Source organism: Mustela putorius, unplaced genomic scaffold (assembly GCF_011764305.1).
Source record: "Mustela putorius furo isolate JIRA1106 unplaced genomic scaffold, ASM1176430v1.1 tig00000759_pilon_pilon_pilon, whole genome shotgun sequence".
Lineage (NCBI taxonomy): Eukaryota > Metazoa > Chordata > Mammalia > Carnivora > Mustelidae > Mustela > Mustela putorius.
The window spans coordinates 10,375,875-10,447,963 of NW_025421467.1; positions in this window are offsets into that span (position 1 = coordinate 10,375,875).

Here is a 72,089-nt window from a genome sequence, read left to right on the forward strand (position 1 = left end):
ATGGACAATGTATGAAGGTCTATATTGTTTAATTAGAGCTAATTTAATGTTTTAGCTCTATTGTAGGTATTTTTTTCCTTTGTTTTAATAAATGTTCTTGATGACTTAAACCTTGTGAAATGGTTTTAGTTCATAATGTTCAGCATCTTCATATTAGTCTAAACTGCCAATGATGTTAAATTCTATTTCAAACTTTAAAATGATCACCAAAAGTCCCTCTTACATGTTTTGGCATTTAAATTTTGAGTTAAGAGTTATTCTGTGACAAGCAGATAGACTGGTTCTGTAAGAAAAATTAGGGGTTTATAGATCATGATCCCAATCTAGGATGGTGAAGGAGTTCTCTGTTAGTGTCCAAGTTCATAGTCTTCACCTAAAAAATTAGTAGGCTGGAGTAATTCACACCCAAGGTCCAATTTAGCTCTTAGAGATTATGATTATCACTTGCAGTATTTGGTTTTCCATCCCCTGGCTATCTTCACTAACACAGAAAATTAAGACCAGATTATACGTAAAGGTCAGCATCCTCCACGGAGAATTGAGGGGAAATATGAGAGAACATTATCGTGGTTTGAATATATTCCAGGAAGTGTGCTAGATGCTCTCCGCATATTATTTCTATAATCCCTTTGGCATACATATTAGAGTTAGTTTTTAGATGAAACCACATGAAATTGCCCTCTTTCTAGTTCAAAAACTGTCAAATATCAGCAATTTTACATGGGTTATCCTAGATGTTATTCTATTTCACAGATCAAAACACTGAGGCCTAGAGAAGGTAAATAACTTGGCCAAGTCCTTAGTTACTAAGTGGCCATCTGGGATTTAAACCCAGTTCGCACTTTTAAATACAATATAAAACACTGCTACTATAAACTGGATAAACACAGTTGATTATTAGGTATTTCTATTTGCATGTAAATAATACCCTCAAACCTTCCCTCTTGTATAATTGAAACTTCATACTCCTTGAACAGCAACTTTCTAGTTTCTTAAGAGTGTTTTTTTGTTGTTGTTGTTTGTGCGTACTTGGTTTGACTTATCTATGATTAGCAGATGTTGGGTACGGTTTCCCGGGGTAAGCAAAGCAGGCAGGCTCTAAATGGCTAAAAATATTCTTGTTTGGGTTATATTTAAAGCCACTGCATGTGTAAGAACTTAAGTTTGGTGGGCTTTGGCATAAAAATCCTAGCCTGCTGTGAAGAAGTAAATAACATAAAAGCCAATATGCTGCTCCTTCACACAGCACTGTGTGACCCAGCCGAGTCGCTACAGGGCAAGGAGACGGGGCAGGGCCTCTGTTGATGAGAGAAAGGACACCTCTCAGGAGTCATGCGCAGTCCCTTTAACAGTTGCGTGGATATTCTCTTGGGGTCCTGTGAGGGGAAGACTGTTCCCTTATTTCCTCGGCACCAGGTCTGCGCCGTGCATGTTGCTGGGCAATTTACCTAACTAGAGCTGTTCTTGGCACATCGCAGGTACCCGACAAGCCCATTTTTGAATGAATAAATCATCTTTAATATTCACAAAATATTAGGAGGTAGATTTTGTTGCTTTTGTGTCACCGATTTGGGGCCACTTTCCCATATTATTTTTGGTGGGCATTTGAGATACGATAGCTGTATTTTAATAGTTCTTTGTCAAAAGTTAATGTGCAGTATATAGAACAGAAAAAGTCGGAGAGTTCTTGTAAGAAAAACATCTGCCCCATTAAAAATATAATTTGAGGGCGCCTGGGTGGCTCAATGGGTTAAAACCTCTGCCTTTGGCTCGGGTCATTGTCCTGGGGTCCTAAAATCGAGCCCCGCATCTGGCTCTCTGCTCCGCAGGGAGCTTGCTTCCTCCCCGCTCTCTCTGTCTGCCTCTCTGCCTACTTGTGATCTCTGTCTGTCAAATGGATAAATAAATAAAATATTTAAATATATATATATATATATATATATATGTTTAAAATTTGAAGAAGCTTTAGGCTATTATTTATGTGCAAATAGAAATAGCTAACTATAAACCACTTTTATCTAACTTACAGAAGCAGCTTATACTATTTAAAAGTGTGGATAAAAGCTTATACTATTTAAAAGTGCCTGGGTGGCTCAGTTGGTTAAGTGTCTGTCTTCAGCTCAGCTCAGGTCATGGTCTTCGGGTCCTGCGATCAAGTCCTGCATCAGGCTCCTGATGATCAGCGGGGAAACTGCTGCTCCCCCTGCTTGTGTTTTCTCTCTCTCTCGTTGACAAATAAATAAATTTTTTTTAATAAATAAAATCTTTTAAAAAAATAAATAAAAAATAAAATAAATAATAAAAAAATAAAATAAAAAATAAATAAAAAGTGTGGACTAGCTTTAAATCCTAGGCTGGCTACTTTGGTGTCTCCCTACTGCAGAGAGGGGAGTGCTGACACAGAAACGCATGGTGGGAAGGTGATATTTGTTTAAACTGATGGCAAAAAAATAAATGAAAACTGAGCATTCAATACATAATCAGCTCAGAAAAACTGATTGTTAATGTGTTCCAAACACAGCTTTGAGTCTCAGTCCTCACTTCCCCCCATTATTCAAGCAGGTAACACTGTGTTGTAGAAAAGTCATGAATTTTGGAGTGAGACCTGGATTTGAATCCTGATTTGTCACACAGTAGACAAATAATCTCTTGCATCTTCAGTATCAGAACCTGGAAAATGGGACCAATAAGATACATCTCATAATGTAGTTTTGAGAATAAAATAAAAGAATATCTCTAGGACACTTAGTAAAGGTTTTGCCTCATATTTAAAGGTTCAACAAATATTAGTTTTCATCCCCACTTTTTGAGCCTGAATTTTCTACACCGAGGCTTTCCTTATTGCTTATTTTACTATGATTTTGCTAGCATAAAAATGTTCAGAGTAGAAGTCATTGAATACAGTGATTTGTTTCTTCTTAGCCCCTTCCCTTTTCCCAGGCATGGTCCTAGAAATGCATTTAGTTTGACAATTTCCTCAGAGGCCATGATGTCCAACAATAGATGAGTTGGGATGCTGGATTATTCTTCTCACTGAGAAATACAACACAAGCTGTGAAACAAAACCAACAACAACAACAACAACAAACAAGCAAAAACAAACAAAAAACTGGCATGGAGGAAGAGAGGTCCATGCAGGTGGGGACCCAGAAAGTTCCAATCTTCTTTCATGTGATCTAACAGGTTTTATTGGGGATAAGTGAGGAGTTGGGCACGAGATGAGGGATTTCCTTCCAGTGAAAATATGTTCCCTATGAGAAGGTGTGATGAAGTGGAGCTTGTGGCTCTGGAAGAATATTTGCCATATATCTTTATCCTCTGCTAAGAAGTATTTTTAATATGAGTCATATTAATATTTATTTATTCATTTGGAGAAATGTTTTGCTCTCTGTTTTTATATTTCTGGATGCTACATTTATTTTTTCTCTTTGAAAATTCTAATGACCATCTGCAATACTGGGAAGTGGAGAAGTTATTATGACAGCTATGTTTCAGATTTGGTTAAGATTACTGGTAAATTGCATGCATTAGCTTTTTAAAATGTGGGGCAGATTCTAAACACCTATATACTAGCTTTTAAAACAAAATGTGTCCCTCTTAAATGCTGGAAAGTTCTCAAGAAAGAAAAGAACATAAAATCTGTTCAGCATGCTTCTTTGAGAATATTTTTCAGCACGTAAAATCTTAACTTCACTTAATTAACTTTGAAACAGAACCATGTTTTTTTTTGTTCCCAATGGTTGGCTTCCTTCGTCCTTAACCACTCTACAGCCTCTAACTCTAATGACCAACACACATTCTTCTGGAAATGTTTTTCTTCCCTAACTAAGATAGGGTTTCCTATCCTAGAATGACTATTTTTCTATTCTTTAATTCTTTTTCTTTATGTTTTCTTTGTTCTTTTTTTCTCCTGCAAAAATGTACCTTTGTGTCCTTAGTTCCATTCTTTACTCTCTGTTCTTTAGTGAGCTCACATAGTCACATGACTTCAATGATTATTCCTAAGTATGTGATTTTCAAATATCACTCTCAAATAACGACCATGCCTACAAGTTCTGTTTCACATTCCCAGCCCTTTGATCCACAACATCCCAGAGGTTCTAATGGTACCACAATAACATCATCCCCATTTTTCGATACTAGCTTTAAGAAGTAAAACTAAAAATCTCAGTCCCACGTTTGATTCCTTCTATGCCCACTCTCTTTTTTTGGTAATTCAGTTAGCAGATTCTGTCAAAACTTTTCATCTCTTCTTCCTTTTCATTACAACCATTATACCATATTTTATCAATTCTAACCTACATATTTGTTCCAATAGTAGCATCTCTGAAACTGGAATATGTTTCACAATCAGTGATGTTTTAGGATTGTGTCACAGTTTAATTAGCAGCCCTCCCCATTCTTTCATTTAACTAAGTAGACTAATGATGCATCTTACAACTGATGGTGTCTTACATTTGATGTTCTGCTTTATGTAAACTCCTACCTGCCACACTCTTTGATTTTGATAATTGCTTTCTCAAGATCCAGGTACTCCTTTCATCATTACGAGAATATTTTTCTTAAAAAAGAATTCTGGTCAATCCCTGTCTTGGGCAAGAACGTTTGTTGATCCCCATTAGTGATTATATAAATCCAAATTCTGTGATTTAGCATTCAATGCCTTCCTATAGTTTTATCTCTCGCAACTCTCCTAAAAATTTCCCATTCCAGGGGCACCAGGGTGGCTCAGTTGGTTGCACATCTGACTCTTGATTTTAGCTTAGGGTCATCGCGTGGAGCCCCACATCAGTCTCTGTGCTCAGCAGGGAGTCTGCTTGAGAGTCTCTCTGAGTCTCTCTCTCTCTCTCTTTCTCTGTCCCTCTGCTGCTCTCCCCACCCCATCTCTCAAAATAAATAAATAATCTTTGAAAATTTTTCTCACTCCATGTACAAACCAGTATAGCTGTCAAATATACCCTGTAATTTCTTACCTCAGTTTCTTTGCTGAGAACAGTGTTCCGCTTGAGAATGCTACATTCTTCATCCCATTTCTTGATAACTTACCTATGAATTAGGGAATTTTAAATGTCATTAACTCCATGAAGCCTTACTGATATGCCCGACCTCTATGGATTCTCTCTCACTCATGAAAGGTAACATTATCATTTCCATCTAATAAAAGAGAGTTGAGAGATTAGAGAGTTGTCACTCAAGGGCCAGGACAAGGGAAAAGTCAGAATCTGAACCCAGATCTGGCTTACTTGAAATAATACATTTAGTTATGCATGAATTGTAAGGAAAATGCTGTGGAGAACAACTAGGAAGAAAAGTTCAAGGCTCTGCTCTTTAGTTATGGAAGTAGAAACCTAGAAATAACTTTATTTAACCTCCATATCCACTTATAGTGAAATAACCTAAGATATTCTATTTTCAACTGGGTGACTTATCATTTGTCAGGAGGAGAACTTAGAACTCCCAGATTTAAGGTATTTTACATATCCAGACACCACACCATTCTTATCTACATAGTATAGAAAATTACATTCAACAATGTTGCCCACAATAGGCTTGGCTAGTTAAAAAGTAAAATAAAAATTAAAGAACATACTGAAAGGATAAAATGAAAACATAATGAAAGTGTGAAATTATATATGGATATATACATATAAACCTGTACAAAGGATAACATTATACAATGTACAACTCCATTTTTCCATAGGAATAAATAGGACCCTTTGAATTGAAACAAACAGTGAGTTTCCCATATGTCTGTATTCATCAGGGTTCTCCAGAGAAGCAGAAACAATAGTATACATACAGATATACACAGAAATAAATTTATTATGAAGGATTAGCTCAAATGATTATGGGGACTGAGAAGCCCATGGTTTGCCCTCTGTAAGCTGGAGGCCCAGGAAAGTGATGTTGTAGTTATATTGCAAACTCAAAAGCCTGAGAATCAGGAGCACCAGTTTCTAGGGGCAGGAGATGAGTGTCCCAGTTCAAGCAAGAGCACAAATTCACCATCCATCTGCCTTTTTTTGTTCAGCTTGAGCAAGCGAGCAAATACCCTTCCTCTCCTTTTTGTTCTGTCAGCCTTCAACGGCTTAGGTACAGCCCACCTGCACTGGTAAAGGCAATCTTCTTCACTCATGGACACACCCTCATAGGCACACCCAGAAATAGTATTTTGCGAGCTCTCTGGGCATCGCTTACCCCAATCACAATCTTAACCATCACAATCTTTAAGAGAAATAAGGCACTATTTAAAGGTCTCTGAGAGAGAATGCCTCAGAACAATCTCTCTGGCTTATGTTAATGCTTGGCCCTCTTTTATTTTTTATTTAAAGATTTTATTTATTTGAGAAAGGAAAAGAGAGAAGGTGGGGAGGGGCAGGGGAAGAGGGAGAAAGAATCTTAAGCAGACTCTTAAGCAGACTGAGCGTGGAGCCTGGTACAGGGCTCAATCTCATGACCCTGAGATCACCACCTGAGTAAAACCATGGGTCAGATGCATAAACGACTACACCACCTAGACTCCCCAAAGCTTGGCCCTCTTGTGCTCACCTTCACCATTATGTGTGGGGAGAGGAAATCAGTGGACCTCATCAGGACCAGCTGAGTACTCTACACTCAAACATCCGAATCCAAAGTGCAGAATCTATCACCTTATAGAACTTCCTTGATAAAATCTCCCATTGCAAATCAAGTGCCTTATATAAAACCCATCACTCGCATACAGAATCACCACCAATTCCAATACAAAAAACCCACTTTCACTTTAAAAAAAATCAAATATTTTGTGTGAAAAACTTCCATTATAAGCATTCATGAATTTTGACAAACATAACCATTTTCACAATAGAGAAGATTTTCATCGTCTCAAGAGGTTTTCTTCTGCCCCTTTCCTGTCAGTCCCCACCCCAACCCTGTCCCTGACAACAACTAACCTAACTTCTGTAGATTAAATTTTTTATATTCACGCTTTCATATAAATGGAATCATATAGTATTTATTCTCTTATATATGGTTTTTTTGCTCAACATACTGCTTTTTAGGATTCAGTTATGTTGTGGCATGATAATCAGTAGCTAGTTTTTCTTGTTGAATACATCCATTGTAGGTATTACTACAATACGCTTACCCATTCACCTATTGATGGACATTTATGTTATTCCAACATTTTGGTTATTATGAATAAAGCTGCATGAATATCCTTGAACAAGATTTTGTATGAGCATATATTTTCATCTCTCTTGGGTAAATATCTAGGGATGGATTTTTTGTACTTTATGTTCTGTTTAACTTTTTGAGAAATTTCCCAACTCTTTTCTAAAATGGTTGTTATCATTTTACATTTATAGTAACAATATATGAGTTCCAGTTAATCCACATCTTCCCCAAAAGTTGGTAGAGTCAGTCTTTTTTTATTTTAGCCATCTTGGTAGGTGTGTATTGGATTTCATTGTAGCTTTAATTTGTATTTCCCTGATGATTAATGATGTTAAGCATCTTTTTTTTTAAAAAAAGATTTTATTTATTTATTTGACAGATCACAAGTAGGCAGAGAGGCAGGCAGAGAGAGAGAGGAGGAAGCAGGCTCCCCACTGAGCAGAGAGCCCGACGCGGGGCTCGATCCCTGGAGCCTCGGATCATGACCTGAGCGGAAGGCAGAGGCTTTAACCCACTGAGCCACACAGGCGCCCCAATGTTAAGCATCTTTGTGTGCTTATTGACCATTCACTTATCTTTTATTAGGTTGTTTTCTTATTACATTATATTAAAAAAAACACTCATTTCCTTTACTCATAACCCTTCTGACACTGGGTTGTATGGGTGTTCTTCCCACACTGACAAATTCTCTGACACTGGGTGTCCTAATAAGTAAGTCCAATTCTGACACTAACAGAGTTTGTGTAGACCAATAGACTGAGGGTTCAATCCCACAAGACTGCCTCCCACTTCAGATGCCAATTACAAGTAGTGGGTCCCCAGGTTACCCACAATTTCTGTCTGATTTGGCTGTAAATTCAAAGTTCCTGTGGCCCCCTTTTTAGGTTTCATAATTTGCTAGATTGGCTCACAGGACCCAGAAAAATAGTTTACTTACTATTGCTGATTTAATACAAAGGATGTTTTGTTTATTAATTTATTTATTTATTAATTTATTTACATTATGTTATGTTAGTCATCATACAGTAACAAAGGAAGTTTTAAAAGAAACAAATGAATAGCCAAATGAAGAGATAGAGAGGGCGAGGTCTGGATGTGTCCTGAATACAGGAGCTTCTGTCTCTGCGGAGTTGGGGCGCTCCACCTTCCTGGTGCATGGTCATGTTCACCAACTTGTTCTGTACTTTTGGAATATTTATGAAGGCCACCAAGAGTTACCTTATTAGAACAAAAGATGGTCCTATAACCCAGGAAATTCCAAAGGACCTCTGCATCAGGAACTGGGGTTGAAAACCAAATATTAGCAGGAACTTGGGGAAAGGACGAATATATGTATGTGTGTGTGTGTGTGTGTGTGTGTGTGTGTATCCTATTAATTGACAATTTATAAGAGTTATATATTATGGGTACAAATCTTTACACATATATATATTATATATATATATATATATATATAATATATATAGTGTGTGTGCACATCCATGCACGTGTGCATTTAAATATACCAATCTTCACTATATTGTACATCTGAAAGTAATACTACACTGTATTTTAACTAACTGGAACTTAAGTAAAAACTTAAAAAATTAAATTGGCCAATCTGTAATTAACCTTCTTATTATCTTAATGGTGACTTTTGAAAAGCCAGTTTTTAATTTCAATGAAATCCAAGTATTGATTTTTCCTTTGTGATGTAAGAAATATTTGCCTACACCAAGGCCGCAAATATTTTCTTCTCTCTTTTTTGTAGAATTTTTTTTTTTTTATTTGACAGAGAGAGATCACAAGTAGGCAGAGAGGTAGGCAGAGAGAGAGGAAGGGAAGCAGGCTCCCTACTGAGCAGAGAGCCTGATGTGGGGCTCAATCCCAGGACCCTAAGATCATGACCCGAGCTGGAGGCAGAGGCTTTAACCCACTGAGCCACCTAGGAGCCCCATCTTTCTTGTAGAATTTTTAAACGCTTAGTTTTTATGTTTATAGCTATTTTAGTTAATTTTCCTGTATATTGTGACATAAAGGTTGAGGTTCCTATCTTTCTATATGGTTATCTGGTTTTCCTTACTGTTTGTTAAATAGTATCCATTCTCCATTAGGTTATCTTGGCTCCTTTTATTCAAAATCATTTGGTGTTGATGAATGTATTTCTGTATTGTTATATTATTCTATATATTTATTCTTATGCCAAAACCATATTGTCTTAATTATTCTGCTTTTATACTTAAATCCTCAATTTTGAACTTGTTATATAACTCATTAACAGCTCTCTGTGTATGGACCTACCACCTTCACTCTATCCCCTTCTTGATGATGTAACAGCATTAACTTTGATCAGGATACTCCAGTGTTTGGGCCTTTCGAGGTCCTTTCTTTTCAGTACAGATTATAGAGTCAGACTGTCAAGTTCTACAATGATGTTTCTGAAGTTCTGATAGATTTTATGTTGATATATAGGCCAATTTGGGTAGAAATTACACCTTAACAATATTATGTCTTGACCCATGGATATGACATAAGCTTTCTATCAATTTGGATCATTAGTTTCTCTCAGCAATATTTGGTAATTTATAGTGTCCAGATCTGACATGTATTTTATTAAATTTATCCGTGATTATCTCATGTTAGAATGCAATTGAAGTGGTAGTAATTATAATTTCAAGTTCTAATTTTTCAATGTCAGAGTACAAATGCACTTGATTTTTTATACTCTTTATATCCTGTGGACTTGCTAATTTGCTTACAAATGATAAGAGTCGTTGTAGATTCCTTAGGATTTTCATTGTACATGATCATGATAACATTGTCTTAGAGTGAGAAAAGTTTTTTCCATTCTTCCTGTGATCTCTCCCTGCCTTTTGTTCCTTTCCTTATTTCCTTGTTTGTGTTATTGCACTGGCTACAACTTCCTTTGCATTGTGAAATAGAACAGCTCTGAGCGAACATTGTCTTTTTTTCCCCCAATCTCAGGGAAAAGGTTTTTAATCTTTAATCATTGAAGATGATGTTAGCTGTAGGTATTTTGTGCATACTATTTATTAGATTGAAGAAGCTCATTTCTATTACTAAATTATAAGTGAAAGTCAAATTTTGTTAAATGCTTTCCTTTACATCTATTGAGATAATTTTGTGGTTTTCCTCCTTTGTTAATATGTTAAACTTATATTTGACTGATTTTCAAATCTTGAACCAACCATTGATTCCTGAGGGGGAAAAATGTAGATGGTCATGATGTAAAAACCTTTTTTAGAGATTGTTGGATTTGAATTGATAATATTTTGCTGAGGGTCTTTGCATCTCTATTCATAGGAGATTCTTATAATGTCTGTGTCTTATTTTGGTACTAGGGCAACACTAGTTTTATAAAAGAAGTTCAGACATGTCCATACTTCTATTTCCTAAAGGAGTTTATGTAGTTTTTGTATTATTTCTTCTTCTAATGATTGATGGAATTCACTATTGAAGCTATTCGGGCCTGGGATTTTCTTTATTATACTATAAATTGAAATCTTTAATACTTTCAGAGGATCTCAGATTTTCTCTTTTTCTCCTGAATCACTTTAAATAATTTTTTGTCTTTCAAGTAGTTTGTCTACTTGATCAGAGCTGCCAAATCTATTGGTGTAAATATACTCCTGGTATTTATTATTCTTTTATTACCTCTAGCACCTAAAGTGATAATCCCTGTTTCATACTTGAAATAGGTAACTTTGTATTCTCTGTCTCTGTCTGTCTTTAGATGTCTCTCAGTGTGTCTTAATATATTGAGAGTTGATTAATTCAATTTTATCCTTTTTTTAAACAGCTTTTGATGTTATGATTTTTCCCTTTTATTTATTTTTTATTTCATTAAGTACAAGATTCAAAATATTCAAAAATAATATAATACAGACAGAATTGTATTGGGAGAAGGAAGCTTTATTTCTCAAAATTACAAAGGATGAAAAATAAGGAGAAGTAGAGAACTAAATAATAGTGTTATATTTAATTGGCTATAAATAGATAATAGTTTATATTTAATTGGATATAAATAGATAAATATCAAACTCTTTAAAGAAAACAGCATATACCTTCTTTTAAGGTGCCCATAGTACATAAGAAAAATGGATACATATTACACACATCAAAAACTAACCAAATATTTAAATATAGAAAGTGTGATGGTAATATTTTCTGCTCAGAGGTAAATAAAACTAGAGAATAAAAATCCTGTTACCTGAAAATTAAAAACTCATTTAAAAAAGTATGATTAAAAGAAAGGGGAGGGGCTCATCTAGGTGACTCAGTGGGTTGAGTGTCTGCCTTCGGCTCAGGTCATGATCCCAGGGTCTTGAGATGGAGCCTGGCTTTCAACTCCCTGCTGCTTCTCCTTCTGCTCTCCCCCTGCTCATGCCCTCTCTCTCTCTCTCCCTCACAAACACACACATAAATAAATAAATAATCTTTAAAAAACAACAAATTTATGATTGGAGGAACTCCTAACCAAAAAATTAAGAATATTTAGAAAATTGTAATTGTATCTCTACCTAGCAGAACCAATTGTATCCAGCTAAAATGGTACTCATGGAATATACATATACTTAAGGACCTGTATAAGTAAACCAGTAAGGATAAAACTAAACACCCAACTCAATTACGAAAACAAGAAAGAATTGGTTAAATGAAAGCAGAAGAAAGAAATTGACAAAAAAGACTGAAAACTGGATAACAAAAAATTCCATAAGTAAACAAACCCAAGAGCTGTTTTAATAAAAACAACCCTGTCACTGTCATGGAAAGAAGACAAAGAAAAGGTCCCCTGAGGGGCAGCATGGAGGCTGCAGGAGGCATGGAGTTCCTGTGGATGACTTGAAGTAGCGGGAGTCCATGAGGACTCTGGCAGCCTTCCTCAAAAAGTCTGGGAAGTGGGAAGTTCCCTGAAGTGTGGGCACTGTTCAAGTCGGCCAAGCACAAAGAGCTTGCTCATTGTGATGAGAACTGGCTCTACGCAGGACCTGCTACCAGAGCACATTACTGGAACCTCTGGGGAAGCGCAGCCCAAGGTTGCCTTCAAGGCCAAGACCAGCAGAGAACATCAGAGAAAGGGGGGCTGCCCAGCAACTTCAGCAAGGGTCCAACAGCATGGTGCACAGGGTTCTCCAAGCCCTACCAAGGCTGAAAATTGTGGAAAAGGACCAAGATGGGGGCTGCAAACTGACAGTTTAGAGACAGCAATCTGGACAGAATCACTGGACAGGTAGCAGTTGCCAACAAAAAGCATTAGAACACATGCTGGGGTAATAAACTGCCTCATCACAGTCCTGAAAAAAACAAAACAAACAAACAAAAAAACAATAAAAGAGATAACGTTTAACTAATCAATCAATAAATAACAATAAAAGAATAACCAGAGCTCTGGAGGCAATTAGAGTCATAGAGACTATGATGAACATGAGACTGTATGAAAATATAAATCGAGGAAAATATGAATATAATTTATAAGTATAAATTTAAAAAAAATTAATTTAAAAGGACATCCTAAACAAACCAATTGCCATAATAGAAAGAAAGTAATTGAAGAACATTATGACAAAATGTATGAGGATAAGATATATTAACAAGTGACTTCCATTGGATCACTAAATAAAAACACCTTTTTTAAAAGATTTTATTTATTTTTTTGACAGAGAGAGAGCACAAGTAATGGAAGTGGCAGAGAGGGAGGGAGAAGCAGACTTCCTGCTCAGCAGGGAGACAGATGTCTGGCTTAATCCCAGGACACTGAGACCAGGACCCGAGCTGAAAGCAGATGCTTAACTGATCGAACACCTAGGCACACCAACAAAAATACTTTGAAATGCTACAGACTCTTCCTCAGCCTGGAAGGGAAAGTTGTGATTGGAGGTTCAATCACAAAGCAAGTTTTCTCTTGTCTCCTGTTCTCCTCTGAAATTTGCCTGGTGGGCCTTTCTTTCTTTCTGAAAAAAGAAAAAGCATATTCTATTCTTGAGTGGGAAGATGTAATATCATAAAACATAATTTTCTCTAAATCTGAAAACTTAATTCAGTCTCAATAAAAATACTATTAAGTGTTTTCTAGAACTAAATAATCTGATTCTAAGTTTTATGTGGATAAAAAGAGTAGCAATAAATTGCTTAAGTTACAGATATTGGAACAGTATAAACACTACAGAATTTAGGGGCGCCTGGGTGGCTCAGTGGTTAAAGCCTCTGCCTTCGGCTCAGGTCATGATCCCACGGTCCTGGAATCAGCCCCACATCAGGCTCTCTGTTCAGCAGGAAGCCTGCTTCCCCCTCTCTCTCTACCTGCCTCTCTGCCTATTTGTGATCTCTGTCTGTCAAATAAATAATTTTTAAAAATCTTTAAAAAAATACTACAGAATTTAAGACAGCAACTGCTTGGACAGGCAAGTAGATCAATGGAACTAAATAGAGAATCCAGAAAAAGATAACAATTTATTAGTAAAGAATTTTGGCATCTGATGAAAATTATATTATATCCTAATGGTGAGCAGATGAATTATTCAGCAAATAAGGATAAAACAGCTAAATGGGTACTAAAACAAATTCAAAGATTTAAATGTAAAAAGTGAAACTATAAATATACTAGAAGAAATTATGAAAGACGTAAGAAATTGTTCTTGGAGATAAATAGTTTTTCTAGAGATAATATAAAACACTTAAGCTATAAAACAAAAGATGTACAACTTTACAGAAAAATAAAAGAAATATGAGAAGATAAAATGGGGGGAAATAAATACAATTGACAAAGGATGGGTGTTCGGATTATACATAGCTTTCCCAAAAATAAATTTTAGAAAAAGACCAGTAATCCAACAAATGTGAGATGAGACCATGAAGAAATAATACATAGAAGGGAAAATACAAATTACTCTGAAATGTATAAAGAGTCTCAACTTCACAATAAAAGATAAGAAAATTGAAACTACAAAGAAAATGTTCACATGTAAGATTGTCAGAGATACTTAAAAGTTGATGCACTCCTGGTGAAGGTGATGGAAAATAAGCACTCAGAGGTATTGGTGGAAATGTAAATTGTTATAATTCTGTGGAGGGCAATTTGTAGTATCTATCAAAATGAAAAAAAATACACATATGCTTTCGCTATGATATTACTTCTTGGAATTCATCCTAAAAGGCTACTCACACAGGTGCAAAATAATCTATGCATAAGGATATTTACTTTATTGATATTTACACCTGCAAAAAGTGTGGAAATAAACTAATTTTCCAACAATAAGGCACTACTTAATTTAATTATGCATATCCATGTGGCCTTTAAAAAAGATGAGGAATTTTTATATTGTATAGAATGATCTCTAGAAGTTACAATTATATTACATAATCATGTAATACTATAACAAAATAGAAACCTCTTAATCTGTGCAAATAATGCCATGTTTATTCATGGTGAATGAAAGACACTTTCTCTGTGACATTTTTCCCATTCTGAATTTTGTAGCATTTGGATTCTGCAACATGTGATTAATTATATCTATTCAAAATTATTTAACTTAAATGTATTAAAAATAAAAAACCCTGATGATGATGATATTGATGATAGCTACCATATATTGAATTCCTCAAATAAGGGCTTTTACATATTCTCACAGAGATTTATATTTATTTGAGAGGGAAAGCACTCACACCCTCTAGCTGGGGTGGGGGGGGCAACGGAGAAACGCCAACTCCGCTGAGCTTGGAGCTTGGGGCAGAGCCCTAGGCGGCTCAGTCTCAGGACCCTGACCCTGAGACCATACCTCAGCTGAAATCAAGAGTCAGATGCTCACCAACTGAGCCACATAGGCACCCCCATATTTTCTTTTATGTTATCAATGCCATAGGTCTCATTATTTAAGACCTACTATATAATTCCCATTTTAAAGATAAGGAAACATATCACCCTCGCCCCGCAAGGACGACAAGAACCCTGGTTCGGATGCATCTTCTCTCTCCTTATTTCTGCAAGTCTACACACTTATATACGCTTACATGACCAATCAGCGAGAGGGTACAGGAGGGAGCGAATCAGGCTGTGCACCTAAACGAACAACTTCGCTGGCAACCAATGCTGTTTACTTCCTCTTTGGGTGTTCCGCTTAGTCTCAGGAGGCAATCCTAACCTGGCAACTAGCCAGGCGCCATCTTTTAATGGCGGAGGCCGCCCTGGCCAGGGGCCTGCCTCCGACAGAAACAGAGGCTAAGAGAGGCTAATTAATGTGCTCAATATTATAGAATTAATAACTCATTTACAATCTGGAAATCAGGTGTGTCTAACTTCAAAGCCAGAGATAACCAAGGTTTGGCCAAGTTCAACTGAGCATCACATTTAACTAAGTTTAAATAGATGTTAACCATTTCTCTACCTCATTAAGTCACATAGCACAACCTTTTCTTTTTAAGTGCCAAGTTTGATATAAATTAGCTAACTTTATTACTATAGTTTGTGATTTTATGTACATGAAATCTTGTTCTTTTGAAAGATCCAATTAAGATTACATAAAGGTTTACAACAGTCCTGTTGTGTAAACGGTTCAACATTCCAACAACAAACTAGATAAACATTTTGCCAATCACTAATTAAAAAGCTGGCTCTCAGTACAATAACCTGGAGTCAGTTTGCATTCACATTTCTATTAAAGGCTAATGAATACACAGCTAAACTAATTTAGTCAAATCGTTCCTTCATTGTGTTCAAAGTTAAAACTAACAATTCAGCTTTAGCCCTGAGTCTTTTAAATTATTTTTTCCTCCCCTATTGAGTAAAAGTCTAATTAAAAGCTTTTAGTCTTTCACATTGTGCAGGCTGCTAAGTGATATTGTTTAGTCTGCAGGGATTCAATTATTACTTGGCTTTAAAATATACATTTCTACAAGGATTTTTTTTTAACCTCCTTTGCCTGAGAGGTTTTGTGTTCTAAAATTTAATTTGATAACAAGATTACTAAATTGTGAAACAAAGAAAAATTATCTTTGGTTTGAGATTTTATGTGTATTTGCATTTGGTGTGCAATTTTAACTCAGCCCTAAGACTTAATGACTTACTCTGGGTTTCAAGTCAGGTGGTCTGGAGATATAAAAAGTATCCCCAATTCTATATAGTAAGTGTGAGTTTAATTCTGCATGTTCCTAAACAGAGACTGCTTATATAATTTGCAGGACCTGGTACAAAATGACAGTGTGGAATCTTTTGCACAAAAACTAAGAATTTCAGTATGGCCACAGCAGACGTTAAGCCAAGCACAAGGCCTTTCTGACCTTGAGTCCCTGTGCTGCTGTCCAGCTGCGTGCTTGTGAAGCCAGCCCTGCTCGCAAGCATCGAGTGTAGAAATCCCACATTATGTTACTGCTACTTTTTAAATTAAAATGACTATCTAAATCCTATTCTACTACACTGACAGACATGTTCCCATTTTTTTTTTAAAGATTTTATTTATTTATTTGACAGAAATCACAAGTAGTCGGAGAGGCAGGCAGAGAGAGAGAGGGAAGCAGGCTCCCTGCTGAGCAGAGAGCCCAATGCTGGACTTGATCCCAGGACCCTGAGATCATAACCTGAGCCGAAGGCAGCAGCTTAACCCACTGACCACCCAGGCGCCCCACATGTTCCCATTTTTAAGCCTCCTGTCTTAGAGGTCTGAGGCCTTATAAATACCGAGGGCTCCTGGTCTTTGTCTGCTCTGATTGCCATAAAAATGCCCCAAGACAAACCATAAGTGACTCTTAATCTCACAAAACAAACTGAGGGTTGCTGGGGGAAGGGGGGCTGGGAGAAGGTGGTGGGGTTATGGACATTGGGGAGGATATGTGCTTTGGTGAGTGCTGTGAAGTGTGTAAACCTGGCGATTCACAGACCTGTACCCCTGGGGATAAAAATATATTATACGTTTATAAAAAATAAAAAAATAAAGTAAAATAAAATAAAAGCAAAAAAAAAAAAAAAAAAAAAAAAAAAAAGCCCCATTTTGCCTCTGTTGCTAGAGACCTGGAAGGCTGGACAGGAGCTTGGTGCCTAACATTCAGCTTTTCCAGCTACACATTTATAATCCAAATCAACATATTTTGGCAGTGAACAGGGTCCACACTGACCCAACTGGCCTGAAATGGGTCTGCCCAGGCAAGCTGGGGGGAGGACAGTCATCCTCACACAGACCCTTCGTCCTCTAGTCTCCAGGTCCCTGGTGCCATGGAGGACTTGCAATGGGATTTCTATCTTCGGTCGACCCTGCACATTTCCAGCCTTTCTATGGGCTTAGGGAAACTCCTCTCTGCAGAGTGACAAGTAAAACCTGGGCCTAGAGAAGACAATCAATTCAAATTAGTCTGAACTGCCTATTATCTTTTTCCCTTTCTGCTTCTAATGAAGTGATCAAAGATTGTCTCTCATTTTGGTTTTTCTAGCTATTTAATTTCACCAGACAGATAATTGGCTATAGGTAGCCCGAATGTTTAAATATAGTACAAGACAAAAACAAACCACCACCACAACAAAAAGTGCTCATATTATGGAGGAATGGAATTTTTAAGTGTTACTTTTTTTCCATATAACAAATGTATGAACTTAAAAACAAACTAAAAAAATGTGGAAATAGTTTTGAAGAACATGTTTCTTAAAAAAAGTTTCCATTTCCCCATTTTCTAAAAACATGTACACTATAATGTCTATAAACATTTGCTCTTTTGTTATGCAGGGCTATCATATGAATTGGAATAGAGCAGTTAAAAACATAGGCTCTGAAGCTAACGGACCTGGATTGGAATCCTTGCTTAGCTGTGAGACCTTGGATGAGTCACTTAAATTCTCTGTGCCTCAGGGTCCTTATCTTAAAAATGGGAATATTAACAGTTCCACATCATAGTGTTATGGTGAGCATTGCATGCTAATATATATTTAAAATAATTTAAGTAGGGATGCCTGGGTGGCTCAGTCCTTAAATGTCTGCCTTCAGCTCAGGTCATGATCCCAAGGTCCTGGGATCCAGCCCTGCATCAGGCTCCCTGCTCAGCGGGAAGCCTGCTTCTCCCTCTCCCACTCCCCCTGCTTGTGTTCCCTCTCTCACTGCCTCTTTCTCTGTCAAATAAATAAATAAAATCTTAAAAAAAAAAAAACTAACTTAAATACTATTAGTCAATATGTGTGAATAACTATAATAAATATATTATACTTGGTAAAATAACTCAGAGGCATCTGTGCCTCCAATAAATGATCCCATTTTGAGTTCCTAAGACTGCTTTAAAATAAAAACCATGTATCAGTATTTCAAAGATCAGATACCTCTTATACTATCTTTAATGTGTCCATCTCTTTTCCCCACACCTCTTCTAGTTGTTTTCTAGAAGTTGTGCTAATATAAAAAATAAGTTGGCTCAGCATAAAACTGAGGTGTTATCTTAATAGTAAAATGAATACATTTTCTTTTTTTTAAGATTTTATTTATTTTATTTATTTATTTGATAAAAAGAGATCAAAAGTAGGCAGAGAGGCAGGCAGAGAGAGAGGAGAAAGCAGGTTCCCCGAGCAGCAGAGAGCCTGGACGTGGGGCTTGATCCCAGGACTCTGGGATCATGACCTGAGCTGAAGGCAGAAGATTAACCCACTGAACCACCTAGGCACCCCAAATACATTTTATTTTATGGCTGTTCTAAACCTTGATTTGAGTTGATTGAAATGTTTTGTTTTGGAGGTGGCCTGGGTTGTTAAGCATCTGCCTGCAGCTCAGTTCATGATCCCAGGCCCATGAGGTGGGGCCACCAAGTATAGCTCCCCCCTGAGTGGGGAGTAGGCTTCTCACTCTCCCCCGACCCTCCCTCCAGCTTTTGGTCTCTCTCCCTATGTCCTCTCACTCAAATAAATAAATAAAATCTTAAAAAAAAAAAAAAAGGAAATGTTTTTATTGTTTTGCTTCACTCCAATGCTCGATCATGCGCTCAGTAATTGAGACGGCTAATAATGGGCCACTAGTTAAGTGGGTGTTACAATAGCTCCCAATTTTACTGTGAAGATGAAATAATATATTGTACATGAAAAATTTTTATAGATACTGTAGTGAACATCGAGTGTTTATTGTTGCTGATTTGCATGCTAGTATTATTGAATGTAGGGCTCTAAAGAATATTAAACTTAGGGTGGGAGGTTGGGGGAACCAGGTGGTGGGTGTTGGAGAGGACACGGATTACATGGAGCACTGGGTGTGGTACAAAAGCAATGAATACTATTACGCTGAAAATAAATTTTAAAAATTTTAAAAAAGAATATTAAACTTATATGTAATATTCAATGCAATCAAGAAAAGTCTAATGGAATTTTTCACAGAAATAGAAAAAAAATCCCAATTTTTGTATGGAATCACCAAAGACTAGATAGTCAAAGCCATGTTGAGAAAGAAGAGCAAAGCTAGAGGCATCATACTTCTTGATTTCAAACCATGACGCAAAGCTATAATAGGTCAAAACAGTATGGTATTGTCAGAAAAACAGAGACAGATCAGTGGAGCAGTATAGAAATCCCAGATATAAACCCTGCCAAAATCCTCAGTTGACTTTTGACAAGGGAGCCAACAATATACAATGGGGAAAGGACAGTCTCTTTAATAGATAGTATTGGGAAGCTTGGACAGCCATTTGCATAAGAAAACGACTGGACCACTATCTTACATCACACACACAAATTAACTCAAAATGGATGAAAGACTCAAATATAAGACCTGAAACCATAAAACTCCCAGAAGAAAACATAGAGGGTAAGGAATTTAACATTGGTCTTGGCAGTGATTTTTTTGGATTCTATACAAAAAGCAAAGGCAAAACAAGCAAAAACATCCAAGAAGATTACATCGAAGTAAAAAACTTCTGCATTGCAAAGGAAACCATCAACAAAATGAAAAGCAGCCTTTGGAATGGAAGAAAATATTTGCAATCCACACATATAATAAGGGTTAATATCCAGATTATATAAGGGACTTACAGTTTAATAATAAAAAAGTAACCCGATTTTAAAAAGGCCAAGGACCTGAATAGACTTTTTTTTTTTTTTGAAAAAGACACACAATAGCCAATAGTATGTGACAGGAAGCTCAGCATCACTAATCATCAGGGGAATCAAGACCACAATAAAATATTGCCTCACACTTGTTAGGATGTCCATTTTAAACAGTAAGGGATAGCAAATGTTGGTGAGGATGTGGAGTAAAGGGGAGCCTTATATATTGCTTATGAGAACGTAAACTGCTACAGGCATTGTGGAAAACAGTATGGAGTTACTTTAAGAAATTAAAAATAGAACTAATATATGATCCAGCAATCCTACTTCTGGGTATGTATCCAAAGGAAAGGATACCAGGATCTCAAAGAGATATCTGCACGTTTTTTTTTTTTTTTAAAGGAATCTGGATTTATTTATTTATTTGACAGACAGAAATCACAAGTAGGCAGAGAGGCAGGCAGAGAGAGGGGAAGGCAGGCTCCCTGCTAAGCAGAAAGCCCAATGCGGGGCTCGATCCCAGGACCCTGAGATCATGACCTGAGCCGAAGGCAGAGGCTTTAACCCACTGAGCCACCCAGGCGCCCCAAGATATCTGCACTTCTGTGTTCATAGCAGCATTAATCACAGTAGCCAAGGTATGAAAACAACCTGAGTGTGTGTCAGCAGATGAATGGATACAGAACATGTGGTATGAATGGAATATTATTCAGCCTAAAAGAAAAATACTGTTAATTGTAATATGGGTGATCCCAGAGGGCATTATGTTAAGTGAAATAAATCATACTGCTTGATGGTATTACTTACATGTGAGATCTTAAAAAAAAAAAAAGTCAAATTCATTGAAACAGAGTAAAAATGTGGTTGTCAGGGACTGGGGGCTAGGGGGTTGGTAAAAGGATACAACTTTCAATTGTAAGATGAATAAGTTCTGAGGACGTAATGTGTAACATGGTGACTGCAGTTGATAACACTATATCATATAATTGAAATTTGCTAAGTGGTAGAACTTAAGAAAAAAAGTCAGGGGCACCTGGGTGGCTCAGTTGATTAAGAGTCTGCCTGCAGCTCAGATCAAGTCCCTCATCAGACTCCCTGCTCAGCAGACAACCTGCTTCTCCCTCTCCCTCTGCTGCTGTCCCTGCTTCTGCTCTCTCTTTGTCAAATAAATAAAATCTCAAAAGAAGAAAGAGAAGAAGAAGGAGAAGAAAAAAGGTCAATATGTGAGGTGATGGATGTGTTCATGAACTCAATGGAGGGGATCTTTCCCAATATATTATACATGTTAAATCATCACATTGTACCTTTTAAATATCTTATAATTTTATTTGCTAGTTATACGTCAAGTAAAGCTGGGGGTGGGAGGAGCTGATTTCTCTACTAACATTCCTATATCTAGTGTTCAGTACTTCCACTGTGTCTGAGGAGGGCTCCATTTAAAAAGGCTGTGCCAAGGGCGCCTCGGTTGCTCGGTAGGTTAAGCCGCTGCCTTCGGCTTGGGTCATGATCTCAGGGTCCTGGGATCAAGTCCCGCGTCGGGCTCTCTGCTCAGCAGGGAGTCTGCTTCCTTCTCTCTGCCTCTCTGCCTACTTGTGATCTCTGTCTGTCAAATAAATAAATAACATTTAAAAAAAAAAAGCTGTGCCAAGAGAAGAGTGAAAGATTGTGTAGCGTCAGGAAGCTGAGCCCTGTAACACTGAGGGTGGTGACAGATATTCAAGATATTCAAACCGGTTTCACCGTGTCTTCTTGGCTGGGGGAAAAAAAAAGAAAGAAAGCTCTTAAGACTGAAATTAAGATCTTTAAAAATATTTTTATGGTATACATGTGACCCAAGTATTGGATATTTTATAAGGAATTTCATCATGAATATTAGTTACTTATTTGATCATCCTGTTTTTCATGAGATTGAGCATTTAAAAGATTTTTTTTCCTTATGTGAACAGATTCTCTTGACCCTGGGTGACACCATTCAAATGTAAACCAAAGCTATATCTTAGAAAATTGCCAAGTCAGAGAAATCAGGATAATTGGAAATTCTATGAAATAACTTCAGTTGCTTCCCCTTGACCCCCTCCTTTTCTCTAGTCAGTTTCCTTGACCCAGGCTTTCCCTCAATCTCTTATTCCCTTTTTCCTCAAACACCCAAATGATATGAAGGAAACCAGACATTCTTAATTTATATCGTGCATACAATTTACAATCTTATTCAACCACAGTTTATATTAACATAAGGGATTCTGTGAAGACCCTGTCACCCCTTGCCTGGGAGAGCCCTCTCCCCTGGAGTCCTCAGGTCTTCAAACAACTCACACAACCTTGCTTTCAACATCCTGTTAACCACTCAAGTTTCTCATTTAAAGCTTGTAATGGTAGCAATTAGGTAAAAATGTCTTTATTGTAATAGTTTCCCTATCATTGTCAATGTTACCTTAACCAAATTCTCACAGAAGAGGAGAAACAGAGAATCTGCAATTTACACTTACGGGAATTTTTTTTTTTTTTTTTTTTTTTTGTACAACCTTAGTTTCTGCTTCAATGAGATGCACATTCCGATGGAAACCTTTAGGGAATAGTTAATGGCCAAAATGAATTTCCCTTAATACCCCCCTAAATTGTCAACTTGCTAGCATAAGATTATCTCAGTAACAGCTAAATTAGAAGTGTAATTGAATGAGATGTCAGTATAGAAGAACAAACTGGTGAAACTTTCTATTTAAACTCAATTTTCAATAGTCTGCCAAGTCCTTAAGTCTTCAGAGCTATATCAGCTTGGCTTAGAAAAAAAAAAATATTCATGATTGTGTAGTTCGTTTTCATTTACCACTTCAGTCCGTTAAGAGAACTTTGTTTTAAACAGTCCCTTTCTGTTTTCCTACCAGCTTACTATTCTCTGGCTTTTCCTTAAATGCCTTCTCAAAGTACGTTCCTCCACTAGAGAAGTCATGACACCATTTAGGGATCTGAAATACTTTAGAGTCCACAGTAATGATGTCAGAGGGGAAGGTTTCATGAATATAAACACATTCTTCCTGAACAGCTCCCCCACTACCCCCTCCCCAAATTAGTTTGCAATCTGGAAGGGCCTAGAAAATTTCTATCAACTCATTGAGGGTCCAGTGACGTTATGAGGTAATGAAGTTCTGGTTCCAGCCCGAGACAGAGCTGACCCTGCAGCACAGACCTCTGCCACTCTCCTCATTAGGCCACCTGTCAGGTGACTAATGGTTAATTTCATATCTCTACTTCCATGAGTTTTAGCTTTTCTTATTGTTTCTTCTCTATGCTTTTGTTCTTTTCTTCTTTAACCCACTGAGGCTGATTATTTCTTATTTCACTTCCATTCATATTTCTGTTTTCTCTTCATATTTTTCTCTTTCAAGACTTTTTGGCTCTTCCATTTCAAAATACCTGCCGAGTGAATGAATGAACGGAATGGAATGACAGCAGGACAGCAGTGGTAGTGCGGTGTCTAGGAATATGGATATAATGCTCTTTGGGCTGGTATTTTCTTAGATGTGCTCAGTTTTACATTGATTGAAGGGTATACTATGACTATTTCTTAACATTTGTTAAACTAAAAGCTGATTTTAAGTTTGGCAGAATCACAAATTGCTTCTGTAAGCCACAAAATTAGTGGCTTAAAATGACACAAATTCACTATCTCACAGTGCTGGAAGTCAGATGACCCAGAGGGTTCAGCTTAGTCCTTTGCTCTGGGTCTCGCAAAGCTGAAGCCAAGGTGTTGGCCCTTGAATTCTTACTGAGATGCTCTCAGGGAGAATCTGCTTTCAGGTTCGCTCAGCTTATCGGTGGCATTCAGGTCTGTGCGACTGTAGAAGTAAGGTACCTGTTTCTTCGAACAATGCCAGCTGGAGCCTTCCAAACCTGCGTCAGGCTGTCTGAATTCCTTGTCACCCTTCCGTCTTCAAGCTGGCAGCTGCATGCCCAGTCCTGCTCACAGTTTGAATTTCTGACTTTTCTTCTGCCTCAGCCAGAGAAAATTTTCTGTTTTTACTAACTTATATAATTAGATTGAACCCACTTAGATAACCCAGAATAATCTATTTTAAAGTCTGTACCTTAATTACCTCTGAGCCCTGTTGAGCCCTGCGTCCAACTCCCTGCTTGGTGGAGAGCCTGGTGTTCCCTCTCCCTCTGCTCTTCCCTCCAACTCATCCTCTCTTTCTCACATGAATAAAAAAAATATTAAAAAAATTTATTTTGCCACAGAGTGTAGCATTCCCCTGTGTTCCAGGATCAAGACAGGGACATCTTTAGGGGATCATTCTGCCTACCACAGTCTCCAAATCAGAATTTTCATAAGGAATTCTGATCAACCATTTTAAATTTCTGAGTCATCATGAATAATTAGCAAAATTAATAATGAGCCATAATTAGTACTGCTGAAAGCATGGAATTCTAAAAATCTTGTCAATAACTAGACTCTCGTGAAAATTATATAACTGACTTTCCAAGATTTGCATACACTAAAGTTCATTCTTCGTGTTGTGAAGTTTATTGGTTTTGACAATTGCACATCAAGTCTCCACTATTAAAGTACATCTTTAGTTTCATCTCTGTGCTTCACCTATTTATCCCGACCCCTTCACCCTGAACCATTAATAACCACCAGTCTTTCTACTCTCTGCAGTTTTGCCTTTTCCAAAATGTCATATAGTTGGGATCACATGATACATAGACATTTCACTTAACAATAAACACTCAAGTTTTCTCCCAATCTTTTAACTGCTTGACAGTCCATGGTTTTTTTTTTTATTGCTGAGTAATATTCCACTGTAGAACTGAATCACTCTTCCTTTATTCATGCACCTCTTTAAGGACATCTTGACTGCTTCCAGTTTTTGGTGATTATAAATACAGTTGCTATAGACACTCGTGCACAGATTTTGCTTTGTTTTGTTTTATTTTGGACGTAGTGTTCAATTCAATTGTGTAAATACCCAGAAGCATGATCATTGGGTCATATGACAAGACTGTTTAACTTTGTCAATCTGTCCTCCAAAATGGTTGTACAAATTCATATTCCCACCAGGAATAAATAAAAGTTTCTATGGCTCTGAGTCCTTGCTAGGATATGGTATTTCAGTTTCTTTGGATTTTAGCCATTTTAATAGGTGTGTAATGACATCTTATTGTTGTTTTGATTTGCATTTCTCTAATGACAAATGGTGTTGATCATCTTTTCAAATGCTTATTTTCTACTAGTGTTTCTTCTTTGTTGAGGTGTCTATACAAATATTTCACCATTTTTAATTTCGGGTGGGTGGTAGTTAAGAGTTTTTGTATTTCTGAAATAGAAATCTTTTAGCAGATAATGTGTTTTGCAAATAATTTCTCCTAGTCTGTGACTTGTCCTTTTATTCTCTTAATTGATGTTTTTTGCAGAGCAGAAGCTTTTATTTTAATAAAGTCCAATATCAATTTTTCTTTCATGGATCCTACTTTTGGTTGTATTTATAAACTTATCACCAAACCCAAAGTCACCTCCTATTTTTTCTCTAGATGTTTTATAGTTTTCATGTTACGTGTGGGACTCTTTTTACATTTACATTTTGAGTTAATTTATATGTAAAGTGTAAGAGCTATGTCCAGATTCTTTTTGCATTTAGATGTCCAATTAAATTGTCCCATCAGCGTTTATTGTTTCTCCACTGAATTTCCTTTGCTCCTTTATCATGAATTAGCTGTTTTTGTATGGATCTGTTTATGGGCTTTCTACTGTCTTCCATTGCTTATGTATCTTTTTTTTTTTTTTAACTTTGTCAGTACCATATTGTCTTGAACCTTGTAGCTTTACCATATGTTTTGAGATCTGGTAATATCAATTCTTCAATTTTTACTCCTTCAGTATTGTGTTGACTATTCTGCATTTTGTGCCTTTCATATAAACTTTGTAATAACTTTAGCAATCTCTACAAAATCACTTGCTGGGATTTTGATTGGATCACACTGGATCTATTGATCAAGTTAGGAGGAATGACATTTTAATGGTTCGGAGTCTTCTAATCCATGAACATAGAATATATCTCCACTTGTTTAGTCTTCCTCTGAATTTTTTCACCAGAGTTGTGTGGTTTTCTGCATATAGATCCTGGACATATTTTCTTTTTAGATTTATATGGAAATATTTAATCTTTTTGGTGTTAAGTTAAATGGTATTTTTTAAACTTAGAATTCTCATTATTGGGGTACTTGGATGGCTCGGTCGGTTGAGTGTTCAACTCTTGATTTCAGTTCGAGTCATGCTCTCGGGGTGGTGGGATCAAGCCCCCACCTCAGAATCTGTGGTCAGCACAGAATCTGTCTGAAATTCTCTCTCCCTCTTCTTTATCCTCTCTCTCGTTCTCTCACTCTTTCCCAAATAAGTAAATAAATAAATAAAATCTTTAAAAGTTTTAAATATTCTTTACTGCCATAAAGGAAAACAATTGATTTCTATGTATCTACCTTGTATTATTTGACAACAGAGTTGCTTATTAACTTCAGGGTTTTGTTTTTTTTTTTTGGTTGATTCTTTAGAATTTTCTACATAGATTGTCATGCCATGTGCAAAGATAGATTTTTTTTCTTCCCAGTCTTTACACATTTTATTTTGTTGTCTTATTTCACTATTTATGATTTATAATCTGATATCTAATAGAAGTAGGGAGAGGGGACATTGTTGCTTTTTCCCCAACCTCAAAGGGAAAACATCCAGTTTCTCACAATTAGGTATGATGTTAACTTTAGGTATTTTTGGTAAATATTCTCTATCAAGCTGAGGAAATTTTGCTTTATTCCTAGCTTGCTGAGAGTTTTGTTGTTGTTTTTTATCACAGATAGTTTTGGATTTCATCAAATACTCCTTCTATATCAATTGTTATGATTATGTGATTTTTCCGATTTACCCTGTTGGTGTGGTAAATACATTCATTGATTTTCTATTGTTGAAGCAGCCTTACAAAGCTGGAATAAATCTCACCTGGTTGTCATTATAATTAGTGATTGGATTTTAATATGTTGTTTATGTTGTTGAGGATTTTTGTATCTTTATTCATAAGAGATATTTGGTTATAGTTATTCTTTGTGGCAATGTTTTTGGTTTTAGTTTGGGTTTTGCATTAATATATATTTTATTGTGACAAAATATGCATAACAGAATATTGATCAGGGCCCCTGGGTGGCTTAGTGGGTTAAGCCTCTGCCTTCGCTCAGGTCATGATCCCAGGGTCCTGGGATCTAGCCCCGCATCGGGCTCTCTGCTTCCCTTCCTCTCTCTCTGCCTGCCTCTCTGCCTACTTGTGATCTCTATCTGTCAAATAAATAAATAAAATCTTTAAAAAACAAAAACAGAATATTGATCACATTAACCATCAAAGTGTACATTTCAGTGACATTAAATATATTCATAATACTGTACACTATCACCAGTATCTGTAAAAACTTTTCATCATCCCTGAAAAATATTTCCGTACTCATTAAGCAGTAGTACTCCCCTCCTTCCTCTCACCAACCCTGGCAACCTCTATTCTACTCTGTGTCTCTATAACTGTGTTCTTGGTACCTTACCTGTGTATTCTATCATTTTACATACACTACTTGTTCTGCCTAATTTTCCTGGGCATAATGTTTTCTAAGTCAATCCATATTAAGGTATATATCAAAAAGTCATTCTTTTATGGCTGAATAATATTTAATTTTTCAATATTTCATTATACAGTACATAAGAACACATTTTGTTTCCCATTATCTGTTGATGGACACTTGAGTTGTTTGCATATTTTGGCTATTTTGAGTAATGCTACTATAAGTATTTGTGTACAAATAGCTGTTCAAGATCCCTATTTCAGTTCTTTGGAGTGTATAAGAATAGAATTGCTAAGTCATATGGTATTCTCTATTTTACCTTTTGAAAAACTGCTGTTTTTGACAGTGGATGCATGATATTACATTCTCACCAACAGTGCACTAGACTTCCAATTTCTCTATATGCTCACCAATATTTGTTATTTTCTGTTTAATTATAACCATCCTAATAGATATGAAGTGGTTTCTGATTGTGGTTTTGATTTGTATTCCCCTAAAAACTAATGATATTGAATGTCTTTTCAGGTACTTAGTGGCCATATGCTTTGCAAAATGTCTATTCAAGTTCTTTGCCCATTTTTAAATTGAGTTGCTTGTTTTTATTTTTTTTAAGACTTGTTTACATATTGTGGATATCAACTCCTTATCAGGTATAGAATTTACAAATACTTTCTCCCACTCAGTAAATTGTCTTTTATCTTCTTGACAGTATTCTTTAAACCACAAAAATTCTTAATTTTCATAAAGTCCAGTTTATTTTTTCTTTTGTTGCCTGAAATTTTGGTGTCATATCCTTAAAGTCATTTTCAAACTGACACCATGAAGATTTCTTCCAGTGTTTTCCTGTAAGAAATTTATGGTTTTAGTTCCTAAATTCAGGTCATTTTAGTTTGAGGTAAATTTTGTTTATGGTGTTAGTTAAGGGTTAGTTAAGAAATTTCTTTCTTTTGTCCATAGATATCCAGTTTTATTACCACCATTTGTTGAAAAGATTGTCCTTTTCCCATTGAATGGTCTTGGCACTCTTGTCAAAAACCAACTGACCATATTTGTTACTTTTGGGCTCTCTATTCAGTTCTGTTTGTTCATATGTCTATCCATATGCCAGTGCACTGATTACGATGGTATTGTAGGTAAGTTTCAAAATTGGGAAATGTGAATCCTCTAACTCCAAATTTTACTTTTCTTTTTCAAGATTGTATTGGATATTTGGAATTCCTTCCAATTCCATGTGAATTTGATGATCATTTTTATCCATCAATCTGTTTCTAAGAAAATACATCAATTAATCCATTTGCCTATTGAGGAGGTTCTAGTGAGATATTACCCACTAAAAATTAACAGCAATGGATTGTACTATCATGTAAATACATCAGTTAGAAACTCTTTCAACTAAATGAGGAAACATCCCATTCTGTACAAAAATAAATGACTTGAAACACTCAACAACGATTGCTGCATAAGAAGGTTTTTGTCTCTAACCATAATTTCAAATCGCTCATATACTATTGCTGTTCTCAAACCTGGAGACACATAAGAACCACCTGACAAAGTTTTAAGAAAAGTATCCAACCCCACTCTCAATAATGGATAGATCAACTAGAGAGAAGTAAAGAAATAGGTGACTTGAACAACAGCAACAAAATAAAACCACTAGACAGATTAAACAGACATATATATGGACACTTTAAACACCAACAACAGAAGAGACATGCTTTCTTTTTTTTTTTTTAAGATTTTATTTATTTATTTGAGAAAGAGTGTGTGTTCACACAAGTAGGGAGAAGGGCAGAGAGGTAGGAAAAAGGAAAGAATCTCAAGCAGACTCTGTGCTGAGCACAGAGCCCAACACTGGCCTCAACATCAAGATCCTGAGCTCATGACCTGAGCTGAAACCAAGCGTCCAATGCTCAACCAACTGAGCCACCCAGGAAAACCAGAATAGACTTTGTTGTTGTTGTTGTTGTTGTTGTTGTTGTGTGTGTGTGTGTGTGTGTGTTTTAATTAACATGTAATGTATTATTTGCTTCAGGGTACAGGTCTCTGAATCATCAGTCTTACACAATTCACAGCACTCACCATAGCACATATGTCCATAACTCAGCCACCTCATCCATTCCACCCTTGTCCCTTCCAGCAACCCTCAGTTTGTTTCCTGAGTTTAAGAATCTCTTATGGTTTATTTCACTCCCTGGTCCCATCTTGTTTCTTTTCCTCCCTCCCTTTCCCTTCAACCCACCCTACCCTGCCTCTCAAATTCCTCATATCAGAGAGATCATATGTTGTCTTTCTCTGATTGACTTATTTAGCTCAATGTAATATCCTCTAGTTCCACCCACATTGTTGCAAATGGCATGATTTCAATTATTTTCATTGTTATGTAGTATTCCAGTGTGTGTGTGTATGTATGCCACATCTTCTTTATCCATTCTTCTGTTGATGGACATCTAGGCTCTTTCATAGTTTGACTTTTATAGACATTGCTGCTATAAACATTCAGGTGCATGTGCCCCTTTGGATCACAACATTTGTTATCTTTAGGGTAAATACCCAGTAGTGCGATGCTGGGTCATAGGGTAACTCTATTTTCAATTTTTTGAGGAACCTCCATATTGTTTTCCAGAGTGGCTGGCTGCACCAGCTTGCATTCCCATCAACAGTGTAGGAGGGTTCCCCTTCTTCGCATCCTTGCAACATCTGTCATTTCCTGACTTGTTAATTTTAGCCATTCTGACTGGTGTGATGTAATATCTTACTGTGGTTTTGATTTGTATATCCCTGATGCTGAGTGATATAGAGCACTTTTTCATGAGTCTGTTGGCTATTTGGAGGTCTTCTTTGCAGAAATGTCTGTTCATGTCACCTGCCCATTTCTTGATTGGATTATTTGTTCTCTGGGTGTTGAGTTTGATAAGTTCTTTATAGATTTTGGATACTAACCCTTTATCTTATATATCATTTGCAAATCTCTTCTCCCACAGAATAGACATTCTTAAGTATACATGAAACATTCTCTAGGATAGACCATATGTTAGACAACAAAAAAGTCTTAATAAATTTTAAAAGATTGAAATTAGACAAAGTATCTTTTCTGACCACAAATAAAATAGTTAGAAATCAATAACTAATGGGAAACAGGAAAGTCACAAATGTATGTAATTAAAAATGCACTCTTAATCAAGAAAAAAAGGTCAAAAAATGGTAAGAAAATTTAGACCAAAAAGTCAAAAAAAGAAATCATAAGGAAAACTAGGAATACTTAGAGACAAATGAGAATAAAATATAACATCTTGATATGTCACTTAGGTCTCAGTTTACCAATGAGAAATGCAAAATTTTCTTCATGTTAAAAATGAAAGTGTAGGGGGCACCTGAGTGGCTCAGCTGGTTAAGCAGTTGCCTTCAGCTCAGGTCATGATCCTAAGGTCCTGGAATTGAGCCCCACATCAGGCTCCTTGTTCAGTGGGGAGAAAACTTCTCCCTCTGCCTGCTGCTCTCCCTGCTTGTGTTCACTCACTCTCACTCTGATTGAAAAAAAAAAAAGAAAGAAAGAAAGAAGGAGTAGGTACTTTAGCTGTCAAAGACTAGGTTCTTACTTACAAAGATGAAACTAACGATATGTGGATTAATATATGGATCGATTAATGGACTGTTCTCAAAAAAAAAAAAAAATCATTTTATTGTTAACTCTCTTTAGCCCAGAACAGATCTCTAAAATTGGTATCAAATATCTACCACAGAATTTCTTGGCTCTCTGACTCATGAAAGAAATACTAGCATTTTAAACAAAGATGGCTATCCCCTTGAATGAGAATTATGATTCTTTCTTTCATGGCTAATCTTTCAATCAACAGGAAACATTTAATTATATTTCTAAATATTCAATACAATTCTTCAAACTGCAATGTAAATTGAAGATGGTGAAAACACTGCACATTTGCAATCTAGGAAGTATGATGAATTAGGTAAGAAAAGTTCATGTATTAAGTGAGGAAATGTAATATAATATCAATATTCAATTTCTTCCCATTGATTAGGTCTTAATTTTAGGAAATGTTTAATAAAACTTTTATTTACTTTTATAATTAGCAAATCAGTCACCCGAAAGATGATATAGTATATTTTTTTCTGAAATAACAATAATTTGAAAAAGTAATATCTTTTGGTTCATTTTCTAATATGCTTCTGTGTCTTAACTCAAGCCTAGAGTATTATTTTATGTAATAAGTAATCAGCTATGGTCAGACAAATTTAAATAAAGCTGAAGGCCAAAAGAGAGTATATTCTGGAGAGGGACTAAAATGTACATTTCATAGTGGACTTTGGGACCTGAAGACTCAGGTCCCAAAGGTTACTGAGCAAGTCAGTAACTGGAATAGATCAAATTATTGGCACCAGTTAGAAAGTAGCTATTGCAGTTAAGTCTGGGAGCAAGGGATAATAGTCAGAAATAAATCTGTACCTGGGACAATAGGGCCAGAGGTATGGACAGGGTTAGGGATAGATTCTGAAGTTAGAATACACTGAATGAAATATAGTTAAAAATGTTGCTAGGTAAGGGATGTGAGGACACTACAGGGATGCAGAAGTCTGTCTAAAATTTAGTACGCTGAGGGAAATGTTAAGACCATCTTGGTCATAATTCCAACTCCTCTTTTGGTTACAGGTCTATTCATATTCTGTATTCCTTTTTGAGTCATATTGATAGCTGTGTCTTTCTAAGAATTTGTCCATCTTATCTAGATCATCTAAATTTTGGAATACAATTGCTCATTTTATTACCTTATCATTCTTTTCATTTTTTACTTTAGGAAATAGGGTAAAGTTGGTCCCTATTTCTCTCAAAGCACAAGTTTGTATGTTATTAATGACTGATTTAATGGTTTGTTTTATTCATGTTTCTCCTTCATTTTGATTCAGTTTTAGTAAGGTCTTTTTCTGGAAAACTATTTTGTTCACAGTTTCACATTTATCAACATTAAGTCATTAATAGTATTGTTTATACTTAGTTTTTTTTTTGCTTTATCTGTAGTTATGATACTTCTATCATTAATATTGTCTTTTCTTAATAAATCTTATTATAAACTTATCCATTTCTTTAGGCTTTTTTTAAAAAAGGCCATATTTTGGGTCCATTGATTCTATTTCATCTTTATTTTTCTATTTTATGGTGTTTAGCATCATATTTCATTTTGTATTGTTCTTTGGATTTTGTCTATTGTGATTTTTCTAACTTTAAGAACTATAACCCTTAAATCCATAATTTTCATTCTGATTTGTTTTTCTAAGTAGTTAGGTGATCAGTAACCCCTTAAGGAACACTTATATTCTGTACTATGTTTTTGCTATGTTGTAAGTTTATTATCATTCTTTTTCAGATATTGTCTAATTTCCAGTCTAATTTCTTTCCTTTTTTGTTCACAAATTATGTAAGATTGTCATTATTTTTAAATTTACAGTATCTTGCTCATCTGATACTTGTTATTCCCTCATTCTTCCAAGTTCATGCCTCCTGTGAGAGTTTCTCCTCCCTACAGAATTAGATCTCCTACTTCTTCTGTACCCATCAGTCTCCTAGTCATCTTTGTAATTTCTCCAGTTTAACTAGTTTTGCACAGGTGTTGAAACCTGTGTCCACGTACACTTTCTTATCTTCCACTGTGCCTCAGTGATTTCCTCTCTTCACTCCAATCTCTTTGGCTACTGGCTTCCAACATTTCTGCTCTTACTCCATGGAAGTCTATTTCTTCGGACTGCTCTACATCTCAGCCCCATTCTTCGTCTTCCCTTTATACCAATGAACAATCCTAGGATACTCTACTAATAGATAGGAGATTGCCTTGTCCTAGGTCAGCTACTGTCCACTTTCCAGGAATTTTCTAGTTCTTTGGATTTCTCTTTAAACAGCTCTTATCATCTTTCTTTTTTAAGTTTTGATTTAAATTCTAATTAGTTAACATACAGTATAATATTAGTTTCAGGTATGCAATTTAGTGATTCAGTACTCACATATAATATCCAGTGCTGATCACAAGTGCACTTTTTAATCTCCATCACCTATTTCACCCACCCACCTCCGCTCTGGTAGCCATCTTAACTGGCCTCATACTGTTGCTTATTCTAGCCTATAGAGTGAGAAACAACAGTGACTCCTTACTTTTTTTCCTTTGTCTTAGCTAAATACTTAGTGGAAGGCTGAACAGTGATCCCTGTTCTTGACTCCTTTTCCATTCTTCAAAGTATTTAATATTTAAGGGCATTTGAGGTTTATATCATCAAGTCCGAAAAAGGGCATATATTAGATTCATTGTGTCTTCTATTTGCAGGTATGTTTCCCTATCACATTTAACAGAATTTAGTTATATCTATTTGAATGATCATCTTGGGAAAAAATAAATAAATAAAAGCTAGTCCTTGATTACTTCAGTCCAGCAAGCTCAAATAATTCTGCTGCCGCAAGATTTTAAATTTAACTCCTAATTAAAGACCATATGCTAAAAAATAACACACAGAGCAAGGATTGTGAGACGTTCCTTTGGTTCAGTATTAACCTATTGGGCTTCCTTCCAGACTTCCTCACCAACAGAGGAGGTAGACAAATCAATATCTCCTCTGTCAATCAATACCTCTACTGTCATGTGTGTATGGTTACCTAAGGTAACCACCCAAGCAAGAGAGGTGAAGCCAATTCGGGGTCATAATTCAGCTCTATTCCATACCAAATTCCATCGACTCCCTCTAGGGGTATACTTTCAATGGTTTGCAAACAAAGCAACTGGAAAGTGTATCTGCATCTTTGTTACTAAAACTTAACATGAGATGAACAGTGAAACTATAGTTATTTGGTCTGGTCACCCATTATTGCTACTTGGTATCTAGAATTAGGCTTTACTGTGCAGGTTGTGAGCAGATTCTGGTCAGCCAAATGTCTATTCCTTATTAGTGACAACTACATTTAACACAGAGGTCCTAATCTGTGAGTAGAATAGAGACTTTTGACTTCCAGTCAAAGAGGCTCACAGAAGCTTTTAACATTTATTCCATGTTCTTTGTCTTAATATAGCTCAATCTCTAAACCCTCAAAGTTAGGACCTAGATGAATAAGGAATTACAGAGCACGGTCAGCAAAGGTTAAGCTGAAGTTCACATTAGACCATTTTCAAGTTCTTACAATCTGTTCAGCGTCCACCGAGAACTCACAGAAGTCTGAGGATGAGTTGGCTGGGAATCCAATCATCAAATGAGTTTTTCCTGATTTTCCTGACTTTCTTCAACTACACATTTATAAAATAGAGTTAGATTATTAAGCAGTTTGGGGTGCCTGGGTGGCTCAGTTGGTTAAGTGTCTGCCTTCCACTCAGGTCATTGTCCTGGGATCATGGGATTGAGCCCCCAATCAGGCTCCCTGCTTGCTGGGGAGCCTGCTTCTCCCTCTCCCTCTCCCCCTGCTTGTGTTCCCTGTCTCTCTGTATCTCTCTCTGTCAAATAAATACATAATATCTTAAAAAAAAAAAAAAAAGAAAAAAGAGAGAGAGTATTAAGCAGTTCAGTAATCTAGGAACAGTTTTTTTTTTCTTTCTTCTTTTTTTTTTTTTAAGACTTTATGTATTTACTTGACAGAGAGCGAAAGCACAAGGGAAGGAGGGGGAGGGAGGCATAGGAGGAACAGGGAGAGGGAGAGAGGAAAGGAGAGAAGCAGACACCCTGCTGATCAGGGAGCCCCAAACAGGGCTTGATCTCAAGACTCAGATCATGCCTGAGCCAAAGGCAGATACTTAACTTACTGAGCCACCCAAGAACTCTCTGGGAACAGTTCTTCACAGAGCTAAGGTTACTTACTGCTAAGCTTCCAATAATTTTTATTCCTTTATAATTGGCAAGTTATTGCCTACTGATGTTAGCTGGTAACTTTCCAGCACTGATGCTCATTCTGTACTTGAACACTCTGTACGCAACATATTTGAGAAAAGTTGGGAAGAAATTGGAACTGGTAATTTCAGATCTGTCCTCTAAAACTCTTTAGTAGTTTAAGAACTGGTTATTCATGTTCCTTCTAAGTCCTGCAGAAAATAATTATTTCAACTAATTAAAGCAATACTTCTGGCTAATTGGTATCCCTAATTACCTTTTTTGTTAATCAATGAAAAGTGGCAGTTGTCCCCGAAATACCCTGGACTTTACTTTTAAATTGATAGAATCCCACAGATCACAGGATATAAGTTCTTTGTGCTTGAAAAACACGAGTATTTTTCCTAATTATTTTTGAGTAGAGAGGAAAGAGAGAGGGAGACTGGTGAAGATAATGGAAAGGGAGAAAGATTGTGTGTGTGTGTGTGTGTGTGTGTGAGAGAGAGAGAGAGAGAGAGAGAGAGGTGGGGGAGAGGGCAGACAGAGAGACTGGATTCCAGGAGACCGGAGTAAAGAACAAAAGTAGGAAATTCTCAAGATTCAGTGATTCTTAGTCCCTAAGAGTGGTCCAGAGAGGGGGCAAAGACCTCCAAAGTCCAGATAGCATTCTGAGTCTGCCAGACTCTGAGCACAGGGACTCAGGGGTTCTACCTATGACAAATGAAAAGGAGAACTGCCAGATCAGGATGGGCCACAGCCCCTGGGAATAAGAGGCTTCAAAGATAAGCCAGGAGCAGTCCCTGGAGAGGGCTGGGGGAAGCCCTGGTACTATGTGAGTTGCTGGAAACATTGCATGCCTGTGTGGTGGGAGGGGGAACAACAACAACAAAAAAGATTAGAGCTATTGGTCAAAATTTAGTTGATTTAAGGAAAAAAGAGGAGGAATGTTCCAGTTTTTGCATACTTGAGCTCTTCGTCAAGATTGATATCTGCCAAAGAATGGTAAAATTTATATACTAGAAATGAGCATAGAAACTGCTGACACTAGTATCTTTATGAATTAGGCCTACTTGATTATCAGCTGGCAATAAGTGAATTGTCAATTCATAAAATGTATTCCTTAACCTCCTGGCATTTTAGTTAGCTCAGAACATCATTGATGACACAAGTAAGTCTTTGTTTGGTCAGTCACATTCAAATTTCATTAAAACTTCTCTATCCTTACCCACCATTTTGGGGATCAACTTGGCAGTATCTATTACGGTTGAAAATGCAAAAGAACAAAAAACACCCATGAACCAACAATACTGCTTTATACGCATACTCTAGAGAAACACTAGAACAGGTGCAGAGGAGATAGATACAAGAGTGCTCACTATTTCCCCACCAAAAAGCTGGGGGAACGTTTTAATAACCATTAATAAGAGAATGAATAAATAAATTGTGGTCTACTTATAACGTGACATATATAGCAGTCAGTTCAAATGAATGAACTGGATCCTCATGTACTAATATGGTCAGATCTCAAGAGCATAATAATTGAGTGGAAAAAGCAATTACACAGTGGTGCCATTTACTTAAACTTTTTAATGCACAAAACAATACTAACATTAGGTTATTGAATGTGAATTAAAAAATTCACAAACCATGAGAGATTTTTTACTATGGGAAAGAAACTGAGGGTTGTTGGAGGGGAGGTGAGTGGGAGATGGGGTAACTGGGTGACGGGCATGAAGGAGGGCACGTGATGTGATGAGCGCTGGGCATTATGCACAACTGACGAATCAATGAACACTATATCTGAAATTAATGATGTACGGTATGTTGGCTAATTGAATTTAAATTAAAGAAAAATAAAAATTCGAATGGATAGGATATAGAAAAACTCCATGAGAAGTTGCCTGTAGTGAGAGAAGAAAGTGCACCTACAGATTGAATACTAAGATTGATACAGCCACAGCTGTATCAGGAATGCTTTGTTAAATTAAAAAAAAAATTGTAGGAAATAAAACAAAATATCAACATTTCTTATTTATTATTTCTGGATGGTCCATATTGTTATAATATTTTCTGCCCTTTATTTTCAAATTTTATATAATTTTTTTAAAAATTTGCTCCTCTCCCCCACTCACCTAGAGCAATTCAATATAAGATTTCAAATAAGTCCCGGAGCACCTGGGTGGCTCATTCAGTTTAGTGTCTGCCTTCACCTCAGGTCATGATCCCAGGGATCCTGGGATCCAGCCTGGCGCCAGGCTCTCTGTTCAGCAGTGAATCTGCTTCTCCCTCTCCCTCTGCTTCTCCTCTCTGGCTTGCACTCACTCTCTCAAACAAATAAATAAAATCTTTTAAAAATAAAGATTTCTAATAAGTCTTCAAATTCTGCTTAGATATTAACTGGGCATCTTCTGTCTATCTTCCAATCTCCTTTGCTAAACGTGTGTGTAGACAACTAACAAACTAGAATCCTCGTAATGCTCTAGCAGAAGCAACAGGCTCCATGCTGTGGATGTAGAGGGAGGAGGGAGCAGGGCCAAAGAAAGGAGAGATGGAATCTCATCGGTCTTCTGGCAGGCTTCTCAGAGGTGGGGCCACTTGTGCTGGGCTTTATTGAAATCCCATTCATTCTTCAAGTAGAACATCCAGGGAACAGAGATATGAAAACTGCTCAGTGCACTCAGAGAGCAATAACACATCTGGCCTCCCCTGAGAGAAGAATTCTCACAGGGGTGTCTGCGAAGTGAGGCTCGAAGCATGACTGGAATCACATCTTGGCAGAGTGCTAAATGCTATCAGCCATCAGCACTAAGGAGTTTACATAATATTGTAAAAGTAATGGGAAACCACGGAGTTTTCTAAGGAGGTGAATGATATGATGTAGCCTGTATGGGGGTAGATAGTTCTGGAAAAAAAAAAAGGAGTTAGGATAAAATACAACCTGAAAGCTGACAAGTCAGAAGGACGCATTTAGAGATGAAGAACTACCTCTAACCTACAAGACAGTCCTAACCTAACCTAACTCACTTCCTGTGAGTCAGAGATGAAGAGGGCTGTGCAACAGATGCATTTATGAAGTCAACCAAAAGCGAACAAGGCGAGATCATCTAAGGCCAGGAGCCGAGGGAGAAGCGCGCGCAAAGGCAACTGTGTACCAGCCACGGGAGAGGTGAGAGGCAATTGAGGAACAAAGTTGAAATCAATGTAGGAGAGGATGTTAGTGTCAAATATTTCCTGACCTTTAGATGAGGTTCCAGCTGATAATCTCCAAGAGCAGCTCTAGCTCTAGTCTAGTGATGGGGTGAGAAGACATGTTCCGTGGTGACGGAATGAGACTGAGAGCTCATTGTAGATGTATCATGGCAAAGAGAAAGAGAAACTTGGGATAGTAGCTTTGGAAGAAAGAAAACAGATTCATAATTGTATCTTAAGTTTATTTTCTAATCTATTATATAATATATGCCTTTCAGATATATAACATAAGAGCATCACATGATAAGTTGGGTTATTTCGGAGCCTTTAAAAAAGGGAAGCATGGCAGGCTTCTGACTTTTAGCAAAGGCAGGAGACCAGTGAAATATCTCATTATGAATTATGCTATTCATTTCATTTATCATTTATACCCAATACTGGATTGAAAGAAGCTTTCATAAGCAATTCTATAAGAGTGAAACTCAGGGATTTGTAAAACAAAAAACACAGCGTTTTTAGACAAGGGTATCATTTTTTGTTTGTTTGTTTTTCTTTGCTGAATGAGGTTTCCACAAGAAACCTTGAGGAAAGGGAGTCATGTTTTGGATTAATTCTTTTAGGAAGACAAAGAGAGGTGTTGATGAGAGAGTTCTTTGAGTCTCCAAGGGCTTATAATATGTCATATGAATAAAGAGAAAATAGGCTGTCCAGGGAAACCACTGATTAAATTGCATGCTGTGGAGAAGTGCTTGGAAGTATTGGGATGGCCAGAAATAGAACGATTTCTCAAACTTTCTAAGCAGACAGGTGCCACCAATATAGGACTAGGTTTTCTCTGGGCACAGCTGGCTGTGGGTGGAAGAGTTGTACCCATCCAAGCTGTGAATTAAAAACCAATGTCTTTCAAATTGTCTTAGAAAGTATTCTCTTCCTCCCTCACCTACCCGTTAGCTGTAGAAACGATGTTTTCAGCTTCTGAAACTAGTGAGGACAGTGAGGGTACTCTGCTGTTCCTCTGTAACTGATCCATCTCACATTTTTAGTATTTTATACTTTATTAAACACATTCATTTAACCCCGGAAGCAGGAATTCTAGTCTTTGTTTTGCAGAGGAGGGGGAACACAAAGGCTCAACATGAATTCTCCTAACTGCTGAGAAGGGTTGTGGAAACTAACCCCCAGGGAAGGTTTTGCCCCTTTACTATTTTCAATTTGGAAGTGTCAGTAGAATTATTTCCCCTTCATTACTTCTCCTTTTGGTCGTTCTACCCAAGAAAGAGCGTGATATTTTGGTCAAAGTTCGGGGGACTCACTGGTGTCTCTACAAAAGGTTGTCGGTCTCTGTGGCCATGGGTAGAAGCAAGCTGTCTGTGTTCTTCTTGATGCCTAAGTTCTTAGGAGACGGTTCTCTAGGTCTTTCTTTTTTTTTTCTTTTTTTTTTTTTTTATTTATTTATCAGAGAGAGAGAGGGGGAGAGAGCGAGCACAGGCAGACAGAATGGCAGGCAGAGGCAGAGGGAGGAGCAGGCTCCCCGCCGAGCAACGAGCCCGATGTGGGACTCGATCCCAGGACGCTGGGATCATGACCTGAGCCAAAGGCAGCTGCTTAACCAACTGAGCCACCCAGGCGTCCCTCTCTAGGTCTTTCTTGTCATATATACATGTGGGTGAATGGGACAGGCCAGTGGGACATTCCCATCCTCCACTGCAGAAGCTGTGTGAGAGGTGGTTAAAGACGCATCCTGGAAATACTATAATTTTTAAATGCTTTGTAATAAGAGGTAGAATGACTTTGACAATCTGTTCCACATAGAGGTTTGCCATTTGTCTTGTGACAAAATATTTAAAATAATTGCTGAAATTTCAAAGTAATGTGTTTTTATTTCATAAAAGACAAATATTTTAAATTTACTAAATACTTTTGTGAGGGAAATAGATTCAACAGTAAGCTATCTAGAAGATGTTTTTTAAAAATTCCCCCTAAGTCTGTCTCTTTCAAAGGCAAAGGTGACATTTAAGCAATAAGTGAGAAAATAAATGCTACATTTTTAAAAAAAAATCTCTTCTACAGAGAGAGCATTTCAAAAGTGAATATTTGGAAATGTTTCCATTGCTGTGTAATTTTATTGCTGAAAATAATGTGTCACCTATAAATAGTCTTGTGCTTATAAACTCTACATACTTAAAAAACTCAGAAACTAAAGTTTTTAAACTGTTTTTTAAGAATCTGAAGTTAGTGAATTTTGAGCTAGTTTATTTTAAAAATCAGAAAAATTGGGGCAGAGATGGGGAGGAAATCAGAAAAACTGCCTTACAATGTATGTGTTAAGAACAGCTGGGGGCACCTGGGTGGCTCAGAGGGTTAAGCCTTTGCCTTCAGCTCAGGTCATGATCTCAGGGTCCTGGGATGAAGCCCCACATTCGGCTCTCTGCTCAGCTAGGAGTCTTCTTCCCCCTCTCAATCTGCCTGCCTGCTTGTGATCTCTCTCTCTCTCTCTGTCAAATAAATAAATAAAGTTTAAGGAAAAAAAAAAGAACATCTGATTAATGTCAGAGAAGATGGAAATTTGCTATCTGAATTTTCGCAAAAAATTTTGAATAATTGGTAGATGGGACTGAAACATGAGTTTCCTGATTTTGTAGGCATAGCTAGTGACATACTTCTGTTTGAAACTCGGTATATTTTCCAGCTATCTTTTCAATTAAGATTACAAATAAAGTCATGTATTCAAACAGATTGGACTTAAGATCAGTGGGAACATAATTCGATCATTTCTCTACAGGATTATCATATTGTAGCTGGGCGGACTCTTGTCCTAGAAGCTCATGTTAGGAATCACTCCTCTTTTCAAATCCCTAATGTCACGATAACACTCTGACCACATTTTCTTACTTTTTTTTCAATTATGTTCAGCGAGCCTGCATGTCGTACGTCATGAGCTTTTAATGTAGTGCTCAATGATTCATTAGTTGCATGTAACACCTAGTGCTCATCACAACACGTGCCCACCTTGATGCCCATCAGCCGGCTAGCCCATCACACCCTCTTCCAGCTTTATCGGTGCTCTTGTGGGTGGGGCCTCCCCAGTTGCAGTAATTACATGGCACCCTTCGTATGTTAAGTCCTAAATGCCTGTTGATCTTCACTACCTGTTTCTCAAGATTTCTCAAGCTGCTCCAAAACTTATGTCACAAGTTCTGGTTTGACAAACCTCCCTCGTGTTGGCGCAGCAGTTCCAGCACTGTAACTTACACACCCATTAACTGCCTTATCAGTCAAAATCCTTTGCCAGGGAACAAAGTAAATGACAGGAGCAGGGGTAACAGCATAGGAAAATAGTGTAGGTTGGAGAACTCAGTCAGTTTAGGATAGGCTGTAGGAAATTCACTGGCTGAATCTGCAGCTCGAGAGAGCACAGAACAATCTGTCACGCTAGTTCTAAAGAACTATAAAAGCCCTTTTTATTAACATGAATTCAAAACTAGAAAAGTCAATTGAACGGATCCAGCCTGCCAGTGAATTGCACCCTTCATCCCAAATCCCTCAACTAAGCTTTCTTTCTAGTGCACCCAGACCAGGGGACAAACCTTCTTGCAGTCAGTAGCAAAGCCATGCATGCAGACACCTCAGCTAAACTGTAGGTTTCTCTAGGGCTGAGACCATGGCGCAGGTCCCAGGTTGTTTGCTTGTTTGTTGTCTTTCCTTTTGTTCTTAATTCCTCCCCTACATTTGTAGCTCAAGGCTATGTGTACAATAGAGCTTTAAGATAGACTTGTTAAACTGTGGGTTGAAGTTGGCTGGTGAAACGGAGCAGTGAAGCTTGTAATGCAAGATTGCAAATATTGACTGCCAAATAATTTAATGTTATTTTTGGTTTTGCATATGACTGTATCTGACACTTCTGTAATATATACATTTTAAGAGCATATATTAAATTATTCTGTGAAAACATAATGCAGAGGGAGTTGGGGAAAAAAAAAAAACAACCCACAAACCTTCAGTTTCTTACCCCAGCGCTTTGAAAAGCCTTTAACCTCTTTCCTTCCCCATCAGTGCTGAGTTCAGATCTCTAAAAGTTGACGTACTTTGAGCCCTCTAAATTCTGTCTCAGTTTATTGAGTTCTCTAGAAGAAAAGTCAGTAAAGTCTGTCTCTCCTCTTTACTCCCTACTACTCCCCATCTCCTTCCCAATAGAGCTAAGCTATTTTATTGAAAGAATGTTTTCCTTCCTTTCCAGATGTTTCTGAAAAGCATAAACAAGAACATAAATATTTACTGAAAAATTCAACAGTGGTTATTAGATATAGACTCAAAATTATTAAAACTGGAACTCCCTTGAGATTTTAGTTAAGAGAGCTTAAAAACCTCTGGTTGAGTGTCTTTTCCCCGGTTCCCCCTCATTAACATTTTGGTTTTAAACACTAAATTGAGAGGATGGATTCATAGAAATCCAAACAACTGAACTGATTAAATGTTGTGGAGGCTCCCAAGGCCCTAGTGCATTCCCTTATATTAGTGTAAACCCAACTTGAATATATATATATATATATATATATATAATATATATATATGTAACATATATATTATATGTATATACTGTCTATTGCTTATTCTCCTATTTTAAAATGTAGAAGGACTCTCCTCCCTCCCAACTGTATCCCCCACCAAGAGCATCCCATTGAAAGAATGGTAAATGGCACCTTTATTACATTTCCTTACAGGAAAATACTCATCATGTTTCTTAAAGAATATTATTTTGTATTAAAGAATATTATTTTCTAGACCAGTTTTCCTGGTTATTTTCGGGTTCTATAGCTAAACCTGGATTTAACTTAAAGAGAGGTGAAAATTGACATATTTTTAGTTAATAGTCTAAACATGTCAATTTAAGTGAGGTTCAGAGAACCAAGGTATTTATTATGCTTCTTGGGTGGAGAAAGGGAGCTGATAACAGATTTCAGGTGCTTACAGGAAGAAGGCTGCATCAGGCCTGCACATACAGGTCGAATATTGTGAGTCAGCGGTGCCAAAATGCACTGGAAAGATTTGATAACATTTTTATTAAAAGCAAGGGGAAGAAAACATGCAAAATGTGGTACACTGAAGAAGCCTTTTTTCCCTTCTCATAAAAGGGTATAAAATGAGAATACATTAATGGGAAGACTCCAGACAACTTAGAAATAAATTATGGAACTACATGGTTAGGTTCATTTTAACTCTCATCTGAAAATTTACTTCCCATCATTTCTTGGGCTTCTCTCTCTTCTTTTCTTTATCTGTGAAGCACCATGTTTTCTCTGGTTTCTTTGCAAAAACTGGTTCAATAGTCTCTCTCCAAAGAACATTCTACGACTCTAAAAGGACATGAGGAATTCATAATAATAATAATTTTAATAAATCAGTACTCAATTTGAGAGGAAATCCAGGGGTAATTTCTGGGTACAGTAAGATCTTTGAAAACTGGGAGAGGAATTTTTGTTTGGCTTAATTAAGATAGTTTCGTGTTTATGGTTCATTCACATAGAGATAAAGGATTGATGTGATAGTTGTCTTTGTTCTGTGTGTGTGTGTGTGTGTGTGCACGTGCGCTCACACATTATAAGGCATTACTCTGCTAACCTGCCTGAGTCTTGAGCTCACTTGGTCCTCCACGATCTAAGAAGGGATATACCATAGGAGTGCGCTCATTTAAATGTCTTTATCTGATTAGCGATAGGAACTTCCAAATAGATTTTTTTCCAATCCTTGTGTTGAATATTACATTGTTTATCTCCTTCACTCAAAATGCGTACAATACATACTAGCAATATCATGAAGTTTTTTTTTTTTTTTTTTAAAGTTATGATTGTGTATCTCCAGTGAAGTGAGGCTCAGGAGACCTTCTTCACACTAATCTCAACAAACTGCTGTCCTTAAACCAATTGCTCTCTTTCTTGCACTTGCAGAATCACAGCTGGGTCTCCTTATGAAAAGAGAGCACATAATAATTGCACTAAATATGCATTAAATTACTTTGCAAAATGATAGTGGCATCCATTATAAAGCCTGTGTTTGAGAAGTTTAATCAGCTATTTAAATTTTCATCAGGATGCAAGTCGACATGCGAATTCTTGGCCAAAGGCATTCTATTTACCACATAAATATTTGTTGATTAAGAAAAGCAAGGACCCTACACTCTCCTAGGGTTTCAGAGGCACACAAGCATTTCTCAGGAGCAATAAATAAAAACATGAAATTTAAAAAATCAAACTTGAATTTTGATACATTGTTTAGTTGGCAACTACATTTCCTATGAATAATATACCACTTCACAGTGATTTAATATTAATATTCCTCAGGAAATCAAGTTGAGGAGAGTGGAATTAGAGAACATAGAAATGCTAGTAATTGTATTTTTTAAGAACAAAGCTAATAAATGCAGAGCAAACTATTTGCTGATTATATCACAAGGTTTTATTTTAGTTTTTTTCTACGTTAAATCTTTTGTACATCAGAGCACTTATATCAAAATGGAAAGGATTAGCATATTTGAGGTTATGGCATTTTATTTTCTCATTTTTCCCCACATGTACTTGATCTGAATTACATTGAGTGTATGGATCTACATTGATTAACTTTAGAAAACAGAGCTGGTACATATTCTCTCTGCTGGGCTCCACAGAAGGGATCAAGGGGAAAGTGACTTCTTGTCTTCATCACAACGAGTGCTCCATTTATGGAGCCCTGGGTATCACACCAGTGCTGGGAGGAAGGGCAAGAGGAAGTGACAGAGGAGGGTTAAAAGGGAGCTGGGGTTGCCTTGAACTTGGCTCAGATTTTCAGGTTCCTAGATAACTAGGTAAGAATTTTTAAACTTTTCCTTGGTATAATTTATTACTCTGAAGTGAGGGACAGGACTGGTGATTATCCACAGAATATATAAATGGGACTGCCCATTTGGGAAAAGAGAGAGAGAGAGAGAGAACAGGCAACATATTTGGACATTGCGGTTTTGTACTTTGAATGGGAGTTTGTAATTCTCAGTTGTTACTGCACTCCTAATATCTAGCAATTACTGTGTACTGTGACAGGTCTAAAATGGTAAAGCTGAAAAAGACAGTAGAGAATTATTTAGGTAAATCTCTCTTTCCTTTTGTAAGAGATAGTTTAAATTACAAATGTGCATCCTCATAGAAATCACATAGTATTTTTGTCTGTTCTATTTTATTGTATCCACCAGAATTTAAGTTCAACGATAAAAGGGACTTTTCTATTTTGTCACGGTACTTATTTCTGTAACCTAGAGGGGTGTCTGGAACATAGCAGGCACACACAAGTGTTTATTGAATGACAGAGTGAATGAAGGAATGAATGTGTGCTTAGGAGTCTAGAGAAATAAAATGAGCATACATTTTTTTTTTAAGCCAGAAAACATACTACATTTGTAGGGGCTTTCCCTGAGTAGAGCAAAATTACTGAATTCCATTGTTAAGGCTACTGTTGCTAAGTGAGAGATTTGAGTGAAGATGATACTGCTTATTATGTTTATGGATGGTTACTTGATGCTTTCTTCTTTGAAGATGTCACTATTAACAGGAATGGATATCTATATAATTGGAAGGAGTTTTTAAAATTATGACAGCCAATGCATTTTTCCCATTATTTATACATAGAGACTCGCCCTTGTTTTCTAAATGAAAATCTTTTGCAGGCATTGGCTAGCAAACTGCCAAAGCTTTGGCTCCAAAAGTCTGAAATGTTGGTTGATTTGCCATCGCTAACCAGGCATAGGACCTAAGACAAATAACCGATGCTTCATCATGCGTGAATGTCTTCATCTAAGGACCACGTGTTAGGCTGTTCTGGGACAGCTTATTGGTACCTTCCAAAGTAATAACCTATGCATTTACAGTCTAAGATCTACCTTGACTGCTGCTTGCAGCCTATAGTATGTGGCAATCTAACACTTCAGTGCATTTTAAAGGTATGTCTCCAGCTCCCTTTTGCTCTTAATAACTTACCATTGCCACAATTCTGTCCCTCCTGTACTGGAGAATTGACTTAGGTAGGACTCGTAAGTCATGATAGTACTCAAGAAGATTCAAATAAGAAATCTCTATGTTCATCTCTCAAAGCTTATGGAACACAGATTTCTCTGTAATTGCTGTGTGTGTGTGTGTGTGTGTGTGTGTAATTGTTGAACGAATGTGTATATATGAGCCTTCACCAGCACAAAACAAGATATGATCCTGAGATAGAAAACTGTCAGTCCTTTCATAAACACAAACACTCTTATAAGCAAAATGAGAGCACAATTTTCAGAACAACAATAGTACCAATTAATTCACAAAGCATCTCACTACTTGATGGGAAAAGATTAGCTCAGAAATCTAGTCTGTTCTCTACGGTGATGAGAAGTTTTGTCTGTTCACAGTATCTTTAATCCTACTATGCGCTTCTGGATACTTTAGGATAATGGCTCTGCCCCCCAAATCTTTCCTGATTTTGAGCCTCATTTTCTTTTGCTTCTTTCCGTTCATTTCATCTTAATCATATACTTGTAAATCCTCTTAACATTTTCTCTTTTCTATGTATTTAATCAATTTTTTTCTTAAGTGTTTGAAAGATAATCATAAAAATTCTACTCATTTCAATAATTTTAAGTTAATCATACTGCACCCTTTCTCTCTCCCATCCCCCCTCCCTGTCTTTCCTTACCCTCCCTCCTTTTCTCATAATATTAAGTAGTGTGAGATTCCCCTGGCAAGGATGTGAAGTTTATTTGGCTAATCTGAACAGCTGTTTATCTGATATTTGGAAGCTCACTGGAGCATATCCAGTTTTCAAGGTAAATAAATTTACCCCTTTCCCTCAAAATTGTTAGACATTTTCAATATCCCAAATCAATGCCTTTGCCGGCTCTTCTCATCCTGTCTTATAAACTCACCATCAACTACAAACTTTTATAGGTACGGAGTATGTCAGCCTCCTGGGAAATAAATGGCAAAGAGATTAAAAATATTATCTCAGACTTTAGGGGAAAGAAAGATTATAAATATGAATATATATCTTAAAACCATACACTGGTAGGATATCCTAAATGTCAGATAAATAAGGGAAATAATATTTCCTACAGGAGTTAAAAAGTCAAAGTTGGGGCAGGTAGGAAGTTCCATTGAGTAGGGCAATGGTCTTGAATGTTTCAATCCCATATTTTGAGACCCAGTTGTTTGTGGAGTGATCTATGTACCACCAAAGGAGCACAGATGGAATTCATATGAAATGGCATTAGAAGTTCTGTTTCTATGTCCTTATTTTCCACGGGGGAGTCAGCTTTTTTCCTTATCATGGCTGAAGCTCCTGACTTCCAGCCATCTGTCTTCTGCCTAAAACCTTTGGCCAGTCTGGTTCTTAGGTGTTTTGCTTCCACTCTGACCTCAGCACCCCATTATCTGAGTTCTTGTATCATGAAACTGTAAATAAATTCTTGTCTTATGTCTCAAGTTCCTGGTAATCAAGCCTCCAGTGGGCTACTGTGGTTGAGTCCCTACCTGTGGCCCCAGAACTCCGAGAGAATTAATATTCTGTCTTTGAACCAACTTCTCAGAACTGGTTTCCCATTATCTGTTGAAAGATTTCCAAATGCTAGTTATTTATCTCCCTGCTCTTTTTTTGCTATCACTAAATGTCCTGACTTAATGGATGCCTTGAATTTCAGACAGGGAGAGAATCTTAGACAAGTCATGTTTTGATCCCATGTGTTTTTCTCCCTGATTAACTCATCTCCAAATTTCATAACTGTCCTCAGACCCACGATCTCATGCTTTTAAGTTACTAATATCCTTAATTCCTGCCATTGTTGTCCAAACTTTCAGGACCCAACACTTGCCTAACCCTTGACAGGAATTATGTATAATCTTGAATTTTCTTATAGCTCTCAAATTTGAGCAAAGTCTTAAAAGACCTAATACAAATTAAGATGGGTAGTAGGGAATTACTGAGAAATAGAGAAAACCTCCTAGTAAGAGGTAAGAAACTAATTTAAGCCAAAGTAGAGACGTTGAACTCCTCTAGCAAGTTTAGGGAGGAAGAAGTAAGTATGTGAAATAATAAATGTCCGAATTTAAATAGTGGCTTTTTTATGGATAGTTTTGATACTTTTGTTTATAGTATCTTCTAAAATGGAACTTCTAGATTTTAAAAATTTTGCAAAATCATTAGAGCTCCTTGGCAATGTTGGTTTTTCTGAATCATTATTTACAAATTTTATTGAGTTTCTATTTGGAGATGATTCAAAACTAGGTGTATCTTTTATGCAAGAATAACCTTCATGGTGCTTAGTGTCCAATGGCTTCTTACACTGTTTTCGCCATCACATTATAATATTTTGTAGCCACCATATGGTGATAAAATACTAAGATTTCAAACTAAATCTTGTTTTTTCTAAATAATATGCATTGTTAATCTGTAATTATCATACTAATAATTTTCTACAATGCTATAAAATATGACCACAAAGAAACCATTTTATCTGGCAGTTTTATATTTCAAAAATGTATTTTTGTTCTTTAAAATATGGGTATTTTAATTTTGAGCTACCATGTCATGTGATTTTATCATTTAATAAAATTATTAGTAAAAGCACAAGCCCTGACTTTTAATTTAGGGTGGGTTTAGCTTGTAATTTTTAAAGTACTTTTATGACTAAAAGCCATTTTTCAGTGATAATTAAAATTATATTAAGTGAAACTTGTAAAATGTAACACCATAAACTGTTACAGTGGTGTTAATATGATAAATCTCAAAAGCAATGAATGTCATTAGCACTTTAAACACATGGAAAACAAACATAAAGAAAAATACAGACGAAATATCATGGTAGTCCTTAGAGTTTGAAATGATTAGTAGTGGTGGTTATTTATAAGTTTAGTATCTTCTGAAACTCTTGCAATGGGTTTAGAGGTTCCAAATCATGCTGCCTTATTTTATTAGAAGTGGAAGAATACAAAGGTGATTTCATGAAAACATTTCCCTTTGAAGAGAAATGCAGCTATGAGTTGGTAAACTGAACCTTTACCTGCAAATAGAGAAGGAAAGAAAAAAATGTGAGTGAAACAGAGTAGGTCTTCAATAAATGTATACTAATTTTTTGAGTTTCCCACACATGCTTTAGACTATCTTTAAACCCCTCTAGGAATTCCATTATAAGTCCACCTTGGATATTATAGTCCAAAGAACCCATAAAACATGAGGACAACACTGAAGTCCTTTGAGACCTAGACTGTCCTTTGAAGAGAAAGAACTAAGGCACCAAGGTTAGTGTAGCAGCATAGATCAGAACCACATAAGGGTATCCTAAAATAGTCCACCTCTCCCTAGGGTCAGTAATGAGGTCCAGCCCCAAAAGAGATCACATCTCTAACATACTTGTGTTCACCAAATTGTGTCTAAGAAGGCCTTGAACATCATAGCTACAGGGCTTTATACACAAAATAATATTTTTTTTCTCCTAAAATCAAAATGTCAGGTTATTTTTATATCCTCACCCTCTTACAGATAACATTGACAAGGAATCAGTCATAATTTTAAAGTCTGCTTAAAGCTAGGGAAGAACAAATGCTTCCATTTGAGGCTAATCTGTTAAATTAAAATTTACCTTATTAATGTACAGTACCATATGTGTAATGCAAAAAACACAATAACAGATTTTCAAATTGCAACTTCTTAATTTAGTCTGTCCTCATATATGTTTCTTTCTCTTGAAAATTTGGTTCAAAAAGTACTTCATCAACACAGAGAATTTCAGTTTTAATAGATGTAGATCTTGAAGCGATTTTGTGGTGGGGAATTAGGAAGGGAGTGACACTTAGGAGAGAAAAGGAGCCAGGGGAAGAGCAGGGAGAGATCAGGGGTGGAAGATAGTCTTATTGCCTCTCTCCAGTATCACAGTATAGTGTCCCAGGTTCTGAATAAGAAAAAATGGTAACTCTTAGAAACATATTAGAATTATCCACAGTACCTTCAACTATGAAAAATAAATCATCTGGAACAGTGTCCTAGTCTACTCTGGATGTAATAACAAAATTCCATAGACTGGGGGGCTTAAACAATAGAAATTTATTTCTCCCAGTTCTGGAGGTCGGGTTATACAAGATCAAGATGTCAGCCAATTAAGTTCCCGATGAAGACTTTCTTCCTGGCTGTCAGAAGTCCATCTTATTGCTGTATGCTCACATGGCAAGTGCAGAGAGATAGAGAGTGGAGAAGAGGGGAAGAGGGAGAGGGAAAGGATGACTGAATAAAATTTATGTCTTTCCTTATAAAAGCACTAATTCCATTGTACGGGCTCCACCCTCATGACCTAATTACCTCCCAAAGACCCCATCTTCAAATACCATCACACAAGGGAGTAAGACTTGATGTACGAATTTGGGGGTGGGAGTGACACATTCCAGTCCATAACAGACAGGGTGAGCTGCTGCTGCTGCTGCTGCTTTTTTTTTTTTTTTTTTGCCTTTTTTCCTTTGTTGTTTGTTTGTTTGTTTGTTTGTTTTTGGTCAAGGGAGAAGATAAAAACAGAGGTTGACTAGTCCATCAAATGTAGGATGCACCTAACACCACACTCCAGGAAGGGGATATAATGATAGATAAAACAACGGTCGTCCACAATGTGTGACTGAGGGTTTTGCAGTGCTAACGTAAGAGAGAAAGCAAATAAAGAGTAACTCTAAACCTTCTCTGTTAGGTAGGAAGCTGTTAAAAAGTGTCTGAGGTTTTCACTGAGCCTGGTCTAAATCTTTTGCTGTGTTCTAATTTATCCTGGCTTTGATTAGGTTCACAGATGAAGCTAGTCTTAAATAACATTGTCTTGGGGTTTGGGGGCATATTCAAGGTGTGGGAATTAGGCCTTGATAAGATCTACTTTTCTGTAATACACTGAAAAAGTTACAAGATTACCCCAATTTTGTTGTTGTCATCACCTTTTCCCCCTTAATCTCATGTAACAAGTATACAAATTATTTTGGTTTTCTTGGATCTCTGGAAGCAGAACGCACCCATTTAGGTCATAAGAGCAGAAGGAGATCAAAAATTTTATAAGATATCAGTCTCTTCTTCAGTAAATTTATAAGGTGTAACAAAACAAAGACTTATAAAGTCATTTACTAAAAAAATGACTGCAGAAGAATCTGAAGTAGCCCCAGTAAAGAAGGAACAGAAAATAGAAACTATTAGTTATTCATGTAAGGATATTTAATAGATACTTGTTATTCTACTTAATCTACTATATTTTCCTTTTATTTTGGTTAATGTAAAAATATCTATAGGGTTTTCACAGGTCTCCTTATGTCATCAATTCCCTAAACCCATTTCCACCTCATCCTAAATTCCTCAGTAGTGATTTTTTTTTTTTTTACAGCAGAATATTCTAAGAACATAGCAGAAGCTGGGGAAGGACTACTGGTTCACTCCTGGAGTATAGTATTTAAGATTTAAAGAGACCCATACCCACACTCTGACTTCTTTCCCTGACTATGGGGAAGTAGTTAAACTGATCCATCTAAACTTTTTTCATATTATCCTTTCATATTTCTAAGAGGTGAATGGTCACATAGGGATCTAGAGAGGAGGTTTCCTTGGATCACACTGTTGATTGATTTTTCAGGAACATGGTGTCCAGCTGACTGAAGTAATGCCCCATACAACAACATTCACTTGAGTCAGCATGTGTCAGATGATGATATTAAAAAATACATTGTGTCAGTGTTCCTTGATGTTTTCTTTTGGAGGAAGGATGCCCTTTGTTTCTTGACTTTGTCAGGTCTTGGGATTCTTTTTCATCTACTTCACTATGCTATAGCAGTTTAGAAAAACAGCATACATTCCACTCACTTTGTTATTCATAATGGTAAAGCACCGTGTAGGAGCAGTGAGTGAACAGGTTGGTGGGTCTACCCTCTTCCTTAGCTCCATCCACCAGCCACCCTTACACCCATCCAGATGTGAGGAGGAGTTACTCATCTAGCCGGTCACATCTTTAAACCATACCCTTGGTGGACATGGGCAACATGTGTTACAAATTCATTAACTCACATTTATTTTCTTCCTGCATGATGCTGAGTTCAGCTTTGAATAGGGAATTTTAAGCCCTGTTTTGCCTTGAGGGATAATCTGGCCATTAATAATAATAAATGTCTATGGAACACTCCAAACCAGGTATGGAGTAGCTCCCAGCTGCCATTCTTTTTGAGAATGTAAGGCAAAAAGCAGTATTTTTATGGCACAGCAACTTAGAAAGATACAGTACTTTGATTTTCATTTTCTTTCATTTCTTTGTGTTTAAAGTCATGCGTTAGGCCTACAATTCTGAGTTTAACTATGAAGCAGAGCTCCCTGCCAACTCTTGCAGGATATTTACCCTGAACAAGAAATAAACTTCTGTGGTTTTTAACCACTAAAAATTATCATGAATGCTGTAGCGTGATCCTATCCTAATACAGACTTCCATGGTGTATATGTTTTACTGCTATTCAATTTTCCTTTCATATAATGTGTTTCTCTTAGTTTTATCTTCAGTTATAGTATTAGTTATATTCCCAAACTCCTTCCCTTTAACTATTAGCAGATGATTTAAGATCTGGTTTCCAATGATCTGGATTTCTCCCAGGAGTAAGGATATTTGTATCTCTCATCAGATCCCAAGGTGACCCAGATTGGTATCTTTTGTTTCAACGTAAAAGCGGGTTCTTAGTCTTTTTGTATTCAAGCTGATTAGAATCATCCCCTCAAGCTTTAAAGAAATATCTATGCCCAACCCTTATCCAAAACAAATTCATGGGGTAAGAGGGGTAGATAGGCATGGATATTTAAAAAGCTGGTGCTTCTAGTGTGCAGTTAGAGTTGAGAATCCTCTTTTGGGAAGTGAAGGAAAGCTTTTATTACCCTGTCACCTGTCATGGGAAAAAACCCTCCAGTTTTTGTGCTCTGGGAAATACTCCTTTAACTTTATAATCAATGAATGATACATATATTGCAGCCTTCCAGCAGACCGGAAATGATCAACACCATTCGAAGATCAATTTTATTACATTGTTTATTATATTATTTAATTGTTTATTTTCTTATTTAATATCTATTTCCCTAACTAAACTGTAAGTTCCATGAAATCAAAAACTTCTCTGTCTTTCCTTTGCGGAGTACACTGTCTTATATTTCCAGAGCCTGGAACAGGCCCCGACACATAGTTGATGCTCAATAAATAATTGTTGTACGAATAAAATATCACTGGAAACAGAAGTAAGACATAAATAGGAACTGTGAAGAAAAAAACTGTGAAATATGACAAAATGTTATATAATAAAACACAAATAGTATGATAAAATGATGGTTAAAAGATGTGAGCAGGGCCGTCTGGCTGGCTCAGTAGGTTAAACATCTGACTCTTGCTTTCTTGCTTTCAGCTCAGGCCATGATCTCAGGGTCCTAGGGTGGAGCCCCATAGCAGGCTCCCTGCTCTGTTGTGAGTCTGCTTGTCTCCTTCTCCCTCTGCCCTTCCACATACTCACACACTCTCACTCTCTCAAATAAATCTTAAAAAAAGAAAAGAAAAGAAAAAGATGTGAATAAACAATTGACAGAAAAAATACAACAGACATTCAAAGGAGCATATTAATTAACATACAATTTTTATCTATCAAATTGTCAAAGATTACTTAAAGGTAACAGTTAATACTGAGTAAGGTATAATTCAACAAGGACACTCAAACTCCAGAAGTTACAGTGACAATTAAGATAGTTGGGAAAGCAATTGAGAGCTACATATAGAGAGCCCGGAGGATATTAATTCTTTATTGACCAAGAAATCCCATTCGTAGAATACATCCTGAGGAAATAAAAATCAATTATTTAGTCTAATGTTTGCAGGCAAGAATATTTATTGTAGCATTTTCAAATAGTAAAGATTGGAAACAGTCTGTTTTTTAAAGAAAGAAATGTAAATTTATCACAATAAATCTTCATATGAGATACTATAATAAAACCATTAAAACAAGTATTGACATTATTAATGACAGGAGAAATGCTCCCATTATAATGTTAAGGGAAATGAGGAACACGATAAAATGTGAAACATTCTGCCTTTAAATATGTAGATGTGTGGGGCACTTGGGTGGCTCAGTGGGTTTAGCCTCTGCCTTCAGCCCAGGTCATGTTCTCAGGGTCCTGGGATCAAAGCCTGCATTAGGCTCTCTCCTCAGCAGGGAGCCTGCTTCCCCCTTTCTCTCTGCCTGCCTCTCTGCCTACTTGTGATCTCTCTCTCTCTTTCTCTCTCTTTGTCAAATAAATAAATAAAATCTTTAACAAATATGTAAATGTGTAAAGGTTTCGTTTGGTGGTTAATTTGATTTCTAATTTTTATGTAGTTTGTTGTTCTGTATTTTCAAAATTTTGTATTTGATTATACCTTGTATAACCTGACCATTAACAATAACAGTTTGAATAAAGTAGATTCTAATGTTAAGTATTACTCTAAGGGCTTTCCTTGTTAACCTATGATATTAAGTAGAATTATTTTTCCTATTTTATATGTGGGGATATGTAGGCAAGTAATGACTCAGTGATTTTCCCGAGGTCACCCAAATCCCAAGCTCAAGAGTCCATGCTTCTATACTGCCGGGGGGGGGGGGGAAGTCAACATAGGAAATAGTTTTAAGCTCTGAGGCAGTAAGCATTAAAGATTACATATTGGGCAGAGCAGACCCAAGGTCTGAATTAGAATTTTTTGACAGTAGAAGGCTTTCAGAAATCAAGTCTAATCTTCTGTTTTTCTGATGCATGAAAATGTACATTGGTTTTGTTGAAAAATTATTTCATGTATTATCCTTCTTCAAAGCAGAAGCCTACAGAGGTGACATGATCGTGGGAACATTGTCACGGAAGAGAGACTCAATTTGTTCCTTCTGACCACTTTCCCCAGTCACTACGGAGTATTGGCTATTCCCTGACAATTTCCTAGGGATGAGGCTGCTGGTTCTATCCTGGGGAGGGTGCTTTGGAAGTAGCCCATGCACTCCTCAATGAACCCTGAACCAAGCACTCTAGTATGACTCCCTGACTCTGACTGCTCCAAACTAGAAGAAGAAATGCCAATTTCTGTCCAGGGAATGTGTGTTTTTGCGGCGGGTGGGAGAGCTCCCCTTTACTAGCTAGTCTAGGGAAAGGCCTCCACTTCTACCTGTGTTATTTCTCCACATTTCTTCTGTTAAGAGCATCAGAGAAAGCCTTAGGTAGAAGTGAAAGGGTCAGGTGAGGATTAAATCATATTTCTCAGGGACAGGGGATTGGACAGACTACAGAATTTCTTGTCACAAGTTCTGTGAACACAAGTGTTCCAGAGATTGTCACTCATGGATGGACTATCATCTCAGGCCAGTCCTTTGGCCTTACTTCCAGGGCAAAAAGTAAGAATCTAAACTAAAAATATGATGGTGCTAATATTTGCTAACTTTAGCTTATTTCTGGAATTTCCACTTAGGTATCATTTTGTTCTCTGTTCCTTAAACAAAATTGTTTTTGATATTTTAATTTAAAAATATATCACTAGAAATTTTCTCCCAAGCTAGTGGTGGGGTTTTCTTCATAGTAGCTTCTGTTAATAAAGCATTTTGGGATAATGAAGGATGAAAATCACAATATAAATGTAAAAATTTTTATAGTAACATGTTGGACCCTTCACAGAATTTTCCATTGCCAAATCAAGGCTCATTATTCTGCACCTGAGCTCCACAATCCCTAGAGCTCCTTGGCATCTTTTAATAATAAGAGAAATGTCCCGTTTTGTTTTATAAAACCTTGTTTTCCCTTTCTGACAGTCTTTTTCTTACTAGCTTTGAATATGGCCTCAGAGATTCATGCTTTCAAATATAAATTCCCTTAAGACATATATTTTTCAATTGTGTGGGTTGAAGCAGGGTAGGGGGTTGCTCTAATCTGAGAAATAGTTTGGTAAGTCTTGCCAGAAAATCTGCATTTGAAGATATGTAATGAAATATTTCTGACTTTAGGTTTATGATCCAAACCATGACATCTATAGCACAGACTTCATGGTATTTTGAGACCAAATTCATGTATTATGACAATCTGTCTTTTCTGATCTCTGTCATAGGGTGTGCTGAGTAATACAAATTAGAGACCCTGGTAGAGGAAGGAAATGATTCATTATTGCCTTCATTGATTCTCTTTAGAATTACTTTCCCCCTACTGTGTTCCTTTACCAGACTTTGTGTATGACCTTTTGTCTTTTTTCTTTCTTTCTTTCTTTCTTTTTTTTGGTAATTGCCCACCATTTTCTTAATGGCTGAATCATTTCCAGTCAGAGAGAAAGAGCTGTGGCTCATTTATGATTCTATCCCACATATTAGTACAGAGCCTAACACATTATTGGATTGGTTGGATTGGTTGAATGGATTTGATTGAATTGATAGGATCAATGTATTAATGCCAAGTAGTAATTTCAGGTTATTCTTTGAATACTAAAGTGATTTCAATTTATTCTATGATTCTTTTCAGGTCAGAAAAAAAGTGAAAAATATTTTGAATAGAATTCAAATGCTGAATTCAGCCTTACTAGTAAGTATAAATGTACCTATCAATTTTTTTGAAGAATCTCACACTGACTACAAACTTAAAGGTCTTAAGGCATAAAAGCGGTAGAAACAATATTTTTTTATAAAACAATAAAATAAGAATTTATAGCAAAAATAGGAAATGAAAATATTGAAGCTGGTAAATACACACATAGACACACACACACAAACCTCTCTCCTATACAATTCAGCTGATCGAAGAAAAGATCAAAACAAATTATAGAATTTCCAGGACATAAAGATGCCACATTATAAATCAAAAGCTATAAGATATGGTTAGAATTTATCCAGAAAAAAATTCTAAGCATTAAACATTTAATTTATTGAACATAAAAGAATAAAAATGAATCACTTGAATATCAAATTCAAGAAATTTTTTAAAAAATTAACTCAAAGATAGAAAACAGTAAAAGCATAAATTATTAAGAATTAAAGAAATGGGGGGCGCCTGGGTGGCTCAGTGGGTTAAAGCCTCTGCCTTCAGCTCAGGTCATGATCCCAGGGTCCTGGGATCGAGCCCCACATCAGGCTCTCTGCTCGGCAGGGAGCCTGCTTCTCCGTCTCTCTCTGCCTGCCTCTCTCCCTACTTGTGATCTCTGTCTGTCAAATAAATAAATAAAATCTTAAAAAAAAAAAAAAGAATTAAAGAAATGGAAAATAGCAACATAGATAAATATGAGAGCTAGTTCATGAAAAAAAGTAAGCAATGAGATAGCTTAATGAAAAAAGAAAGGAAAGGGAAGCATAAATAGGGAAAGAAAGAAAACACCTTACTTATGAATTGAGGGAAAATATATGATTTAAATGTTAAAAAATTTCTTTGCACCTTTCCATGTTAATGAATTTGGGGAAGATCTTAGATAAAACATGTTATTGAAGAAAATAAACAATCAAATTTGATCTGAAAAGGAAAGAATTTAACTGAAAAAAAAAGATAAATAATAAGATTTAAAAAGAAATCTATTCCCATCCCTAATTACCAACAATCAAACCAATTAGCTAGTCTAAGCAAAGGAAACCAGTAAAAATCCTTCAGATGCAGAGTGGGCCTCATGTAGGAGGCCCCACGTGATATGAGTCCTACCCCCTTCCTATGTAACCCTTCATTTCCTGCTTATTTCACTCCAGCTGGATCCTCTCCAGTCCCAGGCTTTGTAGCTCTTTTCTGAACACTCCAGGCCTCCTCTGCTAGAGCCTTTGCAATAGCTACTTTTTCTTCCTGGAATGCCCTTCCCCTGAAATGTTAGTACAATGTATACAAAATAAAGATTGCATTTCACCTCGCAGGAGTAAAATGAATTATCCAACAGATGACAATATAATAATTATTTAGCTTTTTGGGGGATTGGGTTATATTTCCCACTCATTTTTAATGTTAAATTAATACCATGTGAATGAAAGCCTTAAATGTAAACATTTGAATTTTAAAAGAGATAAAGGAAAACATAGAAGCAGGACTGATAATTCAGTTTGCACAAACCAGTACAAGCATACTAGTAGCATAGGATATATACATGTCTATCTAAGTATTTATCTCTACCTTTTGAGTGTATAAATCTAAACTCAAGTTGGGATAGTGTTAAATATTTTGAAGCTATTCTCCCACCTTCAAATATACTTATGTTGTATATATTTATATTTATGGAAGATCTTACTAAGCATGATACAAGCCATCTTTATGGCAAAAACATAAATGTCATGATCAAACTAAAACATGAATAGAAACATGGGAAAAATTTGCAACAGTAAGACTGGCTAAAGGCAAATATTCCTAATATAAAAAGAGTTCTTGAGTAATCCACAAAGAAATAAACTATATAAACTACCCAGTAACGTTAGCAATAATTAAAATGTAAATTAAAATATTTATTATCTAAATATTTTCAGCTATTAAAAACATTAGTACTTAGTGTTGGCAAAAGTGTAGTAAAGCCGTTCTAATTCATATTGGTGAAAAAATAAATTGATATAATCTTTTTCTAGAGAAATTTAACTATTAAAATTTTTAATATATATACACTTTGATCCAGAAATTCCACTTCTAGAAAATTCATCTTACAGAAATGCACAAGAAAGATCTGAGTGCAATAGTATTTACTTGTAAAAGGGAAAAAAGAAAAAGATTACATGTCCACAAGTCTGATATTAGATAAACATTTTATGGTAGAGACATAAAGTGATGCTGTTTTATAAAATGGATTTATCCATTTTACTAACAGGAGAGTTTACAAGATATGTTTTTAGCCAAAAAGAGATATAATATACACTATATTTTGTATGATTACGTTTTTGTAAAAGCATATAAGCATAGTTATCTGATACACCACACACATTTTAGTACACAGAGTGAAAAAAATAGGAAATACGTTCATTACCTACTAATAGGCATTAGTTTTGGGCTTGGATATTTTCAGTTCTTAAGGCACGCGTTTTGCTAATGTTTGCATTTTTTTAGTGAGTGTGTTTTTTAAAAACATGAGTAAAAAGAGAGCTTTGAAAATACTAAAAGGAAGCAGTAAATGTAAAGACATCTCTGAAACATATTTTGGGTCTTTGCTTCATCTAACAGATCTAAGACTACAAGTCAAGCCGAAGGATGTATACAGTATCTCTAAACATAGTTTCTGAGGAAAAAAAAAAAATGATGGATTATTTCTAGGTAATAGATGGCAAAATATTCAATCTGATCTCTCTTATATGAGTTCTGAAATATATTGCCTTAAAGGAGATGAACTCCATGCAGTGTTTTACTTATTAAGGTTTGACAATGGGTATGTTTAAAAAAAAAAAAAAAGAAAAAAGGAATCTTTTCCCAATCTTTGTGATTTTCCTTATTTTATCTTTTGAAACATTATTGAAACATTTCTACTAATGTTTGAGAAATGTTCTCAGAGTAAATTGAGTATGAGGAGTTTTAAGAAAGGGATGCTAATCCTTCGAACATTTAAAAATTTCCAGCTCACATCAGTCTCCTGGTTACAGTGAATAAACTGGAACATTTGCACTTAGCCAGTTAACTTCCTTGAGGAGGAAGCTTAGCAAGGAGCTTTTTTTCCTTAAGTATACCCAAGTGACTTTATACATTCTAAAAGATACTGCAATTCAATATGATTAAAAGTAACATCATATAATAAAATCTTATTTCTAAAAATAACAGCACAGAATTATTGGAGAAAATATTAACTCTGGGACTGTGACAAGTCTGGACCACATGAAAAAGTCCAATTGTAGAGCCTCTTTCCTGAAAACCTTGCTGTATCAGAAAAAGGAATAAGAGAAACTCTCTCGGATTTAAGATTGGGAAAAGGAATACAATGTGTTCATTTAACGTTCAGCAAAGACTTTAGTACTCATCATATGCTCAACATTTTTCTAGGTGCCTGAGATATCAAGTTCTGAACAAAACAGACAAAGATACCATCTTGGAGTTTACACTCTTGGAAATAAAAACACATCAATACCGATTCCTAAAATCTAGATTAATTTTAGTTTAAGACAATTGGACAGGGGTTAGGTTTGTCCTGTTTTGCTTATAAATATCTTCCTAATAAAGATGCAAGTTAATTAACTGGGCTTGAGTGAAGTTTGAACTACTCTGGAATTAGTTTCTTAAATGTTTTAGGAATGCACATTCATAAACAATTTATGAGCCTAAGTGTAATATATAGGAAATGAGTCTGATGATTAAAAGTAGAATCTGTATAGGGTTAACTGACATGTTAAGTTTGTTGCATGTATATGAAATTAATTATGAAATGAATACCTTTAAAGTACTTTAAAATAGTTTTGATTCATTACTCCTCAAATTTCCTTAATGTATTGAGTTTTTATATTAAGGCTGGGATTTAGAATTCAAAGGTATTTAGAATGGAGTTTTATTTATTTTCTAACATATCCATTTTGTTCATATTCTTCAAATTACTTTATGTAACTATAACTGAATTTCTCATGTTTCTATGTAGAGATTTTTTTTACATTTTCTTTTCATAATTAAATTAACACAAGTTTATTGGTATTAAGCTGATAGTTGAAGAATAAAACCTATTCTACTAAACTTTGGAACAAAATGATTTAACTGAGACTCATTTTTTTTCTTACCACTTATTTAATGTCCTCAATTAGCCTCAACTCTTTCTAAAATAGATTTGTGTCTTTAAGAAGTTGAACAGCCTAGATATTTTTTTCCCTCCCCCCTCCCTCTCTTCCCCCTTCCTACCCCACACTGGATGGCTCATGATTGTTTGTCCATGGTTGTCTGTAAGTTCAAAGCACTTGACATATATAGTCTGTGAGGCATTAAATACTTTAGATGCATATTTGTGACTTGAAATCATTCCACATTTAAATCTATTTATACTAAGCACATTCTGAATTCCCTAATGTGCAATGGGAGAAAAAGATTGCTCAAAAATGAATCTGTTTCCCAGGTTTTACAAAAATTATTTAACTATTTAACTATCTTTACAAGATTTGGTTTTCACTTCTGGAGAAAATTTTTGTTGTATGACTAAAGACTGTTTTATTCTTGCAATGTGAGAGTACAATTCAAGCAACCATTAATCTGTGGTTCTTTCAATTTGGTTTTTGTTTTTGTTTTCCAGGATCTTTGTTCAAGACAAATCATAAGCTTCTGATTGACAACGGCCAATTTCGCTGATCTGTCCTGATTGTTTTCTGTTGGTCTGTTGGTTTGCTAAACTTTAAAAGGGTGCTAAACTTAGGTAGAGGATTTTTTTTTTTTATACTGTGTCAAAAAAGCAGAGAAGTCTGCAGCATTAAGCTGCTTTGATGCCAGAATGGTTTTAAGTCAAGGGCATCTTGTTCTGTAGAATTTGCATTATCACCCATAAAGGGCAATATGCAATGACAGAGCATAGGAGAGGTGGTTCAGGATCAAGCAAAGAGTAAGATGTGAACTTTTTCACTCCCAAAGAATATGTGGAATGCAGTTTTATCACTGCAGATAAGTGAACTGTGTGTGAAATAGATGGGATATTTCATGTATCTGACAAGCAGATTGTCCACAGTTAGCCTAATGGAATTAAAATCACTATGTCAGCAAGACATTGGCTATTAAATCACAAGTAGTGGTTTGGAATGTATAAATTTTTTAAAAAGATACTATATGTATGCTACTTATTGGACAATGAAAAAATCTACTTCTGCTATTAAATCAGAAAGCCTAACACTTTGATCTTGTTAGGGAATGAATGTTTGTGTCCCTCCCCAAATTTTCATGTTGAAGCTCGAACCCTCAACATGGTGGTATTAGGAGACGGGGCCTTTGGGAGGTACTTAAGTTTAGAGGAAGTCATGAGGGTGGGAAGTCCTCATGCTGGGATTAGTGCCCTTAAAGAAGAGATGCAGTGGGGCGCCTGGGTGGCTCAGTGGGTTAAAGCCTCTGCCTTCGGCTCAGGTCATGATCCCAGGGTCCTGGGATCGAGCCCCGCATCGGGCTCTTTGCTCAGCAGGGAGCCTGCTTCTTCCCCTCTCTCTCTGCCTGCCTCTCTGCCTGCTTGTAATCTCTGTCTGTCAAATAAAATAAAATAAATAAAATCTTAAAAAAAAAAAAAAAGAAGAAGAGATGCAGAGAGCATTTTCTCTTTCTGCCACGTGAGGGTACATACAGCAAGAAAGCCCTAGTCTATCAGGCAGCAAGAGGATGCTCGTCAGAAGCTGACCACGCAGGCCTCCAGAAGTGTGAGACATAAATATCTGTGATTTAAGCCACTCAGTGTATGGTATTTTGTTATAGCATCCTGAACTAAGATAGAGCCATAGTTCCTTTGCACATGTTCCCTTTAGATTAGTTTTACATCACTTTGTGATAAAATGTGTACTAACTTTTGTAACTATGTGATTGTGATTGAGGTACAATCTTTAGTTCATAGGTTATCGTCAGTACCAACAAAGATGTTGTCTCCTTTCGATTATAAATGCTGAAAGGGCAAGGACTCCACCTGATTCCAACTCCGTCAGCCAATATGGTTAAAAATGAATTAAGTCACTTAATTCATTTTTAATGAATTAAAACTCATTAAATTTTGTGGTGCATAAATTGTGTGGTGCATAAACAATGAATCTTGGAACACTGAAAAAATAAAATAAAATCTAAAAAAAATGAATTAAGTCAGATACATGAAATAATTGGGTGACAGTTTTACTTTTCCACCTGCTACTTTGGACATGTAGATACAAGCTTACTAGAAACTGCTTTGTTCAGTATCAAAATTGCATCTTGTATCACAGACATATTCATTGATTATATGGTGCTGTTGCTTTGGAACTTTTTTTTTTTACTAATATGGCATAGAAATAGGATATTTGTGATAACCAATGGGCTAACTAGTTTCATTTTAAAAGATTGTGTGGACATTTTTTTTTTTTTGTCCTTTAGGTATTTTTTACATACCAGAAATTTCTCATTGGCTATCTAATTATCATTGCTAAGACTTTTAATAATTATAATGGCTTACATTATTAAAAAATAATATTCTGCCCTAATATTATAATGTAGTTTGAAAATCATTGTGCTGCCTTTCTCTGGTGTTTTAGTATCATTTTATTTTATATTTGAAATTTACATTTAATATTTTATATTTAATATAAAATCATTTTATTTTATATTGTACCATTTTATTACATTTTTTCCTATTTTTAAATTTTTGTTATCATCATATAATTGACATATTGGTCTTACATTTTAATTTTGAGGCTGCACGATATGCTCTGAATATCAGTAGACTTAAAGATGCAGTCTGCAACCTTGGCACTACCACCACTGACAGTGTGATCTTAGGTAAGTCCCTCTGCCTGTCTGGAACTCAGTTTCTGTGTAAAGACTTGGACTCTCACTCTGACACTTTGCTATAGCAGTCTGTAGTTTATGTTTTGTGGTTAATTTGTTTCTACTGATAGATAAAGTGCCAAATTTGCCAAGAAGATTTACATTTTATTTTAGGGCGGCTTTCCCTAGAATAATATCATTCACACTAATTTTTATTCCTATATGTAATTTTGAGTGGGAGGAAAAGGATAGATTTGTCGTTTGTGTATCAGGAATAAACCCAGAAAGTAGTACATGCTTGTGAGAATCATTTTATATGTGGATTCAGAAAAAGAGGTTGAGAACTCCAGGGCTTAATTCACATGGTCACTAGGCTCTGTACTCCATGATATTGCGTGTTCCCATTTTTTCCATTTAAGATATCCCTCATTCTCTGTATCAGGAACCAAAAAGATCCATAATATTCTTTGAGTTACTTCATCTATTACACTGGGAGTTATCATTTTCTCTCCTTTTAGCAATTCAATGATAAGTATTACATATTCTGAATAATTTATTCTATTTAGAACAGCCATGTTGTCACTTATTTATAATCGGTTTTAAGCAACCACAAATTCAAATAGGTAGATAGATAGATGATAGATAGATAGATAGATAGATAGATAGATAGATGATAGATAAAGAAAACAGCAAAAAAATTGCCGAAAAGAAACAGATACAAACATAAAAATGTGGTAACAGTCTCATTGAATGTGATAACCGCAAATCTTAGCAAGACTAAAGAAGACAGAGACAGGGAAAAATAGGAAGAGCAAAAGTGATATTGGAAGTACCTTTGGGGATTAAAAATGGCGGTGGGACAACTTGCTGACACCTGAACAATGGTGGGAGTATCTGCAGATGACAATGGAGAGCGGGAGAGAAATATCCGTTAGAGCACTATAGCTTTCCGAGGACATTTAATATAAGGGCAAGTTCTACACAACTCAGTAACCCTCTAGGGATTCTTAGTGCCAATTTAAGACCAAAGCTCACCAATTAGAACAGCACAGCATTCTGGAATTATACAGTGTTGGGGAAAGCAATCTTTCATACTCCAAAGAGCAGAAAATAGCAATATATTACTGCATGGTTCAATTTGTCAGTTATTCATAAAAAATTTTGATTCATCAAGAAAATTTTGAAATATTTTGAGAAACTTCTATTTTATAAAGCAGAGAACTAAATATACTTTCAAAAGTCTTTATTGACAAAAAGAGCACTTTTGTTGAGTCTGAAGATTTCGATATTGTGTTCTTTCACTAAATGACTTTGAAAAAAGTCATTTAGCTTCTCTGAGTTTCAGTTTTTTCCCTCTGTTCAGTAAAAGCACTTGTTTTCCATGCCTTGCAGAGTAAAAAAAAAGTATTAAGATCTAACTGGATAGATGTATGTTCTTTGGGTAATTTAAATATATAAAATACATAAGATTATGTTATTGTGATTAAAATTTTTAATGTTTAAAAATATTGTCTAAAGGAGCTATAATCCTCCGTTTTCCAAAATCTCATGCCTGATAAAGAAAACATCACTGCAGAATAAATCAGTTACTATTGATTTCAAGGACCAGAATTCTTCAAAGGAAAAAAGAAACCTAGTAAGTACACAAACAGTAAGATGACTTTATTTACATTTGAGCATGGAATTTGACTTAACTTTGTACTTAGTTAAACTTGATGAAATTTTGGTTTTATACATATAACAAGGTAGCTTCTAAATGAATGCAATTATTCAGCCTTCTAAAAGCATACAGAAGTCTAATTGATGCTCTGTGATATTAGTTTTAAACATGATTTTATAAAAGATCAAATTTGCATTTAATGGAAACTTAACACTGACACATACTTATCAAGATATGGAGGAGTTGGCATTTTCGTACATATGGTTTCTGCTTAATAGAAGTGCTTCTAAGTGGGAGCCCAGGGGACCCTCAGCCGGTTTTGCCAGCACTTGGCTCTTTAAGATAGCTCTGTTGGTTTCAACACCCTGTGATTCTATCTCTAGTTATGTAAGAGCATACTCATTACACATCTTTATGTGTACCTCCTTTATACCTAAGCAAAAATGTTGTAGTTTCATAAATATAGTGGATTTCTTATCAGCTTTGTCAGTGCTAAGCAGTGGGCTGGGGCAAGGTAATAAATCTCTTTGAATAAATTGGTTGTTGTAGATGAACAGCATGATACATGAGGAAATATTGACTATTCATGTTTTCTTCCAGAATGAGATTTGTATCAAAATAAAGAACTTCTACACCAAAGTCATGTTCTGTTAAAAAATGAAAGACTATTATGCTTTTGTGATTGGAGGCAGAATGGGGTGAATTTGGGTCATATCTTGCAGGCTTTCAAAACTCGTAATTTTTTGATGGAAGGGCAAACCAGAAGATTTGCAAATTCATTTAGAAAGGGATGGGACAATGAAGAGTTATTTCTTTCCAGTTTTTCATTATAGAATTTGCTGCAAAGCAAAAATAGGAAAAGCAGGATAGGAAATCTCTATATTTGGATACTTTCCACCAAACGCTTCTAAAATATATTCTTTGCAATTGAAAGACTGTTTTTACTGTTTTACTAAGGGGGAATGAAGCTGTTTCAAAGGTAAAAGGACAGCAGGGGAATGGCATTAGGCCATGTGATTTCGTGAATTTGGCTGCCAGCTCTCCTAGTTTGTAAGGTGGTGATGGAAACAGCAAGGGCCACCTGTCTGCAGCAGGAATTCTCGCACCCACTAGAGGGGAGATTCATTTGAGTCAGGAAGTTCTCATTTGGGGAGGGAAGTTTAGGCTTACTGTTCATTTACCACTTCCTATAAAACTGCCGGAGGATCTGTTCCAGTGATTGGACATTGTGATGGGAGCACAATGTGTGGGTAGAAAAGAAAATGAAGTAAATGAGATGGTGCCTCTGGAGACATGGAGCTCAGATATGCGTCCCAAGGTCTGGCCTCCATTTTTAAAACTCCATGTCTACTGTATATAATAGGCTTTCACTTAGTTTTGGATTACAGAAACCTAGGGTAAGACTCCAGGATTTCTAAGCTGTCATTGCCAAATTTCCCCACCTTGGGAAAACACTCTCAGGTAGTGATGACCTCAACCTGGTTGGACGTATCATGAGATGGAGATTCTGCTTGGATGGTATCAGCTGATATTGAGGCCATTTGAATGCTCAGGAGAGTAGGTTCTTGTACTCATGTAGACTGGAAGGTGAGCCCATCTTAAAATAGTAGTGGGGAGAATTGTTAGGGTTCAAAGGAATGAAGAAGGTGGATAGGGGTAGGCAGGTCCTGTTCCAGAAATACCACAATAAGGAAGCACAGTTGGGGAGGAATCCATAAGCACATGTCCCTGGCTCTCAGATGGAGAAGTCATCTTTAGACTTAGTGTAAAATGGGTTGCTGGATGGATATTTGGAGCCAGATAGGGCGGTGTTCCCTCAGGTCAGGATGGCTATGGAGCTGAAGTGGAACAGAGTCAGGACCAGTTGTGGCAAGTGTCCCTGAGAGGGGGTGAGGGCTGAGGCTGTGGGGAGAGCCATAGACTGTGCAAATCTAAGCACAGTGGCAACTCAAGTGCACATCCGGCTGGCTGTCCTCATAGTTTGGTCTAGCACCCAGTGAGATAGGAGTGAAGTGGGAACTTAAAGTTCATGTCAACCCAAACACACTGGATTCTAAATTTTATTTATTGTATGTCAAAACTCCTGTGGTTTTGTAGTGCATGCTTTCTTCCATTTGTTCTCAGAAAATTTATTTATAAAAGCTGAAATTCTGCCTGCTGTAAAAGTAGTTGCATGGAAGAAGCATACTTCCCACGTTTTAACCCCCAAACATCTAATAACACAGGAGAATAAAACTGGAGGAGGATTTGGGATGTGGCCCAGCATAGCCTAATACACCTAGAGAATCTTTGATTCTCTTTGATGTCTCATGCCTTCCTAAAATCCTTGTAAAATTGACAGTGTGTTATATAAAAAGCCATGCATCCTTATTTTAATATAATGATGTGTCAAATTTCTTTCTAATTAAAACCCTAATACAGCACCACATACTCTGGCTAAATGGGCTATAGTTTGAGAAGCATGGATTAAGTTTATGTCTCTCATCCTTGCTGGCATTATGGCCTTCATCAAGTTACTTCCCAGCTCTGAATCTCTGTGTCCTGTGTAGAATGTGAAGAGAAAAGAAAAGAATTTGCTCTAAGTATTAAATGAGAGACTGTGCCCTTAGTAGGCCTTCAATACATGGTAGTGTTTTTTGTTTTTTGTGTTTTTTTTTGTCATTTTAATGAATTGTAGGACTGGAGAGAAGTAGATGCATCCAGAAGACAGTGTCTTGAGAGGGCAGAGGGCCTATGGAGACCAAGCATGTGGAACCATAGCCTTTCCTAGGAGGGAGCAAATGTAGAGCCAGGAAGAGCTGTGATAGCCACACATTTACATCTGGCACTTTAGTAACATCGTATCATATCATATCGTAATTGGCTACTGAGGGGGGCTGGTGACCACTGATGCTGCCTTTGCCCCTGAATGTGATTTCTCCCCCTCCCCCTTCTTTAGGAAAAAGTCCTTAGACTTCCTTCTTTTAATGTCTATGGAAATATTGCAATTCTTTAGTTGAGATTGAGTCATTTTTAGTTTCCACTATTGTTATGGTCTCTCAGACATCAAATAAAAATGAATTTTTAATTTTATTTTCTTACTGTGGCCGATGAAAGCACAGGGTGTGATTACCTTACATGTAGATTTATGTACATATGGATGGCTTCACAGAAGCAGGGTCTTGAACCCACAACCCCACCATCAGTCTCTGACCACAGTCATGAGGGGTACAGACAACTCCTATCAGTGACCCTTCACAAAGCCTCAGTGTGCCACTGCCTGGGGCATATCACCAGATTCTGATCATTGTCCCTTGAGGGATGAGCAAAAATAAGAAAACAAAAAACACCAGGGAAAATTCTGAATATAGATTGAAGTGAGAGGCTGTGTTACTCTGGAAATAAGAGTCAGAATAAGTAGGGAATGGCTCTGCTGAATATGGAATTATTCAACAAATCCACAAATAAGGAAAAGAAAAAGAGAGTAACTCCTTTGAAGTGCTCTTAATGACAGGTTCTTAAAAACAATAAAATAAAGCATATTTATTCATAGTTCCTCCTTTTTTTTTTTCTTTTACATTTCACACAGAAAGGCTAACAGATCTTGTGGGTATCTTTACCACCCTACTTAACTTTTATATTCTTAAATCTTTTTTCAAATTTTTATAGTGAAGAATAGGTATTCATCTAGAGTAACATAGCCTTCCTTTGCAAAGCAAATTGGATTGTAGGTATCTAAATACTTTTTCTAGCCTTCAGGAATTTTTTTTTTTTTTTTTTTTTTTTTTTTTTTTTTTTTTTTTGTGCACCTAGTGAAAGATTTAAATGCATCTGGCTACTAAACAAAGACAGAAAGGTCTGAAGTTTGCAGGTATGGAACCCTACAGTCATTATCTGCCACATCAAGACTTTTAGTTTGGGCTTTAGGCTTGGCAGATAACAGCTGTCTTAGTCTGCTCAGGCTACCATAACAAAATACCGTAGAGTTGGTGGCTTAACCTGTAACAGAAGATTGCTTTCTCATAGTTCTGAAGGCTGGAATTCTGAGATCAGGGTGCCCGCAAGGTTGGGTTCTGCTGAGAGCTCTCATCCCAGGTTTCATGTGGCCAGCTTCTCACTGTGTCCTCACATGGCAGAGAGAGAGAGAGAGAATGAGAATGTGTACGCGCATGCATGTGTGTGTGTGTGTGTGTGTGTGTGTTTGTGTGTGTGTTCTGGTATCTTTTCTTATAAAGACACTAATTTTATCATGAGGGTCTACCCTCATGACCTCATCTAAATTAATTATCTCCTGGAGGTCCCATCTCCAAATACCATCACATTGAGAGTTAGGGCTTCAAAATATGAATTTGGTGGGGGGTACACAATTCAGTTTACAGCTTCATCTAACTATAGGTTCAATCTTGTTGAGTGTTTTTTGTTTTTTGTTTTTTGTTTTTTTTAATTCCTAATGTTGGGCCTGGCTCTGGACAGCAAGATGCTTGGGATTCTTTCTGCCTGAGGTTCTGGATCAGTGCTAAAGCTGTTTTATTAGTGGTCGTACTCTGAACTTAATGGTATCATCTTTTTTTTTTTAAGATTTTATTTTTTGGAACCATTCCATGTTCATAGAAAGATGGAGAGGAAAGTTAAATTCCCATATGCCTTGGTACACCACCACTCTCCTCCACACACACACACAACACACACAGCTTTTCCCAGTATCCACAACCTGCACTGGAGTGGTACATTTGTCACAACTGATGAACCTACACTGACATATCATTATCACCCAAGGCTCATAGTTTACACTAGAGTTCAATCTTGCTGTTGTACATCCTGTGGGTTTTGACAGATGCATAATGACATATATCCACCATTGTAATATCATACCGAATAGTTTCACTGTCCTAAAAATCCTCTGTACCCCGTTTATTCATTTCTCCCTTCTAAGCCCTGGTGACCTGATGTTTTTACTGTATCCATAGTTTTGCTTTGTCCAGCTTGTCATTTAGTTGGAATCATGAAATGTGTAGCCTTTCCAGATTACTTTACTCATTTACTAATAGACATTTAAGATTCTTCCGTGTTTTCTTATGGTTAGATAGCTCATTTATTTTCTTTATTTTTTAATTTATTTTATTTTATTTTTTGGATGAAGATGGCACTGTCTTTAATTGTCTGGATTCCTGCCCTTGACTTCAAGTCTCTTGGCACCTAGATTTGGGCCCTTGTGCTTCCACCAGGAGCCTGAGTCTCCAACTCTGCTGCTTAGATCTTGATCCTCAGCGTGTGGAACCCAAGTTCTATTTGCTATACTTCTTTGTTTCATTCATCTCTCATCTTAGATCCATGTTTCTTCATGAGCATAGCCTGGTAGTTCACTGGCAAATGTTCTTTGAGAGAAGTCCCTGGCTTTCTGTTCAACCCAAAATTTGTTTAGCCTTCTCTTGTGCGAAGTCCCATTTTTGCTGGAACCCTCCTGGTATGGCAGTTGATAGGTAGGAGACAAGAGTAATGCTATAAAAATGTTTGTGCACTTCTTCCTGGTTAAAAGTAAGTCCGTTCTGAGCAACAAACTAGAATTTTGGTCCTGATGAGAGAATTCTGCAGTGGTCACATGGATTCAGTAAAAAATTCAGACACGTGCATGCCTCCTCCCCACCAAACTAACAAACAAAAACACTGAAATAGTAGTCGAGATGAGTTATTAAAATATCTTTTTTCTTGTCCTTTCTAACTGAGATTGATATTAGGGATTTTTTTTTGAAACTTACCAATTAACACTATTTTTTTTATGAAGATAGAAGCATTTTTGTGTTGTTGCTGTTGTTTTTATTTAAATGTAATTTAACTAACATATAGTGTAATATTAGTTTCAGGAGTAGAATATAGTGATTCATCAGGTGCATATCACACCCAGTGCTCATTCCATCAAGTGCCTTCCTTCACACCCATCCCCCACTTACTTCATCCGCCTACCTGCCTACCCTTCAGTAACCCTCAGTTTGTTTCCTATAGTTAAGAGTCTCTCACTGTTTGCCTCCCTCTCTATTTTTATCTTATTTTATTTTTCTTTCCCCGTTCTTTATGAAGCAAATGATTCACATGCAAAATGTATTACTTTCCCTTCTCCCATTCTCCCTCCCATCCTGATGTTAAACAGGTAGAAAAATCCAAATAGTGGAGAAGGATGTTGGTAGTTTCATGTGTGCTGGTATTGTAGCAAGTTAGAATCTGAGAGCCAGGGTTTGACTCAGTATCACTAATGTAATACTGACTTATTTG